The 72089-nt window shown below is 44.6% G+C and overlaps 2 protein-coding genes and 1 long non-coding RNA gene across 3 annotated transcripts; all 3 read right to left on the reverse strand.

Annotated features, from left to right (window-relative positions):
* Nucleotides 1-22193: 22193 nt before the first annotated feature.
* LOC136463980 (protein DETOXIFICATION 49-like) lies at nucleotides 22194-24092 on the reverse strand. Its single transcript, XM_066462938.1, has one exon. It carries the CDS (start codon nucleotides 24032-24034, stop codon nucleotides 22328-22330), a length of 1707 nt encoding a protein of 568 aa, XP_066319035.1. The 5' UTR covers nucleotides 24035-24092; the 3' UTR covers nucleotides 22194-22327.
* A 12919-nt stretch (nucleotides 24093-37011) lies between these two features.
* LOC136467439 (lysophospholipid acyltransferase 1-like) lies at nucleotides 37012-47954 on the reverse strand. Its single transcript, XM_066466146.1, has 8 exons — nucleotides 47560-47954; nucleotides 44359-44414; nucleotides 40327-40547; nucleotides 39855-40251; nucleotides 39366-39451; nucleotides 38422-38485; nucleotides 37769-37881; nucleotides 37012-37356 (listed from the first exon to the last, which is right to left on the reverse strand). The coding sequence occupies exons 1-8, from the start codon at nucleotides 47859-47861 to the stop codon at nucleotides 37222-37224; spliced, it is 1374 nt and encodes a 457-aa protein (XP_066322243.1). The 5' UTR covers nucleotides 47862-47954; the 3' UTR covers nucleotides 37012-37221.
* A 5257-nt stretch (nucleotides 47955-53211) lies between these two features.
* On the reverse strand, nucleotides 53212-53607 carry LOC136463981 (uncharacterized). Its single transcript, XR_010761129.1, has 3 exons — nucleotides 53584-53607; nucleotides 53392-53496; nucleotides 53212-53296 (listed from the first exon to the last, which is right to left on the reverse strand). It is a non-coding gene; the product is annotated as an uncharacterized lncRNA (long non-coding RNA).
* Between the last annotated feature and the right edge of the window lie 18482 nt (nucleotides 53608-72089).

Consider the following 72089-nt stretch of genomic DNA (forward strand, 5'->3'; position numbering starts at 1 on the left):
TGGGTGTTTCCAACTTGTTTACCGGCTTGATAAGAGCTACAAAGCTTATCCTTTTCAAACACAACATCTTTCAAGCCTTTAACTAAGTCATGCTTAACCAATCTATTCAATTATTTCATTCTAACATGACCAAGTCTTCTATGCCATAACCAACCCATGCTAGACTTAGTGAACAAGCATGTAGATAATCTAGCTTCACTAGCATTAAAATCAACCAAGTATAGATTCTCATATCTAAAGCCTTTGAAGATCAAGTTAGAGCCATCTACACTTATGATCTCTACATCATCTACCCCAAATATGCATTTGAATCCAAGATCACACAATTGAGCCACGGATAGCAAATTGGAGTTCAAGCTCTCTACTAGCAACACATTGGATATGCTCATGTCATTGGATATTGTAATCTTACCAAGCCCTTTGACTTTGCCTTTGCCATTGTCACCAAATGTGATACTATCATAACCATCATTGTCATTGGTGTTGATTGAGTTGAATATTTTTGCATCACTGGTCATGTGTTGAGTGCACCCACTATCAAGAACCCAATGCCTTCCTTCGACTTTGTAATTGACCTACAAAAGAAGATCAATTCTTTTTAGGTACCCAAACTTGCTTAGGTCCTTGAAGGTTAGTTACCAAGGTCTTTGGTACCCAAATGGCCTTCTTCTTTGGGCCCACAATTGGTGTACCAATGAACTTAGCCTTCACACCATTTGTATCCTTAGTAAGCATATAGCATGAATCAAGCTTAAGGGAGGATACATTAGCATTTTGCTCTTGTTTTTGCACTCTTGCTCTTTATGACCAACTTGCTTGCAACTAGTGTAAAACCAATCATTGTTCTTCACAAAACTAGTCTTGTGAGGAGTAAAGGCCGCCTTGCCTTTCTTGGGGGTATAGACTAATCCCTCTTTGTAGAGAGAAGCTCTTTGGCTACCTAAGCACATAAGCAAGCGGTCCTCACCACCATAGGCTTTAGCTAAAGTGTGAGTGAGCTTATTGACCTCCTTCTTGAGATTCTCATTCTCAACCATTAGTGAGGCATCACAAGTGAAACCATCACTACTAGATGAGGTAGAAGTGGAAGTGCTACAAGAAGGGTTAGTAGGAGCAACAATGATAGGTATGGATAGTGATTCATCAATTATATCACAAGTTAAACCTACATTGCATGTTTCAACATGTTTCTTTTCATTTTGCTCATCAAGCAAAGATGAATGAGCCTTTTCAAGCTTTTTGTGAGCTTTGCCAAGCTTCTCATTGGCTTCCTCTAGCCTCTCATGAGATGCATTGAGCTCATCAAAGGCTTGCTTAAGGTCTTTTAGTTCCTTACGCAAGCTTTTTGCATTCCTTTCTCTTGATGTCAAAGTGTTCTCTAGCATCTTCTAGCATGTCAAATAATTCATCTTTAGTGGGTTCATCATTATCACTATCACTATCATTTTCATTTTCATTTTTGTGTTCATTTTCATCATCATGTTCTTCATCACTTTCATCATCACAAGATTGTACCTTAGCGGCCTTAGCCATGAAGCACGATGAAGATTCGAAGAGAGAAGGCTTCTCATTGATAGCAATGCTTGCAAGAACCTTCTTCTTGGTGGTCTTGTTATCATCACTATCATCATCATCATCACTTGAGGAAGCATCACTATCCTAAGTGACTACATATGAACCACCCTTCTTCTTGGATGCCATCTTGTCCTTCTCTTTCTTGTCATTCTTCTTGTTCTTCTTGTTGTCATCATTATTGTCACTATTGTATGGGCATTGAGCAACAAGATGATCTTTGCTTCCACACTTGAAGCACCTTCTTGACTCTTCTTTGTTCTTGGATGAAGACTTCTTTTTTCTAGCACGGTAGCCCTTCTTCACCATGAACTTGTCAAATATCTTGACAAATAGAGCCATCTTCTCATCATCATCATCATCATCCCATGATTCATCTTCTTCACTTGATGTTTCTTGCTTAGCTTTGCCCTTGGATGATGTGGCCTTGAATGCCACACTCTTCTTCTTCTCATCTTTCTTCTCCTTCTTTTTTCCCTCTCGTCTTCATCTCTATATGTATCATCAGTCATGATATCTCCCAATACTTGGTTTGGTGTTATGGTGTCCAAACCACTCCTTACTAGAATAATGACTAATGTGCCAAATCTTGAAGGTAAGCATCTCAAGAACTTGTGAGAGAAGTCCTTGTCCTTCACCTCTTCTCCAAGTGCTTTGAGATCATTGATAAGCACTTGAAGCCTATGAAACATCTCTGACACACTCTCATCCTCCTTCATTTTGAAGCTTGCAAACTTGTCCTTGAGAATGTAAGCCTTTGCACCTTTCATGGCTTGAGTGCCCTCAAATGATTCTTCCAACTTCTTCCATGCCTCATGAGCCATCTCAATATTCTTGATTTGCTCAAATGTTCTCTCATCAATTGCATCATGAATAGCACTTAGAGTAATGTCATTATTTTGGAGAAGCACTTCTTCGGCCACGGTGGGATTCTCTGGATCACCAATCTCAATTTTGGTTTCTACCACCTTTCACACCTTTCTATTGATTGACTTGATGTGTGTGGTTATCTTTGACTTCCAATAAGGATAATTTGTACCATCAAATTAGGGTGGCTTCTTGGTGTTGTTGATTTGAGCCATTTTTACACCGAAGGTTGTTAAGCCTCAAATCACGGTGACCTCAGCTCTGATACCACTTGAAAGGTCCTAATGGCTAGAGGGGGGTGAATAGCCTAATAAAAATTTCTACAACAGCACTTAATCAAAATGGTTAGACAATTATGAGGTGAAGCAAGTGTTGTGCTAGCCTACTCAAAATACAAGCCACCTACCACAATTCTAGTTTAGATAGTATCTATTCACATAATAGCTATGACACTACCCTATGTTAGTGTGCTCTCAAAGGCTAACTAAAGAGCCACACATCCAAACAAGCAAGCTCTCACAACTAGTTACACTAAAGAGCTTGACAACTAGTTTGTGGTAATGTAAGGAGAGTGATCAAGAAGGTTATACCGCCATGTAGATGAAGGAACCAATCAATCACAAGAATGAATATCAATCACCTCAGAATCAATGATGAACACAATGATTTTTTACCGAGCTTCACTTGCTTACCGGCAATCTAGTCCTCGTTGTGGCGATTCACTCACTTGGAGGTTCACGCGCTAATTGGCTTCACACACCAAACTCTCAATAGGGTGCCGCATAACCAACACAAAATAAGGATCACATAAGCCACGAGCAATCCACTAGAGTACCTTTTGGCTCTCCATCGGGGAAAGGTCAAGAACCCCTCACAATCACCACGATCGGAGTCAGAGACAATCACCACCCTCCGCTTGATGATCCTCGCTGCTCCAAGCTGTCTAGGTGGCGGCAACCACCAAGAGTAACAAGTGAAATCCATAGCAAAACACGAACACCAAGTGCCTCTAGATGCAAACACTCAAGCAATGCACTTGGATTCACTCCCAATCTCACTATGATGATGAATCAATGATGGAGATGAGTGGGAGGGCTTTGGCTAAGCTCACAAGGTTGCTATGTCAATGCAAATGGCCAAGAGAGTGATCTTGAACTGGCCATGGGGCTTAAATAGAAGCCCCCACGAAATAGAGTCGTTGTACCCCTTCACTGGGCTGAACGCGGGGTGACCGGACGCTCCGGTCCGATTGACCGGATGCTGGCCTTCAGCGTCCAGTCATGTGATTCATGCCACATGTCTCCCACTTCAAATATTGTTCATCAGATTTCAACGGTCATTAGTTGACTGGACACTGCACAAAAACTGACCGGATGCTCAGCCTCTAGCGTCCGGTCGTTTCTAGTAAGGTTCTAGAAACAATTTTCTTCGACCAGACACGTCCGGTCATGCTTGACCGGACCCTACCAGCATCTAGTCAGACGACGTCTCCTCTGTGCACTTCATGTTAGTGTATATCAGTACTAACTAGACGCACCCTGCCAGCGTTCAGTTATTTGACCGCTGCTAGCATCTTCACTAATACATCTGACCGAATGCGCTGGTCCAACCGTGACCAGCGTTCGGTCACTCCTAGTGACCTCTATCTTTTCTATCTAGGGCACCGGTGGCACCATCGGACTGTCCGCACTCTACAGGGGGACACTCCGTCGGTGGAGTTTCTTACCCTTGCACCTAAACTTGACCACCCTTGATCAAATGTGCCAACCACCAAGTGTATCGCCTTGTGCACATGTGTTAGCATATTTTCATAAATATTTTCAAGGGTGTTAGCACTTCACTAGATCCTAAATGCATATGCAATGAGTTAGAGCATATAGTGGCACTGTGATAACCGCATTCCGATACGAGTTTCACCCCTCTTAATAGTACGGCTATCGATCATAAATGTGATCACACTCACTAAGTGTCTTGATCACTAAAACAAATGGCTCCTACAATTTATACCTTTGCCTTGAGCCTTTTGTTTTTCTCTTTCTTCTTTCCAAGTCTGAGCACTTGATCATCACCATCATCATGTTATGATCTTCATTTGCTTCACCACTTGGAGTGTGCTACCTATATCATGATCACTTGATAAACTAGGTTAGCACTTAGGGTTTCATCAATTCACCAAAACCAAACTAGAGCTTTCAATGGTCGGGCTTCGACTGCTGACAAACAGTACAAGAATGGACAAACTCATGTACCAAGGATTTCATACCTTTCTAGGCAAAGCATTGTTTTAGTCTCATGTGCGTGACCGGAATCCCAGAATGGCCGCCCCAAGCACTATCATGAAATACTGACAGCAGTCTGGTCTGTACATCTCGAGAGTTGCCGATCTAGATCCGATTCTTGTATCGTAAGACATCGACATGTAATGAATAGTGGGGAACAGCCACCGGGTCTAAGGATATCTTAGCTATTAAGTCCTAAACAAATGGATCCCCTCATAATTGGTGGTCACCATAGTAAGCCAAGAAGGAATTAGATGTTGGAACCGGTGGTGACCACCGAGTTCATGATCTTGGAGCTGGCTTACAGCCAGCCTGGCTCGTTACCATGAGCCTACGCTCCCATAGGTTCTAGGTCCACTGGAGCTACAACATATAAGGCCTTTGGGCCTTACTCAACCCAAAAGACTAGCCTAATAGGTGAGGGTTCTCCTGCCTTATATGTTGTGCTCCCCCATCATCGCTACATGATGTGGGGCTAAACCCCAACAATCTCCCCCTTAGTCACACATCAGGGTGCCCCCACCATATGTGACGCTCAAGATTTTTTATCGAGTTTAGCTTTTTTTTACCATGGGCTCTAATACCAATTGTTGGAACCGGTGGTGACCACAGAGTTCACGATCTTGGAGCTGGCTTGCAGCCGGCCTGGCCCTGATACCAATTGTTGGAACTGGTGGTGACCACCGAGTTCATGATCTTGGAGCTGGCTTACAGCTGGCTCGGCTCGTTACCACGAGCCTACGCTCCCACAGGTTCTAGGTCCACCGGAGCTACAACATATAAGGCTTTTGGGCCTTACTCAACCCAAAAGACTAGCTTGATAGGTGAGGGTTCTCCCGCGCTTATATGTTGTGCTCCCCCACCATCGCTACATGATGTGGGACTAAACCCCAACATTAGAGTGGTGATAGCAGCACAACTGTCAAACGACTGAGGGCAATAGGATAATGCATCTGCCGTGCGGTTATCAACACCTCTACGGTAAACAATCCAGTATTAGAGCCCCAGCAACTTGATGAACACCTTATGCTGCCACTGAGTATGTAGTCATTGCTCAGACAGTTGAGTTAAGCTACACTGATCAGTTAGGATGACAAACTCCTAAAACTGAAGATAAGTACGCCAAGCTTAGGCTGCCACAAGTATCGCCATATATTCCTTTTCATATGTGAAGAGCCCACGAGACTTGGGACCTAAAGCCTTGCTCAAATAAGCAATGGGGACAGCATCAATGCCCAAGTTCGATGCATCCATTTCTATGCAGAAGGGTTTCTAAAAATTGGGTAGAGCAAGGACAGGTGCCTGACATAGCGAATTTTTCAGTGTTTGAAAAGTAGCCTCATGTTCTGGAGTCCAAATGAAAATGGAGTGCTTCTTGAGAAGAGCAATCAAAGGCTTAGCTATGCTACCAAAATGCCTAACAAACTTGCGGTAATAACCTGCTAGTCCTAGGAATCCATGAAGCTCTTTAGTAGAAGTAGGAACTAGTCACTGTTGTATTGCAGTAATCTTAGATGGATCTATACCCACGCTAGCTTCACTGATAGTATGGCCCAGATAGGAAATTTGCCTATGCAAAGGAGCATTTTGACAGTTTAAGTTTCCATTGGTCCTTAGCCAACAATTCCAACACTAACCGAATATGTTGCAAGTGAGCTTCAAACGTCGGGCGATATATCAAAATATCATCAAAAAATACCAGCACAAACTGACAGAGGTAAGGAGCTAGAGTTGAGTTCATGGCTTCCTAGAATGTACCTAGAGCGCTGGTGAGGCCAAATGACATAACACAGAACTCAAAGTGCCAAAATGAGTTTGGAACGCAGTCTTGAATTCCTCTCCTGTGGGGGATATAACCCCAGGTACCCACGACAATGGACATGGGCTGCATCACTAGGGAAGGTCTAGCCCATAAGATCAATGCTTACGGTGCCCAGTTCTAGTTAGCGTGCACCATAAAGCAATCAGAAGACATCTTGGCGATAATGGAAGATCTTTTTGGATATGATAGATATCGTATTCCTTGTAAATACTTACTACATAATTGAATAGATCTAGGCCTAAACCGACATGTAACCCTACCCCCAGACTATATAAGGCAGGTAGGGACCCCCTTGAATTCATCTCATATTCAATGCAATCAACCAAAGACACATGACATAGGGTATTATGTCGATCAAACGGTCTGAACCTATCTAAACCGCTGTCTCTATGCCTTGTGTCACCATCCGGTTCCTATTATGCACACCTCCACCGATCATCTACTATTGTGGGAATACCCCTTGGTAGACTACCAACTAGATTTTGTCGACAGTGGCGCTCTAGGTAGGGGGTGTGCGTGTTGATTCCATGGCCAACCAGATGGTCACTTTCTGGAGCTCCATGGCCTTTCATGAGCTAGGCTAGATCTTCACGGTCGGATCCATGACTTGGATCATTGGCCCTGGTAGCAACGGGGAGATCATGGAAGCAGTGCAAGATCACCCTATGCCAATCACACTAACACTTACAATGACATCTCTGATCCCGATGCCCTACCACTGGGTTTGGAGATCCATCAGCAATGATGATCTGATCGCATACATCAACCGGGTCACAAACCGCTTAGCAGAATGGCAGCTCCTCATGGGTTCGGTCTTAGATCAATCCAGTGCGAGCGATGAATTTCTCATAATCCAAGATCACCAAGCCGCTACAACCGAGCGACCTGCTCAGCCACTTCGTTCAAGGCGGCCAGATTCTGATCTAGTGATCATGGTAACTCCGGAAGGGTGTACCATTCAACTCTGACCACTCCCTGCCCCAACGGAGAGCATGTCAAAGCCCTATTCTTTTGGGCTGGTGGCTGTGGGCCTGATCTATCAGGACACCGTGCACCATCTTTTCATTGACCACACCGAGCGTAGCAGCGTCGACAACCTCTATCAGATTGACTTCCTTAAGGCTGACCAGCTAAAAGCTCTAGTTTGGTTTTGGTGAATTGATGAAACCCTAAGTGCTAACCTAGTTTATCAAGTGATCATGAGATAGGTAGCATATTCCAAGTGGTGAAGCAAATGAAGATCATGACATGATGATGGTGATGCCATGGTGATGATCAAGTGCTTGGACTTGAAAAGAAGAAAGAGAAAAACAAAAGGCTCAAGGCAAAGGTATAAATGGTAGGAGACATTTTGTTTTGGTGATCGAGACACTTAGTGAGTGTGATCACATTTAGGTTCGATAGCCATACTATTAAGAGGGGTGAAACGCATATCAAAATGCGGTTATCAAAGTGCCACTAGATGCTCTAACTCATTGCATATGCATTTAGGATCTAGTGGAGTGCTAACACCCTTGAAAAATGTTTGTGAAAATATGCTAACACATGTGCACATGGTGATACACTTGGTGGTTGGCACATTTGAGCAAGGGTTAGGAACTTCACCGGTGGAGTGTCCGCCCATAGAGTGCGGATAGTCCGACGGTGCCACCGGCACCTTAGACAGAAAAGATCAGCGTTGGTCTCTGATCGAACGCTGGGTCACTCAGTGACTGGACACTAATAGGGTGCATCTGGTCCTGCTGATGTGGTAGTGGACAGAGGAGTCACCGAGTGACCGGACGCTGGGTGTGTCCGGTCGAGCATGACCAGACATGTCTGGTCATGAAAAGTCATCTTTGGATGCTTACTGGAAATGACCGGACACTGGGGTTCAATGTCCGATCACTTTGAGTTGCTACGTCTAGTCATCACTTGATTGTTGAGATTGGGCGATCAACATTTAAAGAGAGGGGACATGTGGCATGCATCGTGTGACCAGACGCTGAGGTCTAGTGTCCGGTCGATATGATCGGAGCATCTGGTCACCCCGTGTTGTGCCCAGTGAAGGGGTATAATGGCTCTATTTCGTGGGGGCTTCTATTTAAGCCCCATGGCCAGCTCAAGCTCACTCTCTTGGCCATTTACATTAACATAGCAACCTTGTGAGCTTAGCCAAAGCCCTCCCACTCATCTCCATCATAGATTCAACATTTTTGTGAGATTGGGAGAGAATCCAAGTGCATTGCTTGAGTGTTTGCATCTAGAGGCATTTGGTGTTCGTGTTTCACTGCGGGATTCGCTTGTTACTCTTGGTGGTTGCCGCCACCTAGACGACATGGAGCAGCGAGGATTGTCAAGCGGAGGGTGGTGATTGTCTCCGGCTCCAATTGTGGTGATTGTGAGGGGTTCTTAACCTTTCCTCGGTGGAGAGCCAAAAGGTACTCTAGTGGATTGCTCGTGGCTTGTGTGATCTTCATCTTGTGTTGGTTGTACGGCACCCTATTGAGGGTTTGACATGTGATGCCAATTAGCACATGAACCTCCAAGTGAGTGAATCGCCCCAATGAGGACTAGCTTGCCGGCAAGCAAGTGAACCTCGGTAAAAAATCATTGTGTCATCATTTGATTTCGAGGTGATTGGTTTTCATTGTTATTTATTCTTGTGATTGATTGGCTCCTTCCTCGACATGGCGGTATAACCTTCTTGCTGACTCTCTTTACATTGCTGTAAACTTGTTGTCAAGCTCTTTAGTGTAGCTAGTTGTGAGAGCTTGTTAGTTTGGTTAGTGTAGCTCTTTAGTTAGCATTTGAGAACACACTAACTTAGTGTAGTGACATAGTTATTCTATGGATAGAAACTACATAAACTAGAATTGTGGTAGGTGGCTTGCATTTTTAGTAGGCTAGCGCAACACTCGCTTTGCCTCATAATTATCTAACTGGTTTGTTAAGTGTTGTTGTAGAAAATTTTTAATAGGCTATTCACCCCCTCTAGCCATTAGGACCTTTCACCAGCCTACGCCAATGGTAAACATGGTGCAAATCCAAACTGACCTTCCGGATGACACGCTCCAAACAATCCTGGAGGAAAGCCCTGAGCCATACTCCGAAGGCTCTACCAGCACCTGCCCACCTTTCCCTCTAGGCTTTAGGAGAGAGCTCTTCATGGTTAGCCACGATAGCATCGCTATCAATGGAGAAACCAATGTCCAGCGCCGTTAGCGTGAAACCAAGAACGCTGATTGCCAGCGACATCGCAACGAAGAAGCAAAAAATGCCATCCAATCTGCTGGAGGTGTCCCATCGCCTCTCACTCGTAATCTTCAACAAGAGTTCTACATGGTGGACAACCAGCAAGTAGAGAAGATGCCAAGCACCAATCTGGCTATGGCTACCCATGAGTTGGCTAGACTCCCACCAACACCGGAGGTACTCAAGATTCAAGCACTGCTTAAAGCAACTCAGGTCCAAGTCATCGACATCCGAAACCTAGCTCCGTCTTATTTGATAGCAACTGCATGCAGTCGTAACCCCCATAGTTTTCACTGTGATGGTGGGAGTCATTACCATAGCGGCCAGATCGTCCAAGGAGGGTCCAGGGGCAATGTCGTCATCAATCCTAGATCACAAGTACTGCAAAATCAGCATGGCCGACTAGCTCGTAACGCCAACCAGGAGGTTAATCAACCCATGCATAGTGACGCCCATGACCGCTTCAATGCCAATCTCGATGTCCGTAATCGCATCGAGAATAGTCAAGCCTAGCGACATCAGGTAGAAATCCAATGCCGATAGGAGTACGGCGACCCACATAGTGACCCCGTCGGCCTCCGACCACTCCCAGCTATCGAGCCGATGGGACCCTACCCCTTCATAGCAAGGCTGCGAGCTATACAGTGGCCCACAGACTTCAAGATCTTTAGGGTCGATCCCTACGATGGCAAGGCTAATCCCAAGCAGTGGATGCAGCTCTATGAGATTGTCATATGTACGGCCAGGGAAACAGCTACGTAATGGCAAATTATTTACCTATCATGCTCTCCCAGATGGCCAACAATTGGCTTATGGACCTAAGGGAGGATTCCATCGAATCTTGGGATGATCTCAAGAAAGTCTTTGTCAAAAATTACATAGCAATGTGCCAGCAGCCTGGCACAAAATATGATCTGGAGAAACTCCATTAGTCCTCTGGGGATCCTCTGCGAAGCTACATCAGGCACTTCTCTAAAACAAGGAACACCATCCCAACATCGGAGATAGCGAGGCCATCTCCGCTTTCACCAGAGGACTCCATCACCATCAGGAGCTGCATTCCAAACTTTACCACAAGAGGCCCTAGACCATCGATGAACTCCTCAAGGTTGCAAACTCATACACAGATTCCGAAGAAGCTGATCGATAGTTCAAGGATGATATTGCTCATGCTTCCCACTTACATCACCACCCATGTCATGATGATGATCGCCGTGAAGAATGACGTTATGAAGATCACAACAGGCATTACGATGATCACGATAGGCGTTACGACGATCACGAACACCAACATAATGATCGGCTAGAGGGATCCAGGACTGCACAACCATGTCGTCGCTGACCAAAAAACTTCATCAACAACATAGAGCAGCCACGCACTAAGAGAAATTTTAATGCTACCTACAAAAAGCTCCTTGATGGTTCGTGCCCAATTCACAAGAATAGCAAGCACACCATGCGACAATGCTATGGCATGGCTAAAGCTTTCCATGATGAACAACAGAAACGATAGATGCGTAAGGACGACGAGTCTGATGATGTCAAGGAGGAGTGTCCTAAGGATGCATGACTTGCTTTCCAAGATGCCAACAAGATAGTCGTTGGAGGATGCGCCGCTTCCAAGAGCAAACACCAGTAGAAGCTCACCGCTCGATAGGTCATGTCGATCACCAAGTATGACACGATCACTGATCCCAAATATCTAGACTGGTCGGAGCATCCTATCACATTCAGTAGGGCCCGCCAGTGGACAAATATCCCATACCCTACGCGTTTCCCACTCGTGAGGGATCCAACCATTCGTGAGGTGTGGTTCAAGAAGGTCCTTATCGATGGTGGGAGTGCCCTCAATATCCTCTTTGCTGGAGCCCTAACTGAGTTAGGCCTCACAAAGGATGATCTCGTCCATGTTGATTCTCTATTTTGGGGTATTGTACCTAGCAGAGTGTCCCAACCTTTGGGGCAGATCACCTTGCCAGTCCAGTTTGGCAGCATCGATCACTTTCGTACTGAGTACAAGAATTTCTTTGTGGTAGACTTCGACACTGCCTACCACACCATCCTTGGTCGACTAGCTCTCACCAAGTTCATGGATGTGTCCCATTATGTTTATCTAGTGTTGAAGATTCCAACAGAGCAGGGAGTCCTCACCCTGCGCGCCAACATCTCTACCGCCTATGAATGCGAAAGAGAAGGACTCACCATTGCCGAAGCGATGGACCTCTTGGCCAGAATGGAGGCATGCATCGCCAATTCTAAGAAGGTCCATACATATAAAAGCTATGACTCGACCAGTGTCATATAGGCTCTACAATCAAGACGGCATCGACACCCCTAATTCATGGCGCATTGAACATCTTAGGCGTTTCTATCCTTGAGACGTTCTACTAAAGATATGTACCTTTTTATGTATTTCAATAATAATTATATCTATGATGTTTTATCCATTTGTTTTCCATGTTTTTTCTCAAGTTACTTATTTCTCTATACTAAACATCTTTAAGATGACATATGCTATCACCCTTCGATTCGCCGACCAGCCATGTTCTCCTTCACGTTATCCATAAGAAGTCCTATTCTCGATCTAGCACCTAAACGTGGAAGGGCAATAGTGCTTTGCGTCATGTGTAGTCGGCAGTGGCTCCTCGATGATACCTATATTCCTAAGCGTGCATAGGAGCTAAGCTCTTAATGCCATGGGGTGTGGAATAGCTAGGGCAGATAACAAGATAAAGGACTAACAATGTATTGTTAATATTAAATATTAACATTTCGTATATCTTAAACATAATGTTTCATACATAGCTATTCGGCATAACGCAGATAAATTTGTTACATGTCATCATGGTTGAGGATCAGCTTCACCGAACAGATCCAAGTCGTCCACCAGCTTGATTGCCGAATCAGACACCACCTCCAGCATGGTGATTTGCTCGTCCCTTAGATTTTGGGCAAAGCCACCATCGATTCGTTCGAGCTTCACCGAGGGGTAGAATGACCGAACAACCGCTAGTGCATGGCCCATGGCAGAACAAGTGATGCCACAAGCATAATGCTTGAAGTTCTCCAACGCTGACCTACACCTCTCCATGGTGACATCTGACTATGGTCATCTGTCGGGCTCCAACAATTGTGGGTCGATGAGGTCCAGCACGGGCTCTATCCTGTCGGTCATGGCCTTCATTGTCTCTTTACTAGCCTCTAGCTGGAGCATGAAGTCATGAAACAACGCCTGACTATTGGTTTGGATCACTACAGACAAGGAGGGTAATCATCTTAAAAAGCTTCTCATAGCAAGATGAGTATTAACATGAAGAATAACTCACATTGCAGTTCATCGGCGAGTCATTTTTCTGCCATCCGAGCTTCATCCCTTTGTTTCTCCACTAGCATTGTGGCTTCCCGTGCTAGCAGAGCTTCGATCTCTACCTCTGCCTTGGCGTCATGCGCTAAGTGCGTTTCAATTTCTGCCTCCCCCTTGGCAACACGTGCCAAACCCGCTTTGGCATCTGCCTGCCTCAGAGCTTTAACTAGCTCTACACCAATAAAAGATTTTGGTTAGAATGGGCAAACTGAATATATGAAAGCAATACACCGAAGGGCCTAAGGCCTTACTTTTTTCCCGACTTACGCCATCGCCTAGCTGATTCTTCAGCTCCCAATTCTCTGCTTCAAGTTGCATCTTTTCTGCTCGTAGCTTATCCTAGTCGGTGTGTGCTCTAGCCAACATCTTCTCTAGAGTCTTCACAGACTCACGTAAGCTCTGGTTTTCGGTAACCGATGGAGCCGCCTGTTCTAGCTAGCGTCTGTGGCTCTCAGAAATCTTTATTACCTCCTACGGTGACCAACAGTTAACAGGCATAATTTGTAATCTTAATTGGTTGCATAGACTGACTTACTTCAATTTGGCCAGACACCGACGATAGTCTAGCCCTGAGCTTCTTCACCTGCTTGCTCACCTCCTCGTCCTCCACCACCTCCATCATATCTCCATGGCATACGAAGGTCCGCAAAAGCTGAGGAGGAGGATCCTGGGTATTTGGTGCTTCACGCTCAATTTCTTCAATCACCTCAGGGGACTCCCTTGCATGCCTCAATGCTCGGCTAGCTCATGGTCGGATGGAGGGGATAAGTTCCATCCCTGGCATCTGAGCCTAGGGACTGGCCCTTGGCTCTAGGTGACTGCTCGGCTCGACAGCAATATCTTCATTCATTCGCTCCGGGTGCTCAGGGACTTCATCTTGTGGACCAGCCTGGTCTATAGGTGCCTCTCATGTTTCTTCTGGCTATCTCACCTCAACACCCTAAGCAGTGGCTGTCGAGGCACTTGGCTTGGCCAGCCATCGAGCAGCATTGATGTTGACTGAGTGAAGCTCCTCGGTCGATGTTTCCCTGCAACCTGATGTCTTATCATCGATACTTCCACATTGGTTTTGCTTGGACTAAGTCTAGAGCAGAAACACTTACTCATTGGACCACCTGTGTGTAGATCTGAATGGCCAAGGCTTTTTGGAGCTCCCCTGCCCTCCAGTTGCCTGTACAAATTTTGAGAACACCGGAGGCGACCGGTTCACCTTTGGTGCTTCTGTCCTCGCCACGGTGGCCCTCTTGGCCAAAGCCTCTTGTCTAGGTTTGAGGACTTTGTCCCGAGCAGATCTCTAGAAGGGGGTGCCTTGGGCTAGCCGGTCGGAGGCTCTGGCAGTCGGTGCCGGAGCGGCCATCCGCGCAGCTTGCCACTACAACATCTTGTCTATGTCTTCATCATCGTCCGACCAGTCCGTGATGACTTGTCGACTGGCTAGAGGCTCTCTCATCGAGATTCCACCCTTGGTTGTTGGCAGATTGTTCATTTTCTTCTTCTTCGCCAACTCTTCTAGGGTTGGCTCTTTCCCACGTGGTGGCTACCAATGCCTAGGAGGTTTCTCCACCATGTCCTCGGATGAGGACGACGAACTACTCTTCGATGGTGGAATGCCAGGAGCTTGGGTCGGATGGGCATCGACTCCCTTAGGCCAGGTGCCATCCGGCATGTCGGTTGAATCCAATGGTAGATGAAGTTTATGGCTACACCAACTCCGTTAAGATTGTTTCGCATCCGACCTAGAATCTACAGAAGCTCAGCGACCTAGGTCATCTCCTCACCGTTTGGTCTTGCCGACTAGTTTGCGCTTGGCACTACTAAGTGGTCTATGCCAGTAGATAGCTACAGATAAACACCACCAACCACTTTGGGGGACCTAGATCCAGAAAAGGGTTTGAGGCGGAACAAATAGCAAAAAAGATTGAAGTGCAGAGCGATTCCGATGAACGCTTCGCACAGATTAATGAAGAGGGAGATATAAAGGATACTGTTGGGATGGAGATGGCACAGGCTAATGCCATAGTAACCAAGAAGTTTCCACAGGAAAGGATGCGCATGAATCCCAAATACATGAACAAAATAAGCCACGAATACAATGAGTTCGCTTGTATCGGGGATCGGGAATGGTTCACCTACAGCGGGGCACCATCCGATGGTTGCTTGATTGTGTAGGACACCTTTGAACACCGTTCCTTCTAGGATCTTCTGGGTGGTCGTAGAACTAACCCATTCCTAGTCGCTGTGGGCCTCACTGGTACTCTCCGCCACCTCCCTCCCTAGCTTCTTCGAGCTCAAGTGGCTGCGTTTCTTCCCGCCCTTCGCCATGGATTGGATTTTATTCGATTTGGCTGTGATTTCGATTGCGGAGATGCTGTGGTTGCGGCTATAACAGTGTGCGATAAGGCAAAGCACCGAGTACTCTGCAGTTGCGAGGAAGGAGGTGTGCTAATGTGGAATGAGGAGAGTGCGCCGCTGTGGACGAATTGAAACAGTTTGACCCTGACCCTTTATCTTCAGGGTTTTTGGGAAACCGCACTAACCCCGCCGCATTGTTCGCCCCCCTCCGCAATATTTGCATCACCTCCTTCGCACCCCTCCAACTTCTCCGTCAATCGTTATTGGGCCGGTATAATGGGTCTATGGGCATACTAAACGGTTGAGCCCGCTTCGTCGGTTTACTTCTCCAAATCTCTCCATGTTCTCCAACATTCGCCACGGGTCTCCAATTTTTGCCACGATCTCCAATTTTCGCTACGATCTTCAATTTTTGCCACGGGTCTTCAATTCTTGCCACGATCTCCAATTTTCGCCACGATCTCCAATTTTGGCTACGATCTCCAATTTTTGCCATGATCTCCAACATTCACCATGGGTCTCCAATTTTCACCACGATCTCCAACATTCGACATGGGTCTCCAATTTTTGCCATGGGTCTCTAATTTTCGTCACGATCTCCAATTTTCGCTACGATCTCCAATTTTCACCACGATCTCCAACATTCGCCATAGGTCTCTATTTTCGCCACGATCTCCAATTTTTGCCTTGATCTCCAACATTCGCCACGGGTCTCCAATTTTTGCCACGGGTCTCCAATTTTCGCTGCGATCTCCAATTTTCGCTACGATCTCCAATTTTCGCCACGATCTCCAACATTTGCCACGGGTCTCCAATTTTCGCCATGGGTCTCCAATTTTCACCACGATCTCCAATTTTTGCCATGGTACTCCAATTTGGCCACGGTATAGTGCTAAGCACTCTCCATGTTCTCCAAATTTCTCCATGTTCTCCAAATCTCTCCATGTTCTCCAATTTCGCCATGGTATAGTGCTAAGCACTCTCTAAAATTCACCATGGTTAATTGCTAGGCACTCTCTCCATTTTTAAGTGCTCAGCACTCTCCAAATTTTACTCCTATGTCCAGTACTAAGCACGGAGATTTAGTCCTTTATATAATTATGAATAAACTCCTAATAAACATAAACTTCTCTATAGGATATAAAATTCATCGATGCATTACTCCTGATAAACTCCGTTCTGTTTTCTTCATCACCGAGTTCTCATATTTTATTTTTAAATCATGTACCACCTGTTCTACATATTTATATTGTAGGATCATCATCTGGGTGGTCGCGCCATCTAGCCTTCAGATTTCTCTATCGATCAATAGGTCGGACCACTAGGTTCATGATTTCATCGCCGACCAATTGGTCGGACAGTTTGACATTTACTTCTACTCGATGCTCACTTCATCGCCAACCAGTTGGTTGGGCTGCTCGGTACTTGATTCTTCGCCAACCAACTACCAACTGGTTGGATTGTCTGTCATTTCATCGTCAGTTACGCTGGGGGCTCACCAGCTAAGCTGGGGACTATGTCTGCCGATTCACTTGTTGGCTTACTACATTTTGTCGACGTTGCATGTTATGTGTGATATCAAGGTTTTCCATGCTATCCAGATTAGGGTGCTGATCTTGGGTGGCACATCAGGGGCTTTGATAAGTATATCTATCACAACAATCCAGTGCAAAGCACTATCCGTTTTCTCCATATTTTACTGCTCGATATTATCAAGTTTTACTCCAGATGTCTAGTGCTGAGTGCGGGGACTTCATCCTTTACACTTAATTCTTTGATCCTGCTACAAGATGTTTTCCATCTTACAGCAGGCTCGGGGACTAAGTGTGTACACTTCACCTTACGGTGAATGTACTATTTTTCTTCTTACTGGTTTTTCAGCTAAGCTGGGGACTAGTTGTGTGCTCGGCTAAGCTAGGAATTAGTTGTTTTGACTAAGTGATTGTTGATATTCTTTGATCCTGACACCAGGGACATTCTTCACTTACTGTCAGGCTCGGGGACTACAATGTATACATTGAACCTAGCAGTGCTTGTATCAAATTTAATGGTTGGCTAAGTTCTCGTTTTTCTTTTTTAGTCGATGATATTCTTTGATCCTAACACCAGGGACATTCTTCACCTACTATCAGGCTCGGGGACTACAATGTATATATTGCACCTTGCGGCGCATATATTAGTACTAATATCCTCTTTGCATAAGTCATGGATGATGATCATCTGACTTTGCCAATGAAGCCTAAGTGTGTACACTTCGCCTAAGGTGGAGTTTTTTAAAAATTTTAAACTTGAGCTCCTTACATCCTTCTGACAAGCCTTACTTGGCAAAGTCCGAGATCAGGTCACCTAATAAATTAGTTGGCTTCAATTTCCACCGGTTGGATTACCAGTTAAACTAATCGGCATTTTGTTTTGCTAATTGGATTACCAGATAAACTGGTTAGATTGCTAGATTTTTGGCTGACTCTAAGTTAAACTGCTTAGACTTGCTCAAGACGGCGTTGCTCAGTGGATACAAGGCGCTCGGGGACTAGCTGTGGGGGGTATAATCCCAGGTACCCACGGCAATGGACATGGGCCACACCGCTAGGGGAGGTCCAGCCCATAAGATCAAGGCCTATGATGCCTAGTTCTAGTCGGCGTGCACCGCAAGGCAATTAGAAGACATCTTGGCGATAAAGGAAGATCTTTTCAGATATGATAGATATCGTATTCCTTATAAATATTTACTATATAACCGAATAGATCTTGGCCTAAACTGATTTGTAACCTTACACCAGACTATATAAGGCGGGTAGGGACACACCTTGAATTCATCTCATATTCAATGCAATCAACCAAAGACACATGACATAGGGTATTACGTCGATCAGATGGCCTGAACCTGTCTAAACCGTTGTCTCTGCGCCTTGTGTCACCATCTGATTCCTGTTACGCGCACCTCCACTGATCATCTACTACCATGGGTATACCACTCGGTAGATTGTCGACTAGATTTCGTTGACATCTCTTAACTGCATCTAGATCTGATGAAAGCCAGCACACAGGTTCAAGCTCGTAAACTAAGATGCCCCGGCTAATTCATCAAGCAATTCATCAATGATGGGTATAGGAAACTTGCCCTTGATTGTTATAGCATTGAGGTGATGATAATCGACTCAGAAACGCCATGTGTTATCCTTTTTCTTAACCAAGATGATTGGCGAAGAGAATGGACTAGTACACTTTTGAATTAAACCTTGCTGAAGCATTTCCTGAACCTGTTTCTCAATTTCACTCTTTAGGATAGGAGCATAACGATAAGGCCTGATCAACACTAGGGAAGCACCTTCAATCAAAGGAATAGAGTGATCACAAGCACATGAGGGAGGCAACTCCGTTGGTGGTTGGAAAAGGTGATCGAATTCCTAGAGCAATTGAACCAACTCTGGTAGCAGATCAGGCAATTCCTCAATATCATTCTTAGGTTGGACTTCAGACAACTGTAGAATAGTGCCCATAGGAAGATCAGCGTCCACACCACTGAGAATCATAGACCGGCCTTCATAAGGAATGGATAACCAATGTTGCTGCTAATGGATTTGCATTGGACTGAAGGAGTGTAGCCAATCAAGCCCCAGTATCATATCATGTGAAGGCAGTGGAAGAATCTTGAGGTCAGTAACAAAGGTACACCCCTGCACAAACCACTAAGCTTGAGGAATGTAAGAAGAATAGGAAAGCACTACCCCATTTGCAACCTGAACCTCAAATGGTGATAATAGAGGAGTGACTCCTTGAAGCAAGGAACTGAGCCTGGCACTGAGGAAAGTGTGTGAACTCCCACTATCCACCAATATAGATATAGGATGACCCTGTAGGGACCCCAGCAAGCACATAGTCTTCGGGCTTGGACCCCCAGTTACAGCTGCAGTTGACAAATGAAGCATCAACTAATGTTCAGGCGCTGACTTGATAGACTAAGCATCAGCATTGTCATCGAAAGACCGAAACAAATCATAAAGCTCCTGCACCACATTAATATGAATCATAGGAGCACACTTGTGGCCACGGAACCACTTTGCACCACACTTGAAACATAAGTCTTGAGCACAACGATTCTCACACAGAGCTTGATACTTGTCTTCTACAGTAGTCATCTTTAGAGGCTCGATAGGATGGTTCTCCACACCAACAGCTGGCTTGAGTGGTGGTGGCGGTAGAGGAAGAGCCCTAGCCGGTGGAAACTTGAGCGGTTGTTGTCCATCCAGATGGTGAAATGGCCTCCGGGAGGCAGTGACCTCCTCCTACAAATGTGCAAGGACACAAGCAATATCCAAAGAAGTAGGACGGTGTAACAGAACAACAGCTTTTATGTCATTGCGTAAACCCTCTATGAAACACTGGACATAATAGATCGGGTTAGGATGTTTAGCATAAGCTTTGAGCTGATCAATTAGAGTAGTGAACTTGGTGATGTACTCAGAAACAGTGTTGGTTTGCCTGATCTGAAAGAGTTTATGAACTAAGATATCATGTTCATCATGCCTAAAATGCTCCAACAAGAGGGTACGAAAGGAAGGCTAGGTCATTGATGGGAGTTCATCTTCGACGGACTGCTTCCAACAGCCAGCATCCAATGAAGGAAGGAAGTGCATAGTGGCAACCTTAAGCCATATTGGAGACTCGACAAAATAGAGATCAAAGTAGTCCTCACAGTTTTTGAGCCACAATTTGGGGTTCTCGCCATCAAACGAAGGAAAATCCAGTTTTAGAAGCTTGCCCATATGACCCCCACTACTACTACCATGCGAACCCAACACCCATTGACGATTAGGTGCAGGTGGCGGACACAATTGATGAAAAATAGGAGGAACAGAGGAAGAGGGGTGGTGAGGCAGCGTACCCTTGTCGCTCGGGTCCGTTGTTCGACGTGGTGCCCATTGGGTGTAACGATTGGTTGCCCAACCGGAGTGTGGACGACTGCCTTGTTGTCAATAGGAGAGCCGTTGTGGCCGTCGAGGTTGTGCATCCTTGGGGAAGGCGATGCAGGGGCGAACACCCCGAGGCCAAGGTTGAGCGTCTTCGGGGAAGGCGGCGCAGGAGCGAATAGCCCGGGGCCCAAGACGAACGCGTCCACGACGACGCAATCCCAGCGCTTCGAGAGGCGACCGACTTCCTCCTTACGCTTGGTCAGCTTGCCGACCTCCAACCGCAAATCATCCACGACCCCATCAACACTGGGCTGCCATTTGTCGAACACATGAATGGCGTCCTCCAGCGCGAGAAGGCGGGTGGCGGACGCATCCGCGTTCGCCGCGATCTAGCCCTTCAGGTCGTTGAAACGGCGATCCTGGGCAACGAAGCGCTTGTCGATCTCCTCCAGCAATAGCTTCATCTCCGGATTCATGGCTCCTCGTCGATGCTGAAGCCAGGTGAAGTGCTCGTGATCAGCGAGTTCGTAGGAATCCAGATCAGGGAGCACACACCATAAATCGATCCAATCCGAGAAGGGAATTACGGAATCTCGACGCTAGGTGCAGCTCACAGACTAGGCGAAGGGTTAGACCAACCGGATCAGTTGGATGGATCGACCGATGGGATGATGGCGCTCGCCGTCGATCAGAGATTCCAAGGATCGGTGTCTCCAATTCCACTAGTTAACAACGGAACCAGATTAGATAGAATTAGGGAAGGGAAATTGGAAGGAGTAGGGAAAGGAAAGCAAGAGAAGCATGGGAATTGGGTTCAGATGAGTTCTTAGTAGATAGCAGAATTTTGTTTGTTATAATATCGATACCCCTCTCACACGCAACTCTGCCTTAAGTAGTTACAGAGGCTCTGCCTCGCTAGCGCACATGCGCTCAACCACGCACCCAGGCCCTGGAGTCAAAACGGGCGTTCGGCTTCCTTGCTTTGCTTCCACGCCTGGGGCCACCGTCAGATGCACCAGCTTTGTCTTCGGTTGCTGTTGTCGGGCGAGCAGCAGTGCTAACATCCTGGAGCAACGTTGCCTCTGCCTCCACGCGCTCGCTAGGGCCTAACTGCCAATGAAGTAGGAGAGGATGGAGGAGAAGCCCCTAGAGTGGTGGGTGTTGGAGGAGGAGAAGGTGAAGATAGAGCTGAGATGAAGAGGAGGCGAGGTCGGTAGTTGAAAAAGGATAAGTTGGGCTTCATTTTATGGGGACCAGAGGTTATTTATGGGGCGAGGCTAAAGGACTGCTCTCGGGTTGCCACTTAGTCGGATCGGGTCGTGCCGCCCAACGGACCTAAGCAAGGCACATGGCATGGCTCATCATGCACCAACACGAGAACAAGCAGGTCGTGACATGTTTGGTTCGAACCAAAATCCTAGACCACGTACCAGCTCGCGGGGCTCATGCTTTCTGGATATATAATATAAGGCTTGATTTGGAGTTAAGGGGGCAAACACAAAGATGAAACCCCCCTATGAAGAACTAAGTGGCTAATTAAAATGATATTTTTACGAATTGGCTGCCCTTATAAAAGTCTAAAATCCCAATGGGGTTTGAGTTTCCAAACTAGCCTTAGCCATCGTTCGGTTCCCAGGGAATGATGTCTTGGAACCATTTCTACCTGGAATACTTTGTGTAATTTATATAGCAAATACTTACCAGGAATAATTCCCTACTAGGAACGAGTCTAACCGAACGAGCCCATATGTGAATAAGAAGTATAGGTTTCTCATATTTCTTGTCAATATTCAGAAAGAAATCATTTACAAATAACCAATTCGAAATAAAATAGTCACTCTGTCAGCCTCTGGTTCCTCTCGCTCCCGCCAAAAATTATATGACAAAAAATGGCTCGAATTGTCGAACGGCACGCAGTTGAATGTTAGCGCTGATCCTTTGGCCTCTCGATCACAACGCCAATCGCCAAGCCCAGCTCCTCGTCTTCGCCGGCTGCTGCGACTTCAATGACACGACTGCCCTTGCCGCTGCCCTCTTTGGTCTCCCCTTCCGTGCCTGCTCCGGTGAGCTGCTGCGCGCGCTTGGCCTCGGCGGCCCAATCTGTCCGCCCGATCACCAGCAGCATGCGCACCACGCAGGTCGCCTGCGCCGCGAGGAGGCCCAGCCACAGGCCCTGGAAGTCGTAGTGGTACCAGAAGGCGAGGACAAGCGCCACGGGTGTGCCCACCAGGTAGAAGGACCGGAGGTTGATGCTGGCGGCGTCCTTGGGCCGCGCGCTGCCCCGCAGCACGCCGCAGCCGGTGGTCTGCGGGCAGTTACCGAGCTCGCAAGCGCCCAGGATGGGCAGCACGGACGCGGTGAGCGCGACGATCGCCGGGTCGGCCGTGAACATGGTCGCCCACGCACCGCGCACGAGGTACGCGAACGCGGACGCCACGCCACCGAACGCGAACCCGAGCATGAGGCCGACCGTGGCCGCGCGGCCCGCGTGGTCGGGCCGGTTCGCGCCGAGCTCGTTGCTGACGCGCGTCGAGACGCCCAAGCCGAGCGAGGACGGGAAGATGTAGATGAGTGACGTGGTCTGGATGAGGATGCCCATGCTGGCCACCGTTGTCTGCGGGTTCGCGAGCAGGCCGCACAGGAGGATCATGATCTCGTACCACCACCACTCGAGGCAGACGCTGACGCAGCTCGGTAGGGCGAGGCTGACGAGCTCGCCCCAGCCACGGAAGCTCTCGGCCGAGAGCGCGAAGCCGCCGGTGCGCTCGTGGACGCCCTTGAAGAGGATGTAAGCGAAGAGGAAGAGGAGGAGGTTCAGGTTGGCGAGTACGGAGGCCAATGCCACCCCGCTGATGCCGAGGCCGAGGACGGAGACGAGCACGTAGTTGATGGGGAGGTGGAGCGCAATGGCGAGCGCGGCGCACAGGGTGAGCGGCAGGTTGATGGACTGCGTCCGCAGGTAGATGCGGACGGGGTGGAGGAACGCCTGGAGGAGTAGGTCCGGTAGGGAGGCAATGATGTATGTCTCGGCGACCGCGGCGATGCCGGCGTCCTGGCCGCAGAGCAGGAGCAGAGGCCGGATGTGCACCCACAGACCGCCGATGGGCACGGCGGCCGCGAGCAGCATCAGCACGGCGCGCTGCGTGGTGATGCCGAGGAGTTCGTAATGGCCCGCGCCGAAGGCCTGCCCGCAGATGGGCTCCATGCCCATGGCGAGCCCGGACAGCACGGAGTATCCCGTGATGTTGGCGAAGCCGATGGCGAGGGAGCCGCCGGCGAGCGCCAGCCCGCCGAGGCGACCGAGGAAGAGCATCGAGATCATGGAGCGGAGGTACAGGAGCAGGCCCGTGAGGATCATCGGCAGCGCGAGGCCCAGGATGGACCGCGCCTCCGCGCCCGCTGCGCCGGCTGACATCGACGGCATCATGGGGAATGTGACGGACAGCGAGACGGACCAGGCTTCCTTCACCGCCCTCGCGAACCGGCCTGGCGGCTTGCTCGTGAGCACCGGCGGCTGGTCCTCCACCGGTAGCCGGACCTCGGCTTTGGAGAGCAGAGAGGCGGTGAGGGCCTCCTCGCCGGCACCGGCGGCATCCCGGAACGCCACCGTGGCGCCGGCGCAAGACGACATGCCCAAAACAGAGGAACGCTCCGCTCTACGTGCGTCTCGGAGGGAGAGAGGGACTGGACGTCCCGGGAGCCGAGGACTGCCGCTGCACGAGTCCCGAAACGTGCAGGCTAGCGCGCTGTCTCCGGCGCGGAGGCGACGGTAGTGACAAAGAGAAGCGAATAATTTATGCGTGGTTGGCGAGAGGGAGTGCCGTGGTGCTGCATGCGGGATAGGTGAGCGAGGGTTTATATAGGCAGGAGAAGGAAGGCTGGGCTCCGGCACCGGCGGGGTGCCCACGCACCGGCTTTTTTGGCTGCTACGCGACGACCTCGAAAATTCAGGTTCAGGCGTGTTCAGCGTTCAACAACAGCAGGCTCGGCTCGTCTTTCTCTTTCTTTTCACCAGGCCACTGCTTTTCACTCCCAACAACCCCCCACGATGAGTTTTTTTTTTAAAAAAAAATCACCCACGAGGCAATTGCTCAACCTATTGAATGATTTTTTTTAAAAAAAAAAAAGCAAAATCCTCCATGAGGGTTTATATATTGCTCACAAATCATGCTCGTCAGCTTCCCTGTGGCTCGGGGTAGAGGGTGTGGAGTCGTTAGTCGTTACTCACTACCCGCTTGGCAGCTGTTGGTGCCTGGTGCGTGCCGAGGTGAGCAGATTTGATTACGGCATGTGTATCATAAATAATATATACATATCGGCGCAAGGAGTAAATTTAAGCCTTTCATCCTCTTTTATAAGCACATTATGCAAATGGCAATATGACATATAGCATAAATAAGAATGCTCTTTGTGCTTGGTTCACATGGGTGGCAATTTTTTTGACCCGCCTGGTCGATCCGTCAGATGTGATGTGGGTGGCTAGGTTCGAGCACCGGGATATCTTATATATTATCTTGCTACTCACTCAGTTTCCAAAATATAAAACGTTTTCCTTTTTCAGATATATTATTTTTACTATATATCTAAACATAGTGTAAATACATAGCAAAGTCTATGTATTTAGAAAAGTCAAAACTTCTTACAATTTAGAATATGGGAGTATATAATATTGTTAAATTGAGCTACAACATTTATCGTATAATTGAAAAAATAATGAAAAAAACTACGACGTTGAATTTTATGACGAGATCGGAAGAAAAGTATAAATAAAGAGTCAATGTGAAAGTATGTAAAAATAGTTGATCTCCAAGTGAATTGAGAATAAAAAACTAAATAAATAGTATCTACAGAACTATTGTTACTAAATAGCTAAATTCAAATTTAAAATTAAAAAAATTGTTTCAATTTCCACATGTTTTAAAAATAAATAATAAAAGGTCAGTGTAATAATACAATAAGTAAAGTTAAAAAATTAATTTATTACCCTCATAAGGGTTAAAAACTACCACCGTGATCTTATAGATCCAAAATGTAATAGTCCAGATCTATAAGCCTATAGCAAAGGTATATAGGGAAAAAATAACCCAACATAATAGAATAAATATGGAAATTATTATTTTTTGGTTAAAATTCGATCAATATTACAAATATAGTTTGCTATGGTAACAAAAATTAATTAAGAAAAAGAAAAAAAAAATCCAATGACAAAGAATAGAGATCACTTGCATGCACAAGAGACGATATACAAACTAGACACCATATAAAATTATCGAAGCACTCACAATCCTCATACCTCTCCTCCTGGTGCTCTATGTCTTGCCATCTTAGCGTATCCTCTCTCTCCAAAACTCAAAACTCGCCGAATAGCTCTTTTCCTATGTTGTTGGCTAGAAAGTTTTTTCATCGACATATACCTGGTTGCAAGAGAAACAAACCAAACACAATGTGTCAATTTCAAATGGCTTCATAATGATGACATAGGGGACAAGAAATAGGTTCGACATTATGAGGAACTCATGACAAATATATTAACTTTTGATACCTTGCATATAATAATTAGTCCATCGATTCTCCGATTGCATGCATGACAAGCTCCCAAGCATTGCAATGGATATTGTTCAGCTTTTCCTTCATGAGAAGCAAGTCACAGGAGAAAACAAATGTGGTTACAACAATGTGGTAGAGTTGCATTGGATGGGTAGTAGACTTGAGATCAACAAGTCACTAGCGCAACTCAGTAAGGGATGGTTTCATAGTATTTTTGAGAAGGCTTGAAGCACTTATGGATATTGCCACGATGACAAAACCGACCAACACTGCTTGAGGCAACAATGGCTTTAGCATGCATGGGTTAAATCCGGGTTTGTTTTAGAGCAAAAAGAACTAACTACAAATCCACAAGAGAATTTACAAGATGCTCCATAACTAAAGTTACAAGTGGATCATGGAAATGAACAATTTGTGGTACACTTGCACAATGGTTTTATCAAACAATGGAGCTCACCAAGAGAAAACTAAAAGGTAACCTTTGATTTGGGCTCGATAGAAATTGTGTAACCCCGGGATATATAGGGATGGGAAAAAAGGAAGACGCGTGAGGGATATGCAAAGGAATTTCTCCAGAATAGCATCGATAAACAAGCAAAATGATACAGTATTAGAAGAGAAAATTAGAATCCCTGCACTGGTCTCCACCCGGTCTACCAGATGCGTGAGCATATGCACGCCTCGGCCATGCATCTAGCTAATGGAGTAATGGGTCATTGGAGGAGCAGGTGTGGCCGTATTATAGATGAGCATCAATCGAGAATTTTTTGGGCTACGCGGAGAGTGTTTCGTCCTCTTCTGTCAGAAACGGATTCTCTGCGCGATCCATGCAGGTGTCGTTTGTAGAGTTAATTAACAGACATATACTCATCTAATCACAATTTCACATGTTGATCGAGCTAGATGGCCCATGCTTCTACATAGTATACTACTAGCACAGTAACACCACATAGTAGGGCATCACCACGGCATCTACGCACTTTGCATAAAAATAGCTAACACAATGCTAGCTTACAAACGCCCATGGGGAGTCTACGAGTGGACTTTCTTGGAGCACCTGCGTTGGATTTTTGGCTCAAACAAGACGAATTCGTACGTGACAACAAGGGTATAATGGAGTTCTTGTTGTTTCTTGGCTATGCATTTGTCGGTATCGAATTCCCGGCCAGACTAATGACGTTTAATTTAATATAGATAAGCTAGTTTCAGCTGCTGCGATGCGGACGACTGACGCACAGTGCCGGACTTGCATGCGGCGTTCCTGTGTGCGCTGTGCCATGCACCAAAAGCGCCGCCTCTGCTTGAATGCTTGTGCTGTTGATGGCGCGCGTTTGCCGTCACCATTACCGCGGGCAAAACTCTGATATTCGTTGGTCGCGTATGCTCCAGCGAGGTCGTAAGATGCAAGTTCCTCTTATACCTAGTGCATGTGGTTGATTGTATTAATTGCCTTTTGGTAAGGGCAAGCTCAGAATTTAGAGGGTGGATATTCAGAATTTCTAAAGATAAAAAGACTAATTGTACCTGTGCATTGTAACAGGAGAGATAAAAATCTATCTATACATACTATACCTCATATTAAAGAGCCAAAAAATTCTTCTAATTTTTTTGGGGTATGGCCTCTCTAACTAACTTCGTGAATATTGAAATTGTCTCTATTCATCTATCTATACAATACTCCTGTTTTATATGTCTCTATTCATATGTCTACAACCCTCCCATTTTATATGATATATGCACATCTTGAACACGGGTTATTAAGGTAACATGGATAGCTACGAATATTAATCAAATAGATCCCTTTGATTCTCAGTAACCTAAATAGAAATCCTAATTCAAATAGAAAAGGATAGAATAAGAATTCTATTTCAAATAGAAAAGGATAAAAATAAAAATCAGGCAAATCTTACCCTAATATCAAACATGAAGAGTTTTTGGATTTTGGTCCTTTTTATTTTGTTCTCCTGTTTTCTTATTAGCGTAGAGAAGTTTCTTTGTATTTGATTTTTTTTCTTCGTCCGCTTTACTGTATCCAATTTGTCGTTAACTTCCTATTGTTTTTTTTTCATTCCTTTTTTTCTTTTCTATCATATAATATTAAAAACAAACAATAGATATAATAATATTATGAGCAGTTGAACCGTTCATCTCTTCCTTGAAAAATAGAGATTTACACCACTAATTAAAGTTATTGATGCAATTTTGATTAGACACAAAACTTATCTAATTATAGTCTGACTTAGCCGATGCTTCAACTAATCGAATCGTGAACTACAATCTGGAGGAGTTTGTTGTCCATATTAGTCTAAATATAAATGTGATTTTTTAGAATTATATGGAGTCTCCATATAATTTGTGAGACTAAATATGTAGTCTCCATTAGCGTTAGGGTCTTTAATTTGTAATAAGTCAGATGGGGGCGTTGCCGGCCGTTTACATTTGAAATTATATATTTGTGTCTTTTGACTTCTCTTCATCCCAGTTTATCTGATTCCTCCCCTGAGACCGTTTGGATATACGAACGGGCAGGAAAGCTTGCATTTGGCAGACCGAAAACGTGAGTTCGATTCTTCTACCTCGTATAAATGATTCAGGCATCATACATGACGCAGGTGCTGCTAAATTAGCACGCATGAGCTTATCGTGTGGGCGCTAGCTAGGGTTTCTTTCGCTTCCTTTTTGACACATATACTTTATATGCACTGCATCCATGTCGCTTTCGTTATCTGAACTGGCCGGGCCGGCAACCGGCATGGCGGCATCACTAATTCACTAGTACGGAGTAGTTTGACAGAGCTTGCGGCCGGCCAAGTAAGATTTTGCAGCTAGGTTCGTTTCGGCCGGCTGCAGGCCTGCTCATTTAATTTCCAGATTACATGCATGTGGCAACATGGGAGTCGATGGACGTCCACTCGAAGAAATATCGGAACCCTTTTAGTGTGTTATATATGTGAGCATATGCTATATCAAATTGATTCTACTAACTCCTTAACTACTACTACAACGAGTATGATTCACGTGTGATAGTGACATTTTGTTTTACGTGCCGTCGTCGATACAGATTATTAGAGGAGAGAGAGAGAGAGAGAGAGAGAGAGAGTGGGCACATACGTGTGAATGTGTACGCTTATGCTTAGGGCCAGTTTGGATGTCAAAATTTTTAGCAAAATGCTACTGTAGCGTTTTTGTTGTTATTTGGCAATTAGTGTCCAATCATAATGTAATTAGGCTTAAAAGATTCGTCTCGTGGATTTCGTCTAAACTGTGTAATTAGTTTTATTTTTTATTTATATTTAATGCTTCATGCATGCGTCCAAATATTCGATGTGACGGAAAATCTTGAAATTTTTGGTATTTTAGGGTGCAACTAAATAGGGCCTTATGCACGCATGCACGCGCAATGCAAGAAAATTTTGACGTCCCACCATGCATGCGAATGCGATGCCCCAGAGCTGCAGATTGCACCTGGAAATTATTGATGGCTCACGGCCGGTCAAATAAAAAAACCGTTCAATGCATGTTTTTCCTCCACGTGGTACGAAGTCTTTGCATGTAGAGACAGACGACGATTGCACATGTCGGCAAATGACTTGTAGAACGAAGGGAAAGTGGGAAACGATCGATAGCTTCAACAGATTTGCAAGCACGTACGGTGAGCTAGGGCTACAAACTAGGAACAAGTGCCGCGGTCAGTCACTTGGTCTCACATGCATGCGTACAACTCCACCTGGTTTTACTTATCAAGAGCTGCTATGTATTCTAATATATCAAGGCAGTTTGCTTTGCCGGCCAGCTAGCGTGGCCATGGTAGCAAAAAAAAAAAAAAAAAAAAAAAAAGGCCGTTTGATCTTGTTTTGATGGCTGAGTTTTACTCCACCAGAAGTTTAGTGTGAAGGACCACGCGTCACATAGTAAATGGTTGTCCACGAAAAATATCTCATCGCCTCCCATTGCTCCAGCTCCTGTCCGCGGCATTGCCTCGTCTCCTCCGCTCTCTCCTCCTCACTATCGCTCTACCGTCTTCCTTCCTTTGTGCCGCCCCTCCGCCTCTCACAGCGCCGCCCCTCCCCATCGGCTACACCGGCGGTGCGCCCTCTCCAGCACCTGCTCCGCCCCTCCTGTGGCGGGGAGACGGCACCCCCATGCGCGGCGCACCGGCGCGAGCACACCCAGGCGCCCTCCTACCGATGTTGCGTGCCTGCTCCTGTGCAACAGGAAACCCTAGGTGCCTCTCCGTCTCCTGATCTGTCGCTGCCTCTCCCTTCTCATTCCGGATCGGGTGCCGTACCGGTGCGGGAAGCGCTCGATGCGGCCGGATCGAGCGGCGCACCAGCGCGGGGAGTCGTCAATGCAGCCGTCGGCCGCCGTGACGGCCCCGCCCCGGCCGCATCGGCTGCGCGAGCGCCCTCCGCTGACACGGCCGCACCCAGCGCAGCCCGACCCCGCCTGCGTCGTGACCGGCCCCGTTGACGCGACCGACGCCAGTCCAGCTGCATCCTCTGCTCTATTTTGTCCTCCCTGGCCTTGCTTGGTCCTGCTACGGTAACCTAAAAAAACCATATATCTCCTTTGCCACCTTATGTCTCTGATCCCTTGATTTTGTTTTCTATATGTATGGATATAGTTTGCTTACACATACGATTTGTGTTCTGGAAAAAAAAATGAAAATAACTCCCCTCATAAGTTATGCATGTATTGTTAATATGGAAGGCACATTGTTTGCAGGTTTTGGGACATTGATGCGAACAAACTATGTTATCTGCAACGTATTCAAAAGGCGGTCACTGCATTCTCTAAAAAGCTTCGACATGTGACTATGTGAGTTAGCCCCATAGAAGATAGGAACACCTGTTAAATCGGTTTCTACTAAAAAAAAGTACCGCAACATTGTAGCATCTTAATTTCAGTACTACGGTCTCAGGCCTAGCGATGGTTCGTGAGTTCTCGGCAAATGATAATAGTAGATAGAAAATGCATACATACCTGTAAATGCTGAAAGCATTATAGTTGCTTAAAGTATTCATTTATATATAATTATAATTGCTTACACTAACCATTTATACTTCATACTAGCGTTCTGAAGAAAAACCGTATTCACAGGCAGCAGCTCTCCTCCAGTCCTTGTCCTCCTCAATCCCGGCGCCCGGCGGGTGCCGGTCACGTGGTGCCGCGGTGGCCACCGGCCGTGGGTTGCTGCTTATGTTGTGATACTGCACCACAGAGTTGAGCTACTTTGGTCTCTTCCCTCATGCCATCCAACTGATTTTGATCCTTTGCTTGTTTGCTTGTTTCATTGGGTATATACAACCATACAGGTCGATGTAGTCCACATGATGGAGGACATGGTGGAGCAGAACAAGCTAACCCATGTAACAATGTAGTTATATCTTGGTTGTGCAAATATGCCTCTATGCTGGCACTGGGAAAAAAGGTTCTGGGAGTTTGACTTGGGCAAATATGTCTTAGTTCCTTAGGTTTACTAACATAAGATTGCAGATAACAGAAAACTACAGTTGTGGACCTATCGGTTGTCATTCTCGGGATCGTTCCATTCGAAACACGCATGTTCCCAACAAATTGAGTGCCTGTCTGCGTGAATCTATGAATGATCTAAACTGATTTTTTTATTCAGTTACTTAAAAAACCTAACCGGGTCTACTTCCCCCCCCCCCCCCCCCCCCCACAAAAAAAAAACCTGTTTTGTGGCCTACTAAATTGTCTTATTTCCTCATCAAGGATTTTATTTGCTTCAGTTCAGTCATAGATTCTGATGTAGACTTTATTTAGCCAAAAAATATTAGGTATACTTCTAATTTCTGCATCCCTGTATCCTACCTTTTCCTCATTTGTAGGATTTTGCTTTCTGTAAAAAAAAAAGGTGATGGATACCTTTACATATTCTGCAGGTAGGTGAGAAAAAAGGGAACCAGGAAAAAAAGTATTGGAGGAACTTATCTGCAGTTGCAGAGTATGAAAGAAAGCCTAGCATCTAGGCCACATTCACACGTAAAGGTCAGTTTGGTAACTTTAATGGTGTGCAATTCTACATCTATGCACTATGGTGTGTTGTTCTGCTTCTTAATTCCAATAACTGTAATTTCATTCATTGCAAGCGATAACTGTGATTTATGAGTGTGACGGCCCTGTTCGGCTTGCTGAATCTTGGCTGAAATTGGCTGAAAACACTGTTCTTGCTGAAATATTATGAGAGAAAAACACTGTTCCGGCTGAAAAAAGAAGCCGAACAAGTCGGATATGAGGTAAGCCGAACAGGGCCTTTGAAGTGTTCAGCTAAATTTTCAAACTGTATTGCGATGTTTCCTTCCTGTTGGTTTTCTTCTTGGCAAAGAAGTTAGTACTGGATGGTTTACAGTGTGGTGTCCTCTGCAGTTACTGTTGCAAGAGATAACTGTGATTTATGAAGTTAGTAGTGGATGGTTTACAGTGTGGTGTCCTCTATATTGCCATGTTTCCTTCCTGTTGGTTCTCTTCTCGGCAAAGATGCCAGTATTGGATGGTTTACAGTCTCGCTAAAACTATTACATAAATATTTTCGAGGTTTTTTATCGATGTAGGTCTAAATTTTGGATTACCACTTATCGATACTTACTATGTCGTTTGCTTCTATATAAGTTGCAGCAGCTATGCAGTGCTTAACGATGTATTTTGCTTTCACTGATAGCTATTACTTCAGCCCTTACCTCCTTTATAGTTTGTTTTAATGATCGATAGTTTTCATTGTGATTTATGAAAAGACAAGTGCTACATCACCTCACCAGATTCCAGCAGCATAAAAAATTATCTCTATATTTTTTTAAAGTACCGCTATGCTAATATTAGTTGCTATGTCGTTTCCCTGTATATAAGTTGCAGCAGTACAGTGCCTCATGGTGTCTTTTGCTGTGTAATAATAGCTTCTAAAAAGCGATCAGCTTAGCGATATAGCCTTCTGTCTTACTCCCTAAGGTGCCTTTTAGCAAAGCGATCACCTTATCAATTCAGGCCTGCATCTTACCGCCTGTATGGCTCTGTTCGCTTCTCTTATAATCCGTCTTTTTTGGCTTGTTTTTTTTAGCCGGAACAGTATTTTTTCTCTCACAACAAATCAGCCAGAACAGTGTTTCGGCTTGTTTTTTCAGCGAAGCGAACAGAGCCTATATATAACTACATTGTTACGTGGGTTAGCTTGTTAGCCTGTAAAATATATGTATCATACCATCCTCATGCTACGACCCTGAGTATTTGTCATGTCAGTTGCTAAAGATTAGATAATTGTTCAATCCTGTGCTGCATCTTTGGTTGGATAACCGACGCGCGCAAAGGCGCGCGAGATGGACTGGTGAAATTAAATGGAGGTACTGGAAGCACATATATATATATATATATATATATATATATATATATATATATATATATATATATATATATATATATGAGCTACATACTCTTAACTCTATTTGTATCGTGAAACGATGCTGCCATTAATTGCGTTGTGATCCTAACTTAATTATAACTGACACTATGCATTTCAGTATACTTCACGCTAAACACGAGGACCGAACAAGACGAGCCGACGATAGCATCATATACCATAGGAAAATTAAAATCGGCAAAGCCACAAGCCTGTGGCTGCCGTACATTTTCAGTGATTGCTGACGGGGATAAATTAGAAGTAGTCCTAGTATATATATTCACGGATCGATCGGTGGGCTGTAGAAAGTAGAAACCAGATCACTGGCGGGAGCCTGTGGCTTGAGAGAGACCCAAGCGGGGCAGGCTTGAGAGAGACGCAAAGGACCAGCAGCTCTCGATCGATCAGCGATTCAGCGCTGGCTGCCAGTGGGACGTACGCTTGCGCCGCGGCCGCGCGGTGCATTGCACACGGCGCAAAAGGCAAAAGCCCGCCCGTGAAAGCCGCCCCTGCTCCTGCTGCAGGCTGCAAACGTGCACCGTGTTCGGCTACCGGGCTACGCCACGCTCGCGGGGCCTCTCTACTGCTGAGGGCCCTCTCTAGTTCGTATCCTAACAATAGCGCACGCGGACGCGCACCGCGCCTCTCGGTTGCTCGCATGCAGCGTTTGCCTGACCTGATGACCACCTGTGTTCCTGTGGGCGTGGGAGTGGAACAGTGGAGCATCCTGCTGCCACTCCGCACTCGGCAGCGCCTCTCGCTCGCTAGTCGTCGCTCCTGTAGTCGTGTTGCCTGTTGATGCGACTGTGGGGAGCATGCGGTGGCGTCAGAAGGGAAGACGAGGCCGCCTGCGGGCAGTTGGCTGATGAGTACTACTCCATGGCCTCGTTTAGAATACGAAAAAATTTCAAACCAATAAATAGTATCACTTTTGTTTTATTTGATAAATATTGTCCAATCGTGGATCAACTAGGCTCAAAAGATTCATCTCGTGATTTCTAACTAAACTGTGTAATTAGTTATTTTTTTACCTATATTTAATACTCCATGTAAGCGGCTAAAAATTGATGTGATGAAAAAAAAGTGAAAAAACTTAGAATTTGAATGGCATCTAAACAAGGCGCAGATGAGTTATGACGCCTGATGAGCCTGGGAAAGCTGCGGACTGCGCGCTGGTGGTGTGCGTCCATAAAACTGTTCTCTGCGCTGACCAGCAATAGTGAGATACGGAGGTATTCTGTATGATTTCGAACGGAGCCACCAGTCCCGCAGCGATCAAGGCTGCAAGTGTCGCGCCCAGGGCATGGGCGCGCGGACTCGGCCGCCTCGCCTCTCGTGTGGTGTGGGTGTGGCTGCCGCGCTCTGTTCGCTGGCACGTCCATCCCCGTGCAGTGCAGCGGCCTGGACGGGTCACCGAGTGGGAAGACCGCCGCCGGGGTGGAGGCGCGTGCGCGGCACGGAGCGCGAGACGGACGGCCGCGCGCGGGAGGCGATGGTGCGAACAAGCCGCGTTGCAATCAGAGACCAACGAAAGCGACCAGTATGGACGGTCCTCTCTTCCGAGCCCGGCCGTGGCCGTGGCCGTGGCTGTGGGTGCAAACGTTGACACTTGACAAGCACACGGGCGTGAGCCAGTGCAGCCCGACAGGAACAGTGAAAAGACAGCGGTGGACTAAGGTTCTCCGTGTTACGCGCATGTATTCATTTTAGTCCATATGTATTGGAGTGGATTGAAGTGAATACGCATACATCCAATAAAGGCCTTGAGTGAGTGAGTTGAGTTGTCTTGGGAGTTGGGAGTGGCAATTCCAAGTCCAACCTGGCCGTGCGGGCCAGTTCGCTTGAATTTATCAGTGGATTTATCAATGAGAATCTAAAGTATTTTTCTCTTTCAATAAAACAGCTTCAACCGATTTTAATACCTGCCAAACGGGCCCTTTGGCGTCGTCGGCTGGGCTGTTTGACCCGCACATTCTCTATCTGGAAAGAAAAGGTTGACCGGCTGGTATACCTTCAGCGTTCTTGGTGATCTTTCTTTGGCGTCCTTGTCGCCGTCTCGCCGAGTGGCACCTATATATAGCGCATGATGTATGGATCAGTGATTCATCATCAGTGGAGAAGCCTGTCACGGTATTGACCGGGTCAAACCCACAACCCGGCGCATCAGCGTCGCGTCGCGTCGCCATTCACCCTTTACCCATAACACACTGTAGGCCATGCCATTGCCACGTCCCTTCTACAAAGTCGTTCTGGTGCGCCCGAGCACCGACGGAGCATCTCGGACGAGTCAGCGTCCACGTATTGGCATAACAGGCCATGGCCCAGAACAAATGAAGCGACGCCACCGCCTCTGCCGCACGTTGGGTTGGACCGGGCCACACAGCCGTATACCGCTGCAGCAGCAGTCCAGCAGAAGCACCATTTATACGACCCATAAACACTGGACGTCGAGCTCGTCGGTTCCTAGTCTTATGACCAAGCGCGCATCATCTTCATCTCGATGCCACGACTTCAAACTTCAGCCACCACCGCACCCAAAACTGCATTGAAATTCAAAGCGAGCTGTGGTGCGATGTTGGAGTCAGAACACGGATGCTCAGTTCTGGGAGCTCAACTGTTTAACAACTACTGTACTAGTCTACTTTTTTTTTGCGAAAAAACTACTAGTCTACTACCACGATGGAAAGTGAAGGTGGTAGAGGATCATGGGCATTCACACCTCCGTCAAGTTCCTGGTGGATCATAACAGCAATCTGAGTTCAAATTCTGATGCTCATAAACCATGCCGCAAAAGGAGCATATATAAGAAGAATCGTAGATGTCACATCGAGTATTTAGATACCAATTAGAAAGATTAAACATGAGTCTAATTAGGCTTAATAGATTCGTCTCGTAAATTAGTCTCAATCTGTGTAATTAGTTTTGTAATTAGTCTACGTTTAATACTCTAAATTAGTGTCCAAACATTTTATGTGACAGAGGCTAAATTTTAGTAGGGGGAACCATGGTTTCCCTTTCTAATTTTTAGTGCATATCACATCGGATGTTTAGACACTAATTTAGAGTATTAAATATAGACTAATTACGAAACTAAATGCACAGATTGAGACTAATTTACGAGACGAATCTATTAAGCCTAATTAGTCTACGATTTGATAATGTGATGCTACAGTAACATATGCTAAATAACAGATTAATTAGGCTTAATAAATTCGTCTCGTGGATTACTGACGACTTCTATAATTTATTTTATTATTACTATCCGAACACTCGATGTGACACCCCATGTGACACGATATGACATCTTTTAAACTTTAGACCCTGAATCAAACACACAGAGCTGGCGTGATGAAGTGAATCCTGGAGTGGAAACTGAGATTCCCAGCAAAATTTAACTTTCAGCATGCTCAATTTGGAGAGGAAAAAAAAACACAGCATGTGCGATGTGCCTGAGCAATTCGATGATTTTGTATCCTCGCTCCTGTCTGCATCCATTTGTTCATGGATATCACTTACTGTGAACAGATCTTCCCAGTCCAAAGAATAAAGCTCCAGGTGGGAAGGCGTCCAGGCATATGCAGATGGGAACACAATAGCAAAAGGCTCGTTAGGACAAAATCATTCGCACACACGTATGAGTAGTCATTAAGTAGAAGGAAAACCCAGTAGTTATGCCACGTTTTAATGATTGGTCAATCGCAATCTGAGTTCCGTGGTAGGAAAACACAGTAATTATCCTTATGCTAACTTTGATACGGTACGAAAAGACAGATAAATAAACTGAAAACTAGAATGTCGTTATCTTCGTTGAAGCTTCTCCATCTTTCTTCTATGTAATTGTCACTTGAGTGTATATTTCCTCACTCGGTCTTCCGAGCCTTTGCTTTCCTTGCTGGCTTGATAACATTGCCCAGCAGGATACACACAATGGGAACAATTGTGCCAACATAATATACGCTCTGGTAGGATGCCAGGGTTTCTTTGAAGCTCAGTACCTTCAGAGAACAAAAATGAGTTCATATTAAGTATCACAGTGTTACCGGAAAGGAATTGAGACATGTATTCCTCATTCTAGTGGAGGCAGTAGGTACCAAGTTTTTTCATTAAGACACGTGAAACTAAAACTACATTAAACACAGCATTATTTAACAGTGGTATCCATATTTCTTAACATGTCCCCCCTCCCTGTGGTAACGACCATCCCATCATCTATAAAGGCAAAGTATACATGGAACTATAGATGCTCTGGGAACTTCATTGTTTCAGAGAAAAGGACCTTGAGGACATCAGGTCAAAATTTATGCAAGAACCTTTTGCTGAAAATTCATATAGAGAAGCACCATCGTGTTCCGTGACTCCCAACATGATACAAAATAAAGAAGAGCCTGACACAGGCTTGACACTGACCTGGAACCCGATGCAGGAGTAGTTAAGCACCAGCAATGTATAAGCAAAATTTAGAAAAGCCAGGATACCACGGAGGAATGAACTGCTCACTGCTTGCTGCCATCTGTATATAACTGTATTGGAAGAAAAGGAAAAAAAAAACAAATTACAAGTTAAAAAGCCATTTTATCCAAACAAGCTCAGAAAAAATAGCTTAGCCGCAGCCACTGGCAGAGCTGCCTTAAGGCCAACCTGCCCCTCCCCCCTGATCGTGAGAAAGGTAAGAGCTCATGGCACTTGCTACTGCATGCCTACCCAAAAGCTGCTGAAGTTTGCATGGCTACAAGGGCTAGCAGACATGAACGTCCACCATCTCAATTGTTCACCGTCACAGCACGGTAGCTCATCACTTCACCAGTCCATGGTTGCTGGGTGGACTGCTAGTATGTATGCAAGGTAGTCTGCTTCTCACGCTGATTGTTTGTTCAATACAGTTAGATTTAGCCTTAGATAATGCAGCACTCTAGACTTATAGCTGTTAATTAGCATGAAATGCACCCCCACCACACCCCCCACCACACACACACTTTAACGCACTCCGCCACTGGACGCAGCAAACCTAACAGTAAGCGGGTAGCAGTTCATTAAAAGAAAACCATGATCGATAGAGGTACCTCGTGAACCATTTATCATCAGTGCTGACTGAACAAAGAAAAAGATATATCCAGGATACAGTCCCTGCAGAATGAAAAGATCAGATGAAAGGACAAATCAGTGTGGGTAAATTTATGCAAAGTGTCAATCACAAGACAAGCTGATGGAATAAGAATGCCATTAAGAGAGGATGTTAAATACACTTAAGGGGTGTCTAGTAAAAGGAATGGGGAGGTCCATCATCTTCTCACTCCTTATTTTTTCTGTTTGGTTTGTGAAATGGAATGGGTTGGTCCACATCCACCACCACGGCACTACCTCATCCCTCACACGATACAATTAGTACTCCCTCGATATAATTAGTACTCCCTCCAGTCAACAATAGTTGACATTATTAGGACAAAGTAAATGAACTAGCATAGAGGGAGTTAAGCATGAGTCATAGTCATTCCACCAAAATTCATGGGATGAACTCATGATGGACCACCTCATCAGGAATGGGGGTAGTTCCTCAGACCAAACACACCCCTAGGAGTCAAACAAGTTCATGACCAATGAGTAACGAGCAATTTACAATTTTCACATGTGAACTCTACTTGGGAAGGTGGATACTAAGGCACTTAAGGCCCATGTTTTCAAATAGTCTAATCTGCCCTACACGTCATGGCACCGATTAGCCTGACTAATTGCAACTAATTGGGACTAATCATAGTGCATAATTGATTGCCATGGCACCGATAAGCCAGACTAATAGTGACTAATCGCAATTAGTCAGACGACTTGATAACCTTGCTTAAGGCACCAGAACAATAGCAGTACTAATTTCCTAGAGCAATCTTCTAGCTTAACTAGGAACTACTGGTCCAACTAACATCAGGTTGCTCTACAACATGACAAAAAGTACAAGCTACAATCACCAAAAATAAATAAATCAGAAGTCAGAAATATATTTTATATAACTCACATGCCAGATGGCACTGACTGTCTGTGTACCCAACAACTGAAGGAAACCTGGTTTCTTTCCTTTCTGAATTAGCCTCTCATAGACATCTGAAACAGTTGTGGAACCATAGAAGTAGTCAGTCTTATGTAATGAATAATAAACTGCAGTCTGAATAAATTTAAGGAAAATCCACTGTTTCAGTAGTGGCTCTCGTGTAGCATAATTCTTCCAGGTGTACAGAACTTAGTTACAGTTATCAATAAACAAGTAGTTTTTATATTATCTCCCAAACAAAGCTGCACAAATCATTGTTCATAGATAGAGGCAATCATGTATACCAGTTTGATGCAAATCAAACTCTCAATTCCTTTGAGATTATGCTTTTTAATCTTAGGTGGGGGATAGGGATTAAAGCACTTCCACGCAGACAGATTTAATTCAGTTTAAAAAGATCATTCTATCATTCAACAAAGCGGTGATGTAATGTCTTTATCAAGAGACAGAACTTACAGTATCGTAGCCATGTGCTCACTTGAATATTCCACAGAAGGGGCAATTGAACTGCACTTCCAGCTAATTCAACACCTAATACATCAACATTTTTTGCACGATCCCATTTGGCTTTTGGAGGAGAAGATTCCGACCAACCAGTAAAGCCCAGACCAGATATGATAATTGAGGCTTCAGAAATTGACCATATAAAGTAATATTTCCAACGAGCAGTAAAGCCTGACATGTACTGATAGAAGAGTCGGTGCCAGAAACCCCATTCATAATATAGGGGCTCACTAAACCGTGAGAGTGGAAATTTAGGTGACAGGTATAAATATAACCCCATGCATATACCAGCCTGAACTAGAGCACGCAAAGTAGGTAACAATGGCGAAGGAGTTGGGCTAGCCCATATCTGCAAAAGATGAACGGATATCAGAAAGAGGAAAAGGATACCATAACCCACACATAGTAGTTGAAGGACACTTACTCCTTTCCTTTCAGTCCATTCAAGATAATCTTTCATCTCATATACCGGTCCAGCAAAGTGGCTCCCACAACAAAGACAATACCCAAAATATTCAATTAGAGAAGGAAGCTTAGTCAGTCGGTATTTTTTCTGAGCATCGCGTAAACCCTCTTCCTTCAAGATACCATCACTGTAGTTTATTGCGCACGAAATGACTTTCAGTGTTAAAACCATTAAAGCGCCTGCATTGCACAAACAAATTAAATTCTGGAAGGTCACTATAATGTAACAGGGTATGCTATTTTTCCTTGGAACAAAGAAAACTTTGTAGATACAAACATAAAGAACAAGTTGACTAAAGCCAAAATGAAGGAACATGTGCTTGCTTCCATTCAGTTATGTTGTTACAACTATCCTTGCCTTTGCCTCTATATAGCCATCATTTTAGCACTATGCCTACGCTTCTAGAAAATGAGCAGTATGAAATATTCCTTGCCTTTGGCTCTTACAAAAATGAGCACTGCTCTCAACCATCTGGTGATAACAAAAATCCTCACGCAACATTGTTAACTATCAGCAGGATAATACAAGGAAATGAATTGAAATCCATCCATGATTAACCTGGTTCCTTATTTGACACTGAAAGATGACTTGGTTCCTTATTTGACCCTAAAATATAAGAGAGAATTCCTTATTTGACACTGGCAAAATGAGTCGTCCCTTTCTTGGCCCTGAAATTTTCTTCGTTCCCTATTTGACACTCACTTCAACTTTCATCCCTAATTTGACACTACGGTCAAATCCGTTAGCTAACGGTGTTAACTGGCTGTTAAAAAGACGTTTTTGCCCCTAGAAAAAAAAACGGCGAAGCAAATTTGAGAGGAAAAAAAAACCTACGCCCGCCTCTGATGCATGCGCCCAACTGCAAAAAAAAGGCGTAGGTTTTTTTTTCCTCTCAAATTTGCTTCGCCGTTTTTTTTTTCTAGGGGCAAAAACGTCTTTTTAACAGTCAGTTAACACCGTTAGCTAACGGATTTGACGGTAGTGTCAAATTAGGGATGAAAGTTGAAGTGAGTGCCAAATAGGGAACGAAGAAAATTTGAGAGCCAAGAAAGGAACTACTCATTTTCCCAGTGTCAAATAAGGAATTCTCTCAAAATATAAATCTTCCCCTATATTAGAGATATGTAGAGTTTAACACATGTATATCATGTTACTTGTATTCCAAGTTGTACTTGACTATATATATATATGAAAGCCACCCACCCCCACCCCCACCCCCCCCAAAAAAAAGTTGTGTGGTGTTTCCTAATAATTCTCTAAGTATGCCTCTTCATGCACGACCCGCGGGAACCACATCTTGCTCTGATCAAGCGCATTCTGCGCTATGTGAAGGGCACCCTCGACCAGCGGCGGAGCGTGAAGTAAAATAAAGGAGGGGCGAATAATCACTAGCTAAAGAAAAAGGGCGTACCCAGTGCAGAGAGCTCCCGCTCTGTGTGGGGTCTGGGGAAGGGTGTCAGTGGCAAGCCTTACCCTCGCCTGTGCAATGCGAGGAGACCGCGACTCGAACCCGGGACCTTCCGGTCACAGGCGGTAAGACTCTAACACTTGCACCAGGCCCGCCCTTCCGAATAATGACTAGCAAGCTACAGTTATATAAGAGCAACTCCAAGAGTCGATGTAAAAATAGATGTCAAATTCTATGATTTAGCCAATATCTAAAATAGAAAACTCGCCAAAACAATAGAGTACTACAACAGCCTATCTAAAATTTGCCTTTCTCTATATTTGTAATCGCCACGTCATCACAATATCAGGTTGATCTCTTGCATGGTACCGAGGCCCATCTGGCCATGCACGGCACCTAGGCTCATCATGGGCTCCTGGCCAATCAGCGCACGGGAATCGGCGCTAGCGAGCGTGACGGCAAGCGGCGCCAACTAGCTTTATTTACCCACCGAGAAAGCCGGGATACATGACTGGGTATTTTACAATCTCGAATAGAATATCTGTTGGAGGCCATTTTATGTTGCAAATAGGCTAAACCGAACTCCATATTAGGAATAGCAACTCTCTTGGAGTTGCTCTAAGAAGCTTGTTTCGTTTGAATTGGGTGATTAGTACTTCTCTGCGAACGCTGCAAGCAAGTCTCTTTTAACGCTGTAAGTCAGTAACTGAAACAAATTAGCAGCTGGTAAACATGGTGTTCAAAAATTGAGGGGAGGCAGCAGCCCAGTATCGCCTCTATGAGGCTCCGCCACTGCCCTCGACGCCAGTCTGCACCTCGGCATTGGCAGTGTCTCATCCATCACGGCATACTCCGACGCCGATTGGGCTGGATGTCCAGACTCTCGGCGCTCTACATCAGGCTACTGCTTCATACTCGAGGACAACCTGGTTTCCTGGTCTTCAAAATGGCAGACCACGATGTCTCGGTCGTGCGGAGGCAGAGTACCGAGCTGTTGCCCACACAGTTGCTGAGTGTTGCTGGCTGCGCCAGTTGCTTGAGGAGCTTCATATCTCAATCCCTTCGGTGACCATTGTCTATTGCGACAATGTCAGTGCAGTCTATATGACTGCCAATCCGATTCATCATCGTCACACGAAGCATACTGAGATTGACATTCACTTTGTTCGTGAGAAGGTGGCTTTGGGGGAGTTCATAGTACTCCATGTTCCCTCAGCTCATCTGTTCGCGGACATTATGACTAAGGTCTAGTCTCTGCGTCCAGTTTCCTCCCACTATGACTGCGGACAGGTATTAGAGATATGTATAGTCTAACACATGTATATCATGTTATTTGTATTCCAAGTTGTACTTGACTATATATATGAAAGCCACCCCCCCCCCCCCAAAAAAAAGGGGGTGTCAGGTGTTTCCTAATTCTCTACACCCTTATATGACACTAACTTTATTTTTGGTGCCCAATTCGACCCTGCCACTAGTTTTGGCTTCTAACACTGTTAACAGCCAGCGGAAATTTTTGCCCTTGATGTGGTTGTGCAGCACCTTGAGATTTCACAGCAGCAGATCATGAGCTTTCGCATCAGCACGTTACGGTAGATTTGTTGTGTTCTATATTTTTTATGATGATTTTTTGGGGCAGCATCGTTTTTGTAATCAATAAATTTTGTGATGTCTTCGAATAAAGTGGTTCCAAAGTACACGATACTACCCACTAATTTTCATCCTTGTTACCTGTAGTCTAGGAAACGATTTTCTCATCTGCTGCCTGCATAATTGACCATGGAACGGACTGTTCAATGGCACGCCACGCCACACCATATATCAATTAACTCTCACATCCTTGCATTTGTGTGTGCTTTATTAGCAAAATGTGTTGGACAATTAAACAACACACATATACCAGCATGTACAGGCTTTAATTTATTTCCCAGAGTACTCGCATAATTGCTTCGCAGAACGCTTCCTTCCTGATTATCAGTTTGGCCAAGAAATCCTGTCCGAGCCGCTCTACTCGCCGCCGGCCATGGGGCGCAGCTCGCATGGGCACAGCCAGCCATGGGCTCCCCCTGCCCTGGCCGGCCATGCCACAAGGGCTGCCACCGCCGAAGCCCCTAAGCCCCTCCGATTGTCCCGCCAACTGCCTTCAAGCACTAGATCCGGTCTAGGGTTTGGGGAGCTTGAGAGACATGGAAGGGGATGAGATAGAGAACGAGGGAGAAGTCAAATGAGTGTTTCCTCAGGAAACCGAACTGGGATATGTTCCATCCATGTTTTTGGGCAAGGGCATTTTCGTCCTTCTGTGATTAATCTAACAGCAGGCACTACAGAAGTGAACAGAGTGTCAAATTGGGCACCAAAATAAACTCAGTGTCATTTAGGAAATATTTTTCTTTCAGTGTCAAATAAGGAACCAAGTCATCTTTCAGCGTTAAATAAGGAATTTTCTCATATAACTATGGGGGTTTGAAAACCATGAAAACTTTTTTTATGCATTATTTCATATGTGTATCAGCAATGCTTCAGAAAACTGCACAGCAAACGCTAACTTAACTATTTGATGTACAAAGCAACAATAGACATACCAGTTGCATCAATGCCTCCCTCCTTCCATGCATCCCCGCTCATGTAGTACACATGACTAGTAATAAGAGCAAAAGATGTAAGGCCTTAGAATATTTTAAATAAGTTAATTATTATTATGCAATATGGTCAATACTGACCATCGAAAAAAAAGTATGGTCAACACTTTTGTTTCAAACACTATCTATATTAGAATAGAGTCCCAACATTCTATATCATGGTCAAGATTACTTAGTAAGATCTAAGCTTTAAACCAAATGTGCCCAAACAAGAAGCCCTTTTGAACTCAAGGTCACACTTTCTTATATCTCCAACAACAGCTGAATGATTTGCTTCGCTTTTCAAAACTTCGCATGACACATGGAATTTAAGGCACAGTAGCAAACACAATATGGGAAAAAGCTTAGACTAATCAATATTATACAATATTACTATGTACTACACCCATGCAAGTAAAACATGTCAATGCAAAGGTTGGACAACAAAAGGAATATATTCATACTCATGCTCTCAATTCTAGAGACATACTCGGATGGGTTGACCTAATCCCTATACAGAGATCAAAAAGAGGACAGCTATTCATTTCAGGGAAAGCATAAAAGTGTTCAATTGGCATATGAAAGGTCCCAATTTTAGTTACAGATAATCACTATATGGTCCCAGTTTGACACAAGTTAAGCCATTAGAGCTGTTGTTGCCATATAAACAGGAATTGTGTCTTATTTACGTAAAGGTTAATGTGGCTAGAATGCATGAGGTATGCGGACCTGCCAAATTGTCTTGCCATTGTTTTGGAGCGTACTAGGATAATACGAAACTTATTGCAAAAGTTGGCCCACTAATAGGCTACCATAGTATTCAACACCATGTGGAAAAATAATTGAACCAGTATAACATCACCCAAAGAAAAAGAAGTCTGTATTAGATGCAACCTATTATTACATTTGTTGAAACCTTCAATATTACCGTAAAAAGGAACTAAAAATGCCTGATTTCTCAGAATGGTCTGTCAGCAGTTTTGATCTGATTTTATACCCTCTCCTAGTTTACATTTCTAACAAGATATCAGCCTAAATATCAAATTGATGATCCAAGTTAATCTAATATGTTGGTGTACAGCAATTTTCACAAGAGGTTACATTAGAGGACAAGGGAGTGCCAATTGATGAGAATGAAACTAGGATTCACCTGTGGTCACATACTCAGGCTTCATTGGATGTGGGTGGTATACAACAGTGAAGACCCTACAGTATACTACAGGTGGGTTTGGATTAGTCAGGTTACAAAAAGTAATTCATTCAATGTATAAAACAGCAACAGTATAATTCTAAGATTGTTTTTAGTTATGAAAAAGTTTGTGTTTAATTAATGTGTCCAATCCTAATAAACATAACATGGGAACAGAATAATTTGGCAGCGTCTTTGGATTATACGCAGATAAAAAAAATGAAAATCTCATTAAAGCAGACCAAAAAAAAGACCACTCTTTTTTCTGGATATTTGGATGATAATCTAAAAATTTTGAATTACTTCAAACTGAAATATGGCTAGCGTAGGGTAGCGGTTCTCTCACGCTGATGCATCATGCTCCTTCATTTTTCATGGCACCTTCACCTTTTTGCAATGTTGCATTTTCTTGCAGCTACCATGCACAATCTCATCTTACACACACACACACACACACACACACACACAATAAGTTAAAGTAATATCACCTCAGTGCCTATCAAGGTTGCTTGCGTGTTCACAATACTTCTAGCTATTACACCCAAATAGGCACTACAGCATTGAACCATTCAAATACACAGTGTGCTTGCTTATTCATTGGAGTGGGGTGTATTTGAGAATAAAGGAAACCCTCAGAAGATGTAGCTTTACGATTTGATGAGAGCTTTACTCTTTAGTCTATTTCCCATGGTTAGACAAACAAAGTTCGTAGAAACTCAACTACTCATTGCAATGAATCATAAATACAATTTCGGTATTACTATTTACTTACCATACAAACCAAAATCAACCTCACACACAGAACAAAACACTGGACCTGGTGACTTAAGGTTTGAACAAATAGTTAAAAAAAAAGTGTAGCTGATAAGGTCCCACTTTACTTCCAGTCATCCACGCACACGTTCCATTGAGTAAACCGAAGGATACAGAGGCATATACATGACCTAATGCCCAGGGCATAACTCACAACAACTGATAGATTAGAGAGACGCAGACCCAAATGACAACTAACCAAGACTTGCACAAAGGAAACCATACAAGTGAGACATGAAAAGACAATTGTTTGGTTGGATAGCTCAAGAACTGCCAGCGGTCATATACAGCGTAAATCACACACAACTGTAAAAGAAAAAGAGAGAAGATATTAATAAAGGAGCTCCACAATTTTCTGGTAGGAGTAGGACACTACAACTCAAAGTCTCAAAACAGTCACCTTAATGTTAAAATCAATACAGTACCACCAGCGATACATAGGGCTCTACACTCCACAGTAGAGGACCTAGAATTCTAATATTTGGCTGTGTATAAAACAAAACAACAGATGACGGGTTACAGGTCAAATCTTAACAGGTTTGGATGCTACGAATAAGCAATCGAATTTCGAACGGAAGATGCAATCCATGCAGAAGTTATGAACTCCCAAGTGTAGGCCACTGCCAAAATCTTAATTCAGGGTCTATGAGGATACGATTGAATTGGAACATGCAATCCATACAGTATGAACTTCCATACAGTATGAACTTCTATTCAGGGTCTATGAGGTCACTGCCACATTTTGTGGTTAACTACACCACAATGGAAAATGACTAAACATTTGAACCTATTCACTGCGAACAATAAGAGTTCCCCTATGGAAAAATTTGCAGGCATAGGGGCAAATTGGTGTGGAGTTAATGCAAGGCCACAGTTTGCCCCCTTCAAAATCTTACTTCGAGCAGGACCACAAGACCCCAGAACAAAGGTCCAAAACACTCAATCAACTCAAGCACCACTGCTGGCGCCACCACGCCCCCGTGCTTCGTCCACAATTACTATGCTCTCATCCGAATAAAATGCAGTAGTGTAATTTTCGTGTTCGGTTCTACTCAGATTTCAACAGACAAGTATGGGTCCACTGTTCTTAATCGCCAGAAACTAGGCCCTGGTATTAACCCGCTAGAGATTGTAGACAGATAGGATGGAAGGGAGAGTTTCACCATGCGATGAGGAAGCCGAAGGCGCCAAGGAAGGTGATGAGCCCGGCGTGGCGGCGGAACAGGAGCATGGCAAGGTAACCGAGCGTCATGGGCACGACGAAGAGGAGGTTGGACGTTGCCCCGAAGGAGAGGTAGGAGAGCGTGGCGCCCGTGAGCCCCGCGTAGAGGTGGCGCCCCGTGGCGCCGGGCACCGCGCGCCACAGGAGGCCCGTCGGGATGGTGGCCGCGAAGCAGAGCAGGAACCGGAGCACGGGCACCGACACGCCGATCGACGCCGCCATCGCCTCCATCTCCAGCCCCATCGCCGCCGCCGCCGAGGGTGGAGGCGGCCAGATGCGCGCGCGCGATAGAATAAGGAGGATTTGGTCCGCTTGCTCGCGGTCGGATGCGAGCTCCCGATTCCGAGCGGCGTGTGTGTATATATGGATGCGGCAGCGGCAGACATGTTGAAGACAGTTTTGTAGAAAACTCCCTTCTATTTTGGTTAATCAAATTTTGTAAAAATAGGGAAAACCACAAGTGTGCGGTGTGCCCAATTGCCCTTGATCAATCCTTGAAGTAGGAGGGTAGCAGGAGTCCTGGAGGCAATCTTGTCCTTTTCGCCGGTTACAAGTGAATTTCCTCGTATCCCAAGTCCCAAGCATTGCTTCATAACGTTTGCTCAATGAGCTTCTCGTGAAATTGAAGGAGAACTCATGGTATATGCATGGGTTTATTCTAACTTATTGTTTTATATACACTAGCACTAAAATGATTGAATTATTCATGCTAAGCTAGCGAAAAAACAATAAGGCATTGTTCGGATGTAGTCGAATTCGCATGTGTTGAAATGGAGTGGAGTTAATTCGACAACATTCAAACAAGATCTAATGGTGCACAACTACTGGCAAATAGCTTTTGTCTACAGGGAAAATAAATGCTCAAAATAGCCCATTACTTTTGAAATCTGGATTTATCCCGGTGTGTCCACACCACCCGTACAGCTCTACACCCATGTTATCATGCCTTCATTACCTACGGAAGTACGGTGGGCTCATTTCCGACGGCTTTAGTGGTTTTCGACATGTTCTTTCCAAAAAAAAAAAAAGAATACACTAATACTTTTCCGATGGCTGTAATAGAGTGTATTCTAGCATTCAAAATTTGTCTTCAAATATAATGCATTCTAGGGGATAAAAAATAATTTTACATTAAATACTTTTTATTTATCAACCAATCACCATTAATCACGTTAATGATAGCGTCTGGTTAGGAAATAAAATGAGGGTGCATGCATCTTTTATGTTCTCTCTTAATTTATCTTAAAATTCCTAGAATACACTGCATTATAGGACAGAGGGAGTAACTTATAATTTGGGATAGATGGAGTAATACGTGATCCTCAGTTTAACTTGTATAGAAAGATTACAAGCAGGTATGTCATGATATCTCGATGGAGTTAAGTTGCACGATTCCACGCTCCTAGACTTCTAGATTCGAAATCCTGTTGTCAATCTTATGGCCTGTTTGGCATGGCTCCACTCCAGAACTCCAGCAGCTCCAGCAAAAAATTTAGCCAAACACCCCAGCTCCAAAACTCCATAGAGCTGCCAACTCCATGGAGCTATAGTGCAAATGGGGGTGGAGTTTTGGAGCACCTCATTTGCTGCTCCAGAACCCTCTCTTTTGAACCTCCTCGTGGAGTTGATGGGTAATTACCCACCAATGCCACTGATTACAGAAAAAACGGTTCGATTCTATTTTTCCAAGCCCCCGCGCCGTGACTCCCTCCCCGTCCGACTGCCCGCCCAGATCCGGTCGCCGTGCCCGCCGTGCGCGCACGAGCTCAAGGAGGAGGGCAACCGCCTGTTCCAGTCGCGCGACTACGCCGGGGCGCTACGCCAGTACGAGCTGGCGCTCCGCCTCGCCCCGCGCGGCCACCACGACTGCGCCGTCTTCCACAGCAACCGCGCGGCATACCTCCTCTAGCTCCGCCCCGTGGACCACGAAGCCGTCGCCTAGGAGTGCTCCCTCACGCTCCAGGCCGAGCCACGCTTCCCGCGCGCTCTCCTCCGCCGCGCCCGCGCGCTCGAGGCGCTCGGCCGCCATGAGCTCGCCCTCGCCGACGCGCTGGCGCTCCTCGCGCTCGACCCTGACCACCGCAACGCCATCGACCTCTCCTACCGACTACGCGCTCGTGTCAACGCGTCCTCGGCAACCGAGCCCACCAGCCGGCCCTCCCTCGCTGCCCTTGGTGCCTCCGCAGTTGTCACTGGACTTGGCCATTACCTCCCCGCTCGCCCATTCCCTAAGAAACAACCACCACCACCCCATCCTGCTACTTTGCTGTCCCTGAGGAAGAACAGAGGAGAATAAGAGGATGACAGGTGGGACCATGAGTTGGGGGCAAGAATGACAATTCACCTTCAAACTCCTCTTTTATGGAGCTGGGGACACCCTCTCAGCCAAACACCTCAATCAGACAGCTCTAACTCCACCTAGAGCTGGCTCCACCTGGAGTTCTGGAGTGGAGCAGCTCCACCCAGAATTGGAGCTATGCCAAACAGGGCCTTAGTATGTTGAGTGCGTAGACCATAGAGAATATAATAATGCCTAGCCATCATCAGCAATAAAGCATATACCCGGGGCAAAGAAAAAGACCCCTGGCGGAGAATAGCAACTTATTGTAACTTTTAACTGGCGTGGCAGAGAATTAGCGAAAAGATAGATAATATCATCTATAGATACAACTTAGGCACAATATCCAAGATTAGAAAAGTGTGCACAATCCTTACGCCCATTGTCATAGATAAAACATATATACAGTATTCTCTTCATCTCTAAATAAATCAATTCATAGAGTTGTTTTAAATTGAATTTTTTTAAGTATGATCGAATTTTATAAAAAAAAGTATCAAGATTTATGAAATCAAATTGGTATCATCATATGCACCATAAAATATATTTTACAATATGTTCATTTAGTGTTATAAATATTTGTACTCTTTTCTATAAATTATGTCAAATATATATATAAAGTTTAACTTAAGATAATTCTAAAAATTAATTTATTCAAGGACTGAGGGAATAGTTAATCATATAGATGAAATTAAGAACACCATGACACTATACATTGAGTGACTTGATTATTATGATAACGTTAGAAACAATAACACGATACAATGCACTGGGCAACCTTACCCTTTATGAGTTTTTGCGCAAAATACATGTATGTGCGGACAAGGGGGATCGAACTTGCCTTAGAGCCACTAGTATAGTGCCCGTGCTAACGCTACGGCTTTATTCTGGGAATCACATAAAAATAACCAAACAAGAAAATTTTTTGATAGTTTAAGTCACACGCAATGGTACATAACGATGTATTTATCTGGAAAACACGCATGCATAACAAGGCATAATAAAGTCATGTCTGACATATCTATCCTACTAATTTATGAGTTTAAGTAGATCTTGCAGTTCCCCAGGGATGTCATATGTACATTCATTTGCGCTGCTCTTCAAAATGTCAACTAAAAATTCCGTCCTCAGTGAATCTGACCTCTGCGAATGATATAGATAATATATAATAAGTTAACTTACTGATTTGGTAGATAACATATAAAATATACATAGAAATATTTTACGCTTACTATGTTGACAAACGACGATAACCTTTCACCATTCCACAACTTTAGGTAGTTGTAGACAAGGAAGCCTGCCAATTTCCTGGAGAAGAAGAGCCCAAGTGTTTATTTGTTGTAGTTAAATCAAATCACTATTTATTTGATGGTAAGAAAAGATAAACACAATATAAGTTGTTACCAGTCCATAGCTTTTGGAAGATATAGTTTTAATTGACGACGCCAGAGGTAAACATTCTCTTTCCATGCAGGATTGACCAATGTCATGGAGAAACTGAAATAATTCAAAACTATCTCTAATATACCATTATATGGCATGATTGGATCTAGACCCGAGTACCATAGTTTTGGAGAATGCGGATCTAGAATGTGCACAATTTTGTTACCCATGTCAAATATGAATAAAATATAGTAGCAGTTGTAGCAATTGTAGCAGGGGTGATGAAAAATCTTTAGATTAGAACAAAATAATTTACTTTAGAATGACTTACTCTAAAGATTCAGGGTCATTATTCAACAGGATGCATGCACGAAATGCAGACAATAGGTCTTATTTGTTTGTCCATGTTGTTGTACCCGACAGTATCATACCTATTTCATATGGATTATCGAGCATTACAACATCAAAATCAAGATTATTGTTGTCTTCCATATCTTGCTCATCATCCTGTAACCCTCTCGCTGTGTTTAGCGTGGAGTTATACAAGTTCGCAGGTAGCTTGAACCTAAAGTTACTTATATCGTCCTAAAAATATGAGCAAGTCGTGATTATTAACCAAATCAAAATAAAAAATATTTAGAAATATTCTTATGAAATTACCTGGGTCACAGCGTCAGATAAAGTTGCTCCAGTCCAGTACTCCATATAATTAAGCATCCATAAACCGCAACTTACACTGTGCAAATATTACAAGTAAAATATGAGTGATACAGGTACTGTTGCTGGTGTGACAATGCCATGTACACAAAAGGTATAGTTGATCTTTTACCCATCTGTTTGCGCTCTTTTAGTGATCATATGTTTAGTTGGCCAAGATGACACTTCGATACCGTGTTTCCATTTTTGTCGGTCCAGTTGGATATGCTCTGCTACATGCTTTATCATTCTTTCCATTCCTATTAACTTTATGACCGAAACACCAAGTTTTAGAAAGGGAATATTAAAAAATTAAAAAACAATATGTATGTATGTATATCAATCATAAGCCACACCGTATATTCGAGATCTTGAAAGTTTGACATTTGGTCTCCGAAAGAGTCCAAAACATGTATCTCGCCTATTGAAGCATTAACAATCGCTACATACCAGTGAAACTTCACAATGTTTATAGGAAGGAACACCTGCAATAATGGAGTTTTATCTAATTTATTTATATTTCTTTTAATCAACAAAAAGTAGCATCTATTAGAGTTTGTGGTCAAGCGTACCATATCAGCCTTCAAATAATTTTGGACCCATGTTTCAACCACGTCATTTCTGCTATAGTTCTATGTCGTTGCAGGGGCCTCTCCATCACGATGTAGCAATTGAGTAATAAAGGTATTTTCTAAGTAAACATCTCCACCTTCTCTATGGAGCAGGTGTTCTTCATGCCGCATCAATTGGATGTACGCACTTATGACCTGCAGGTTTGTAATTTGTCAATTAAAAATTGGCATATATTTTGCATGGACATCAGCTAATGCAAAAGCAGTGTTAAAATGCTTACAGCGCCATTCACTTGCACATCACCATTTAATAGGCAATTCATGTCATCTCTAATTGCCCAAGCATCGTCAATTCGGACAAGTAAACTTTTTTCCTTTTTTCCTTTCATGTAGTGAATTACCTTGACATCTTCTTCTGTACACTCATAGTCTACGTTGAAAATAATTTTATTAATTAATTAATTTCAAAAAAATATAAAAAATAAGATACTATTGAAGAAAATGACTCACCTTGAGACAGGACCTTTGCATTATTCGCCTTCTTAGGTTTATTATATTGAGGAATCGCAATCACATCCTCGTCAGCATGCTTTCTGGCTTCGTCTTTTTATATTAACTATTTCTAGGACATCGTCTTTGATTTGCTCTTCTTCTTTGATCCGCACTTCTTCTACATCCCTATTACTTATCTGCATATGTAATATTATATTATTAGTGGGTGATGCAACCCATATAGATAAACATGAGTGAGGATATGTGAGTAGCTTGAGAGTTCCTTGCGTACCTCATCCTTGTCAGCACGCTTCCGCTTCCTGTCATCGTGTGGCTCTAGATTTAGTATTATTTCGCCATCGTCTTTGATCGGCAATTTTTTTATATCTGTATTAATCTGCTATGGGATATTATAATAAATGCTAAATGCTGTTTTTAATATTAGTACCTACGTATGTACTGACCCATATAGATATATACATACACTGACGTTTTCTTTGTCTCCGTCCTAGGCATCTATCTGAGAATTCCCAATAGGTTCCATTGATGCCTCACTCTCTACATCCTTTTTCATTTCTTCTGCATTCACATGAGAGCAAAGCATAAATAACAGAATAATATTGGAGATCAAATTTTTATGAATAATCAAACGTGTCTTATAATTGATTGATAAAAGTAACAACCAATAATAAAAAAAATGTTACAGCATCATTGCCAACAATAGAGTAAGAGATGTCGAGGTCTCTATTCCCACTGCCCAATTGTGGCGAGTTGCACGTTGTTGACACTTCATTCAACTAAAGATTGATAGGGAGCAACCAGAGTACAAGTACGAACCGTCATTGGGATCCAGTTCACATCGCTCCGGCTCCATTGACGTTGTTGGCGGCTGGTCGCCACTCGCCATTGGTGTAAGGTACCCTTTTCTATAATGCCAAAATAGCTTAAATCAGGGTTCCGGATCTCCGTTTTGCAGAGCATGGAGGCAAGGCAAGAGCGAGCATACCAGGCAAGACCTCGTCCGCTGGGAGTAGGGCTGCTGCGGCGCGTGTTTGTCACGTTGATGCAGATGACCTCCGTAGGCGTCGATGTGTCTCTTCCCGGTGGCCGTCTTCGACGAACTCCTTTTATCACAGGCGGGCGAGGACGTGATTTGGGCGCGCTAACGGTGTTCAAAACAAGAAAGCAAAAAAGAAATGGCAAGAAATAGATATTTATAGAAAGAAAGAATAAGAAAAGGAATTGATAGATATATCTTGCATGCAATTTTTGGCGCAAATCAAGCATCACGTCAAGATGACTGATTTGCATTCAATGCATGCGTTCGAACATGGGCCTGTTTTTTTCTGAAACATGGAGGTGAGGGGGTGTGAGAAGCCTCCATCAAACATCGTTTCTGGGCCTTTGGATTTGACGTAGATCTATTATGAACCATTTGATTTTGATAGAGACAAGTTTTCAATTATAGTGGAGATTTGTGACCAAGTAACTGATACAGCCTTTTGCATTTCACTTCAGTGAATATTATAATAAATATTTGAGACCCTAAACGAATTCAAATGAAAACATAACCAACTACAAAGCTGCAGATCTTTTTGAGTACTACAACTTCGGTTTATATTTTTTCTCCATGTCATTTGAAAATTAAAAGAAATTAATTTCATGAATTATTTGCATTGGCATCGGGTTAAGAAAACCGCCAATATAAATACATTGACAAGTGGTTTTCTTAAGGCCACTGCCTATATAAATCTAAAATTTACACTGGCAGACCTTAAGCCAACCATCGATATAGTTTCAATTTATGTTGGCATTTGTCTTGAGTGCACCGCCAGTGTAAATCTAGAATTTATCTTGAGTGCACCATCGATATATTTGCACTGTCGATTCATAGCAATGGACCCACACTTTCGTTTCTACTAGATAAATGCCCGTGCGTTGCAACGGGGGGCTAATTTTTTTTTGTTCAACCTTAGTAATTGGACATGAACGTGTGAGCTATGAGAATTTTGTATTGGATGCAGACACGTAGATTTGGTCTTCGTAATGGAATGGTTATTTGTGCAGTATTCTTTTTGCACTGCTAGCCTGGTGGAGCGCAGCGGAAGGTACCTTTATTGAACGACGAGCACGGTTGAACTACAGAATTGCTGAGGACAGTGAACTTGATTGTAGCTGGCTTTGAGCCGTCCGTGGCGGAAGGGTCTGGTGTCCAAATTATTCTTTTTTCAATACGTGCGTGATATGTTTCGTCGGTATCAGCAAAGATTTCCTGTGTATGAATATGTGTGTGATATGTTTTGTTTTCATCAGCAGAGCCCTTACCGAATTCCTCCATTTGAATATGTGTCAGATCTATTTCATCGACCTGTAATCAGTCCTTTATATGATTTTCGACGTGGAAGAGTTTGTTTTGGAAACTTTTTTTTTGCCATGGAAGAGTTTGTTTCGGAAAAGTTTTTTTTGTTGTATATTTTATTTTTAGAAATGTTTTTTTGGGAAACGTAACGTTTTTTTCTGGCTATGCACGATGTTGAAGATTTTGTTTCGGAAATGTTTTTTTTTGCCCGAGGAAGAGTTTGTTTGGGAAAGGGGTTTTTGCCATTTTTTTTGCCGTTGAAGAGTTTGTTTGAGAAAAGGTTTTTTTTTGCCGTATAGTTTTATTTGGAAACTTTTTTTTGGGAAGCATTTTTTTCCGGCTGTGTGGACGACGTTGAATTTTGGGAAACTTTTTTTTTTGCCCGAGTTTGTTTGGGTAGTTTTTCTTTCAGAAACTTTTTTGATATAGTTTCAATTTATGCTGGCATTTGTCTTAAGTGCACCGCCAGTGTAAATCTAGAATTTATAATGGCGCTGGCCATAAGATAACCGCTGGTATAGATATATTTGCACTGACAATTCATAGCAATGGACCCACACTTCTGTTTCTACTGGTGTCTGCTCTTTATGAACCGCTAGTGAAAAATTGTTTTTTCACTAATGTTTCTCCCGTTTGCGTCACCGCTACATGCATCATGTGTACTGTTCGCCATGCCACGGCCGGCCATCATCCGCTGCAGTAGGATGGAGCACGTACTATGCCATGCCAGGGAATACGCCTACGAACTTCAAAAGACATGCTTTGTACGATCGTAGTTGTAAGGGCATTTTCAGTGTATAAGAGCAGCTCTAACCTTTCAAATTGGACCTACAATAATTTGATGTCACACGTTGTATCTCCTATATGCGTATAACGGGAGACTGCATCCATAGGCGGATCCATACATAGGAAACAAAGGTTTGCATGTATGTGAGATAATGCATTGGTAGTTTCCAATTGAATGGAAGCCGACGCCATAGATGCGAGCTGCAACTTTATGAATTCGCCCCCACAAAAACCTAGTACCAACCAAGAAATCTCCAAGGATGGGAACTACACCTTTATGAATTCGCCTCCATAAAAACCCGGTACCAACCAAGGAGCCTACATTGAAGAGGCTCTAATGAATATGATTTGTCTTAACTGACATACGAAAATTTTCCTCTCTTCATAGTTCTTCGAGTTTCCTAAAATAGGATGATTCCACATATATCTCTAGTTAGTTGAGGGGACCGACATGTCCTTATTTTGCTTTTGGTAGGAGGAACAAGAAGGAACAAGATGGATGATAATTTTTATCCGTCAGCCACTGTTAGTATATGCCCCACCTATAAATCTCATTTTTCCTATCTTCTTCATGGTCTGCATGGAGCAGTACAGAGATGTACTAAAACCCAAGGTCGCTGCCGCTTCATATAGACCTCGTTCGACCACGCCATTCTACGTAGCCCCCACCCAGCCACGCCACCAAGTCAGTGGTGCCTTGTCCGGCCCCGCTCATCCGCATTGCCCTGTTTGCCCCCTCTAGGTCCAGCCCCTACGAACACCCTTGCTGGCCCCGACCAACCACGTGGGGGCATTGTTATGAACACCAACATGGCGTCGCGCGCACCGCGTGAGTCTATGTCCTTCCTTCGTGGAGCTTGTTCGTGTTTTCCCCTATGGACGAGTTCACCCTACATCTAACATGTATATCCTTTTGGAGGGATGACTCCATCTCACTGGTAGACCTAAAACATGATCACTAACTATAGATCTAGCGTGTCTACTTGCTTTTGGAATAAACAATAAGTCCTAGAACATCTACTAGTAAGGATAAGAGATAGAGTGAGAGAGAGAGGGGTGAAGGGGGTGCAAACCATCGGCCGTCTTGGAGGAAGACGGGCTCGCCATCGCGGTGCTTGGTGAAGACCCGGTGGCAGTGCTGTGTCGAAGGGCGGCGGTGCAGTGGCGGCATTGGCCGGTGGCGGTGCTTCCCGTCGCTGGCAGCGCCCCCTCTGTGATTGGTTCGGGTTTAGGACTATAGGTAGGGTGCTAGGCGGCTTAGGCGAACCTCGTGCTTGGCGCTCCGGCCCCCACCTCCTATTTATGGCGATGTGCGACGGGGGGCCACCAACCATATTAGGGTTGGGCGTCCCCGATCAGGGCGCGGATCCAAGGGCCCAATTAGTCGTTGGGCCAATTGGTGGAGATCAACTAACATTCTCCCCCTTGATCTCACTTATAACTTAAACTACTTACTTTCTCTTGTTCCCATTCCATCACAGATCAGTGCATAGAGCGTGCCTCATCGTCACGGTCTCTTACCATCAGATTAAACAGCTACAATGCATCTCTTTGTTTTAAAACATATTCTTAACTAGGCCCTTCTTGTCCTGGAATCATAGGTTTTCCCTTAAACCTATGCCAGCTACATGTTCTCTGAACACACTGGGTGGTAAGCCTTTTGTAAGCGGATCCGTGAGAATCTTTTCTGTTCGTATATGCTCAAGACTAATTATATGATCCTAGACTTTATCTTTCACAACATAATACTTTATGTCAATGTGTTTGGCAGCACCACTTGATTTATTGTTGTGAGAATAACATACTGCTGGATTATTATCGCAGTATAACTTAAGTGGTTTATGTATGTCGTCTACCACTTTCAACATGGGCATGAATTTCTTTAGCTAATTCACATGTCCTGTGGCCTCATAACATGCTACAAACTCGGCATACATTGTGGATGATGTAGTGACGGTTTCTTTTGAGCTTTTCCATGATATAGCTCCTCCTACGAGAGTGAATATGTATTCTGACGTGGACTTTCTTTCATCTCCCACATAATCAGAATCTGTGTACCCCTCTATGTGTAGGAAATCAGATCTTCTGTACGTTAGCATGAGACCCTTCGTACCTTGCAGGTAACGCAAAACTTTCTTTACTAATTTTTAGTGTTCTATTCCTGGATTATTCTAATATCTGCCAAGCAACCCGATAACAAATGCTAAGTCAGGGCGAGTACACACTTGAGCATACTACAAACTTCCAACAGTTGAACTATATGGAACCGCTTTCATTTGATCGATCTCATATTAGTTCCGGGGACATTGAAATTTCCCATATCTATCGCCCTTGACTATAGGAGCAGGTGATGACTTATAATTTTGCATACTGTATTTCTTTAGAACTTTTCTAAGTATGCCTTTTGTGATAATCCTAAAACCCCCTTTTCTCTATCTCGGTGAATCTCTATTCCTAGGATAAACGAAGCTTCACCGAGATCCTTCATATCAAACTTTGAGGACAAGAACTTCTTTGTTTCTAGTAGTAGATTGACATCACTGCTAGCGAGCAAGATGTCATCCACATACAAGACTAGGAAAATGTATTTCCCATTCTTGAACTTTGCATAAACACAATTGTCCTCTATATTTTCTTGGAACCCAAACTTTCTTATTGTACTATCAAACTTTAAATACCACTGTCTTGAAGCTTGCTTTAATCCATAAATGGATTTCTTCAAGCGACATCCTATGTGTTCTTTTTCTTCCACAACAAAACCTTTTGGTTGTGCCATGTAAACGTTTTTCTCTAAATCCCTGTTTAGGAACACCGTCTTTACATCCATCTGATGTAATTCTAAGTCGTAATGTGCTACAAGCGCCATTATGATTCTAAAAGAATCCTTACATGAGACTGGAGAAAATGTCTCATTGTAATCTATGCCTTCTCTTTGCATGAAACCTTTCGCCACAAGTCACGCTTTAAACCTTTCTATATTCCCTTTGGAGTCATGTTTAGTTTTGTAGACCCATTTACAACCTACTATCTTGGCTCCTTTAGGAATTGTTTCTAAGTTCCAAACTCCATTGGTTTTCATTGATTTCATTTCATCTTCCATGGCTTCAAGCCACTTAGATGAGTGAGCGCTTCTCATGGCTTCTTCAAATGAGGTGGGATCACCCTCTATTTGAAATTCCTCACATTCATAAACTTCATAATCATCAGGAATGGCTGATCTCCTGACTCCTTGAGACCTTCTAGGAGCCTCGTTAGATGACGCTTGTTCTATATGAGGTAGTTGTTGCTCTTCCTCATGTGTGACAATGGGTTCTATAGGATCCTAAAGGATATGTTCCTCATGTTCATTCATTGTTGCCACAGGAGAACTAACAACAGGTGCTATTTCTACAGTGTCCTGCATTGTTGGTCTAGCAACATGTGGTAGAACCGCCTAAAATAACGCACTTACGGAGGCGCTCGTCTTCCACCAGACACTAAGCACCCCGTAAGTAAGCTACAACGGGCGGTTTTCATCGGGCACACCCCAAGGGAGAGCCCAAAAGATCCACATTTTTTCCCAAGGATCCAATAATGAGAATGAGTTACAATACCTAATCCATTTCATACATCCAGAGTTCTTAAAAATTACATTATTACATTTTCAAAGTCAGAGTGCGGAATATTAAACAGCGGAATTAAAAATAAACATCTATCGATAATGAAGAAGGATACATATGTGTCCACTAGAAGAACCCTTCACACAACGATACTCCTCAAGCGTTACCTGCAATAGGGGTAAATAAACTATGAGTACACAATGTATTCGCAAGACTTATCCGACTAGTGGGAATATGTAACACCCTCGGTGTTACACTGTACAGTTTTTGCTAAAACACTGCATGAGCATCATACTTATGTGTAATTGTGTGTAATATAAGGTGTAAAGCAATATACGGGATTTGAAATGTTCATTTGAAACACGAAACAAATATTACATTTTATGTCGCGTTATATCGCTTAGGGTTCTAAATGAATTTTTATGGAACGAAAATGCTATAGAACGTATATGCAAAGCTTTAGTAAAGTTTGTTGCATGAACTTCGTAGGTGATGGTGAAATATGTACGGTCGAGAATAGGATTCGCTAGCTAGTGTATCGAGTAACTTGGAAATCGCATTCGACGCGAAACCGTTTAGGACTTAGCCAAAATTTGCTAAGTCGGACAACGCATTGACGAAGCTAAGTTCGGCATTTTTTGTAGAATGATCGGGTTAAGTAGTGGCATAGTCTTAAGGTTGGTTTTAGTATCTTGATACACCATATCGAACATAAAATAGTTGGTTTAGCTACTGGGCCATTGGGTTGAAATTTTAAGCAGCTATAAAAAGCGTGCAAGTCACGGTTTTGAACGATGCCAACGCCTGGGCGCGGTCACCCTACCCGGCTCTTGGCATTGTTGCGCTGGCTGCCCGATGCGCCTACGCACGCACACCCGCATTGCTGGCCACGGCCTCCTGCTACCACGCTCTGGCACGCCAATCGCATGCGCACGTCGGGGTCCACCATGCCTGGCTGCTCTGCCCGCCATCATCGTCATGTTGCTGCGTCCATGATTGCATTATGCTTCGACCACCACTGCCGCATGACCACTGCTCCCGTTGACCTTTCGTGGCTGCACGTGCGTGGGCCTACCGCTTGCGTTCGCTTTCACATCTGCGCACGGTGCCATGCCATGTCGCTGCATTCCTGGGCATGCCAACCTCTGTGGCATAGTGCCATGCCACCCTCACCTTGCGTGTCATGGAGCTATGATCTCACGTCAGAGTACTAGACTCGTGCGCGCATGAGGAGTCATCACCGTCGCGCTGCTGTCCTCTCCCAATTAGTGAATGCACCACGCCAAGCCCCGTCCTGTCACCTTGAATCACACCGGCCGAGCCGTGCCAAGGCCTAACCGTAGAGCAGGCCCCATCCCTGTAATTGCGCATGTTTGGAGGTCACATTGGAGTCTAGCTTTATGCCAGGGTCACCACTGTTGCGGTAGTATGATGTCAGGGCGCCAATTTGAGTTTTCCCCTCGCCGGCCGCCATAAGACCGAGTTGAGTCGCCCAACCAATTGGCCTTGCGTAGTCCATCTCCTTCCAATTAACCGTGCGCACAACTAGTCTTGGTAGTTATCCGGCGATTGGAGTCATCCCGGCGAGTTTTCATCTTACCATGATGTAAAGCTGGGCGTTTTCCCCGCGGCGGTCTGCCATGGCTGTCATGGTGGGTTCTCGGCCAGGGCGTCACTCGGTGCTTTGTTGTTTCAATTGAGTGGTGTCGTTGCGTCGTGTTGACTTGGTTGCCTCGCTCGTGTAACAGTTTCGCTGGCAGAGCAGCTGGTCACCAGCGACGCCATCGCCGCGCTTGCCTTGAACTAGAGTCTCCCTGCGCTCGTGGCCAACCACCTCACCAATTCTCGCACCATCGTCTAGTCCGTCCATCACATGTCTGGTGAGGCCCTCCTGCTCCTAGGGTAGTTGGTTGACTCAATTACGGCCAAGGTTCGCTGGAGCGTGTGGCCATATCCGACGGATGTGGTGTAGGTGTCGTTACCATGGCCAACGCGTTTGAGCGTAGTAGCAATTCAAATAGGACATTTATATTGTTGCCCACAGACTATAGATGGTTGAAGAGTAGTGGTAGAGGCGCTGGGCTAGGTAGATGCACTGGCATTGGTGTTGCCATGGCCAGACCTCGCCGCGGCGCATGGCCACATTGTCGTGCTGCACCAATTGCGGCGTTCGATACATCGATCAGTTGCTCTTTGCAAGTAGAGTGTTATGGTGGTGCTGGTTGGTGCCGGGGAGGTTCGTGCTTGTCGGTGTTGGCCGGAGATGCCGTGGCCTTATTTAGTTCTTGCTAGGGACTTCATAAAACATGAATTGGATTAAGGGAAGGGTGCTAGATGCGAAGACAGTGACTTAGCTAAATAGTGTTCAAGTGAGCTTCATGAATAGAAAAGAAAACGGGGGTTCTTTAGCAAAAGCGCCAGCTCACGCGTGGGTTCAGCCGTGGGCCGCGTCCGCGCGCTGTCGCATGGGCCGCGCTGGTGTGTGCGCGCGTGAGGGAGTGGGCCGAGCCTCGTGTAGCGGGCCGCGCGGGGGAAATCGGTTTTCCAATTTTCCAATGAATTACCAATGTTTATTCAATTTAATTTTTAGCTGAACCTTGAGAAATTATAGTAAATTCTGTAGATGTCCAAAAATAGGGAAACAAAAATTGTTAGGTTCACAAAAATGCTATCTTCTTGTTGGTATAGTTGGTTCACAGTTAGATGTTACAATGATAGGTTCATAAATTCAAATTGGAAAGCTTAATATTAGTTAGCTTAATATTTGTAGGAATTTTTGTGGCCAATCGGTGATAGCTTTAGCCATGAAATTTTTATAGTAGACTCATGAGACTTTATGTGCTTACTGTAATTTTTGTAACCCTAGAGTAGGTTGATAAATAGAATAGGCTAAGTACTACTTGTTTTGTTATATAAGGAGTAAATCGGTATTAAGAGTAAGAATACCCTTAGTTGCTATGATAACATATGTCATGCTTCATACTTGTTAGTGGTAACAGTAGGTAACTTAGCACCTTAGTCGGTAGGACTAGTTTAGTAACTTGATAGATGTATTTTCATTTTAAGAGTTGTTGCCATATTACTAAGTGTTGCATCATCATTTCATGCATGTAGATCATGAGTTGGTAGAGTTTGTGCCCGTGGACGAACTGGATTATGAAGAGGTCATTGAAGAGTACAAGGAGGAGATCCTCATGCAGGAAGGAGCCCCAGAGCCTTTTGGTGCTGACTTTGCTGACCCACTGCCTGCCCAAGGCAAGCCCCGGTGCATAACCCATATTTTATGATCACTGAATATATATATGATGTGCATTTATGTTATAGGAATTTTATAAAAACTACATGCATAAATATATCTACCTATGAGTTCTACTAGTATAGGTCGAGTAGCTACTGTGCTCAAGAAATCGGTAGCGTGAGTAACCTACCGTTACTCATAAATAGGTGATAAATATGATCACTCATGATAAAATAGTGGAAAGGAAAAGTGGTGACTGGGTAGGGATATGGTTTCGGTACTGGTGGGTGTAAGAGGTTGTGTCCTATGGCCAACAGGGCATAGCTTGGTTACACTTTTTCCCTATCTGTGTCAATTAAGGACCTTTCGTTACATAAGGCACTAGGCAAGTCACAAACTTATTATCCCGAGCATATACTTGGGTATGGGTGCAAGGAAGACTCATTGCTCTCTTGTCGTGGATCCAGCTCTTTCCGGATCGACTGATTGGAGGCAGAGATGGTGGAGGTCCTTGCACCGCACTGAGTCTGAGACTTAGGAGTGGGGGCTTGGAGTCCAAGTTTGGACGGGGACCTGGACACCTAGGATAGGAGGGTGATGGGTTAGTCCTGCTTGTGCCTAGAGTATAAGCGGGGCGTGTGTTTTTAGGGTACCCAGCTGGGGGCATTGATTCATGAATCGCCGATGTTCCGGTACGGCTTGTCTATGGTGTAGCATCATAGTAAGAACTAAAAGATGGAGGGTGATGAAATGGAACTGATTGCTCAACTCTTTCTTGAAAGTAGAACAGGTGCTTACATAGACTGGCTAGCTAATAAATTAATATGGCTATTAATAATAACATACATAAGGACTCACTATTAGTATTGCTTTCTACAAAAAGGAAACCAGCAAACCATAAAGCTTCTCATATCCCTTAGAGTTGGGGAATTATCCCCACTAGTCGAATAAGTCTTGCAAGTACATTGTGTACTCAGGGTTTATTTACCCCTGTTGCAGGTAATGCATGAGGAGTACCATTGTGTGAAGGATTCTTCTGGTGGGCACAGACGGAATCCTTGCGTACTATCGATAGTTGTTTTCTTGATGTTTATCTTCATTCCGATATTTATTATTAAGCACTCTGACATTTGGTAATGTAATAAAGAATTTTTAAGAACTTTGGATGTATGAAATGGATAAGTATTGTAACTCATTCTCATTATTGGATCCTTGGGGGGAAATGTGGATCTTTTGGGCTCTCCCTTGGGGTGTGCCCAACGAATACCACCCACTGTAGCTTTCTTTTGGGGTGCTTAGTGTCTGGTGGAAAATGAGCGCCTCCATAAGTACGTTATTTCAGGCGGTTCTGCCACAGTTGGTACTAGAGCCAATAATGGGTTACGAGTTCATCACTCTTTTCCAAAAACTTAAAATTTTGACCAACAAAAGTTTTGTGAGAAGTAGGATGCGATTAAACTATCTAAATAAGTATAAGCCCTAGCAATATGGTCTATCTAGGATAGCGGCACTGTTTTACCTAATCAGTTTTCTATAGGTACAATGACTTGTGTTGCGTAAGAAATCGCTTAGCATACGGAAAGTGAGTGTGCGATGTGCCGAAATTTTTACGAAAGCTGCTATATTCTGGCTTGAGTGAATGTATAGGCCGAAGCTTGCATCATGATAATAGGATCTTGCTTAAACTAAAATCCTCCCTACACATATAACTGGATTAGTAAATTGATTGGATTAACTAAAAGAATACTTTAATAAATGTGCTGTCATTTCTCTAATCCCTTGCTTCTGATCGGGAAGGTTGTTCTAAATGGATGGTTCCTATCTCTTACAGATGAATCTAAGGTTGGGACGCAGGAGCACCAGTGCTAGGGCGGCTCACGGTCTTGGCGAAGGCCAAGGGGAAAGTGGTTGGGCCAATGAGCACAATGGGGGGAGCCATGAGGCTCCACTTCTGGCTCCTCCTCCACCACCACCACTGCCTCCGATGACTCACACGGAGATGATGGTAGAACTGATGGCCGCTCACCGTGAGTCAACCCGTGCCATGGAGCTAATGGCACTAGCTATCGCTGGCTTTGCCCATGGAGGCCACAAAGGCGATGGTGGGAACGGGGGCGGTGCCCACCATCCTAAGGGACCCTCCTCTTACCAAGATTTCCTCAAGACCCACCCGCCCACTTGCACATGGATAGTTGAGCCCCTAGATGTGGAGCACTAGCTTCGCATTCTAGAGCAGAAGTTTCTGTTGCTCAACGTGGCTGATGAGCAAAAAGTGCACTTTGTAGCGCATCAGCTATTGGGGTCCACGAGTGCATGGTGGGATACCTTCCATGCCATGCAGCAGCTAGATCATTAGGTGACCTGGTAGGAGTTCACCGCAGCATTCTAGGAGTTTTATATTCTTGCTGGTGTCCTCCACCAGAAGCTGACTGAGTTCCTATAACCATGACAAGGGAGTATGACAGTGATGGACTACGTCAATAAGTTCAATCACTTGTCCCAGTATGCTAGCATTCATGTGGACACTGACGAGAAGAAGAAGGACCGCTTCTATTGCGGCCTCTCTTACATCCTTCAGGAGAAATTGTATACTAGGAACTATCAGACCTTCGGGACAATGATGAATGCTGCCATCGCCATGGAGGGCTTGCAGCGGGATTCCCAAGCAGAGTGGAAGAGAAAGTGGGTGGCCACAGGGTCTTCTAGCCACCCTCATACTCAGAAGGTACAGGTTGTTCGACAGGTGCCCTATCAATCATCAGGCGAGCATTCATTTCGGTAGCCCTAGCACACTTCTCAGACTTCTTCCACATAGTACCATGCACCCACTCAATAGTTGCAACCCTAGCAGCCTCAGGGACAGCAGGTCCCACCTCGTGAAGGATTGGGGAACAAGCCAGGCGCTTGCTTCAAATGTGGCAAAGATGGCCATGATGCCCAAGAGTGTCCCCAGAACTAGCCAGCTCAGTCTACTCAACCATCGGCGAACTCTAGGCTAGTCAAGCAAATAGTGATCAAAAGGAAAGTAACAGCCAGCCGATCTGGATAGGTGAATTTCATAGATGCTGAGCAGATATTGCAGCAGGAACCGATGATGGCTAGTGTGTTTACCATCGATTCCCATCCAACTTATGTGTTGTTTGATTCTGATGCATCATATTCATTCATGGGCATGGGATTTGTAGACCGGCATAATATACCACTTATGGCTATACCGTATGCCTATAGAATTCATACTCCGGGTGCATAGATGTGCATCAATACTTAGACGAACATAGTAAACTTAGTATTAGCCACACATACTTACCGTCTCTAGTTCATGGTACTGCCTAGGCAAGGCATTGATGCTTTTCTAGGAATGAACTAGTTATGTGTATATGGGGTAGTCCTGGATTTGAAGCGAAGAAGTGTGGAGTTACGACTTCCTTCTTCTGAGGATAGGATGTCTCTTCTTGTACCCTCAGATCCAGTCTTACCTGTTGCTGCCCATGCTGAAGCCTCTTCTGATCTTACTCCATTCCCATGGTATGTGAGTTCCTAGATGTATTTCCTAAAGATCTACCAGGGTTGCCACCAGACAAAGAAGTAGAGTTCTCCATTGAACTAGAACCTAGCACCGCTCCTATCTCCCGATGCCCGTACCGCATGGCTCCAAAGGAGTTGGCCGAAATGAAGAAGCAGTTGGAAGAGTTGATGGAAAAGGGCTTCATCCATCCTAGTTCTTCACCATAGGGTTGCCTAGCCATTTTTGTGAAGAAGAAGGATGGTACTCTGCGGATGTGTGTGGACTAGCACCCACTTAATGCAGTAATAATTAAGAACAAGTATCCTTTGCCCCGCATAGATACTTTGTTCGATCAGCTAGCTGGTGCCAAGGTGTTCTCAAAGATTGACCTCTGTTTAGGCTATCATCATATCAAAATCAGACCACATGATATATTGAAGACAGCTTTTTCCACTAGGTATGGGCTATATTAGTACCTAGTGATGTCTTTTGGTCTCACCAACGCTCCTGCCTTCTTCATGTACGTGATGAATTCAGTATTTATGCTGGAGCTGGACAAGTTTATGGTGGTATTCATTGATTATATCCTGATATATTCCAAGAATGATGAAGAGCATACCCAACACCTTCGGATAGTACTGGCTTGATTGAGGGAACACAAGTTGTATGCTAAATTCAGCAAGTGTGAGTTCTGGTTGGATCGAGTGTAGTTCTTGGGGCATATGTTGACACCTGACGACATTTCTATAGATCCTAGTAAGGTGCAAGATGTGTTGAATTGGAAGTTGTCGATGCAGGACCCACAGGATACCCCGCAAGGGAGAGAGAAGATCTAGTCCAACTAGGATTCTTCCCATATAATCTTAGTAGTAGAACTATTAAGTAATCCTACTAGGAAATCTCATTGTAAACCGACTAGGACTCTGGCCTCCTGACTATATAAAGGAGGGCAGGGCTCCTGAGAGGGAGAGAGAGCAATTGTACAACACAACGCTTCATAATCAATCCAATGCAAAGGCGTACGCCGACTGGACGTAAGGTTATTACTCGATCTACAATCGAGGGCCTGAACCAGGATAAATCGACTGTCTCTTGTGTTAACCATCGAGTTCAGCCCACGCCGAAGCCCGAACATACTGCCCTGGGTACCCCCGAGGCAGGCTATCGGTGGTGAAACATCGACAGATATAGCATCATATCTTCATCTTTCTTTGGAAGTGTCAGGACAGGCGATGAGGTGAGGTATTCTTTAAGTTTTTTGAAAGCTTCGTCAGCCTCTATTGTCCACTCAAACTTGTCTGTCTTCTTTAGTAGTTTAAAGAAAGGTAACCCCTTTTCGCTGAGTCTTGATATGAAGCGGTTGAGGGCCGCCATGCATCCTGTTAGTTTCTGCACATCTTTGACACCAACAAGACTTGAAGGAGCAAAGCGAGACTTTCAGAGCTCAACCATGAAGTGCTCGGGGGCTTGTCGATGCGGGACCCATAGGATACCCCGCAAGGGAGAGAGAAGATCTAGTCCAACTAGGATTCTTCCCATGTAATCTTAGTAGTAGAACTATTAAGTAATCCTACTAGGAAATCTCATTGTAAACCAACTAGGACTCTGGCCTCCTGACTATATAAAGGAGGGCAGGGCTCCTGAGAGGGAGAGAGAGCAATTGTACAACACAACGCTTCATAATCAATCCAACGCAAAGGCATACGTCGACTGGACGTAAGGTTATTACTCGATCTACGATCGAGGGCCTAAACCAGGATAAATCGACTGTCTCTTGCGTTAACCATCGAGTTCAGCACACGCCGAAGCCCGAACATACTGCCCCGGGTACCCCTAAGGCAGGCTATCGGTGCTTCATAATCAATCCAATGCAAAGGCGTACGCCGACTGGACGTAAGGTTATTACTCGATCTACGATCGAGGGCCTGAACCAGGATAAATCGACTGTCTCTTGCGTTAACCATCGAGTTCAGCACATGCCGAAGCCCGAACATACTACCCTGGGTACCCTCGAGGCAGGCTATCGGTGGTGAAACATTGACAGCTGGCGCGCCAGGTAGGGGATTTCAGCGACTTTGCATCCGAGAGCTCGATGGACCTCGACAACATAATCTTCCCGACGGGATCAACTTTCATCTTCGGCTCATGGATCTGCGAGGCAGACAACAACGGCAAGCTTCAGGGCCATCTCCTCAAAGATCCAGATCATCATAAAGAATTTCCTATTTCAACAACTACAACGGATCAGCTCACCAGAAGATTTGCGCAGCTCATAGTATCTGATTCAAATCAGATTTCACGGTCACTCATATCCGATTCGAATTCAAGTTCCAAGGCGAAGTTTTATTCGAGTACTTTCAAGAAACCGAGTTCTTTTTTGGCAAGATTCCAGAGCACAACCCAAAACAACTCGGATTACCCTCAGAGTTCTTTCAAGAAGTCGAGTTCTTTTCCATTTAGGCTCGACAACATGGCAAAATCCTATCAGGGACAGTTCGAAAGATCTTTCAATCCAAGATTCGGGATACCACTGACAGGAGCTCAGGAAGGTCTCGTGCTAACGATAACATCGCAAGACTGTATCATCCACTGGCCAGGTTCCATTCCTGAAGATAGCGGAACCCAACTAGTCGGCACAACAACAACAGCTATTCTACCTTACCAAGAAGGAGACTCGATCTACGACACCGAGGCATCTACTAAAGTTATCAGCGACTCTGACAGCATGAAAACTAACGCCAATAATAGAACGACTCATGCATGAAAAGTGCTCATGGTTCAACGTCCTCGGTCACCATTAAATCCCCCAGAAGCACCCGATGTCAGATCATCAGATGAATCAGAATCCAACATATCACCCTTTGCCTAGGGCTACGATGGAGAAACCGAAAGTCAGAAACAAGCTAGAGAAAGAAAAAAAACAAGTTGAAGCAAGGGCGCCAACACCGTGCTAGGCAGCGCAGGGAAGCTTGGATCAGATATGAGTCAGAATTGGCTGAGTACGACAAAAGAAAATCGCAACGAGAAGTCGAAGGAAGACACACGACAGATTCCCCTATTTCGCGAATAGGCTTGCATTGGTACGATTACCTCACAAATTCAAACCGTCTAACCACTCCAAGTATGATGGCACAACTGAACCAAGGCAATGGCTTAGAATATATTCACAATCAATTGAACTAGCCAGAGGAGACGACGATATCAAAACCCTATTCTTTCCCATGGCACTGGAAGCCATGCCCCTCCAATGGTTCGACAAACTGAACCCAGGATCTATCAGAAATTGGGAGAATTTGCAAAGAGCTTTTTGTGAGAATTTCGCAGGAATCATTACACACCCAATCACTCACGCAGAACTAAAAGAACTCAAGCAAAAGGGAGGTGAAAGTCTCAGAAATTACTATCGACGATTCGGCGAACAACGAGCTCAAGTGCATGACATAACCGAACGAGAAGTAATTGAAGCTTTCTCTCATGGAATCATGGCTAGGTGGCAATTTCAAGACTTCTACAAAGAAAATCTAAGAAACAATGAAGAATTCAGACGAACAGTAGAAAAGATGATTACTGCAGAAGAAAAAACACGAGAGAGGTTCCCAGACAGAAGCAACCAGGACAACTCGGACAAGCAAAATCACCGAAATAGCAGACATCAAGAAAGAAAACGTAGACCAGACAATACTATGGCAATGGCCGATAAATCAAAGAAGTTTTCCAAACCCAGAAGATATGATGACATTGAAAACATACGTTGCCCATTGCACCCTAGTGGGAGGCACACCATCGGAAATTGCTACACTTTCAATGACCGATACACAAGAAAAGATAGTAAGGAAAAAACCAAAGAGGACAATCAGAAAAGAGAGGAAGACAACCATGAGGACAAATGATTCCAAAAACCTAGGGGAACGGTAGCAGTGATCTTCTCAGGGGCTCCGGATTGCAGAAGCAAACATCAAGAAAAACTAGCACTACGGACCATTATGACAGCAGAACCGGCTACACCAAGATACCTCAATTGGTCACAGTATCCTATCCAATTTACCAGAGAAGACCAATGGACTAGCGTGGGAAACGCAAGCCATTATCCACTGGTTCTAGATCCAACTATTGCTGGTATGACCGTCACCAAAGTACTAATCAATGGAGGAGCTAGACTCAACATCATCTTTTTAGAAACTCTAAGGAAAATGGGACTACAACTCGCCGGGATGATCACGCCAACAAGCACACTTTTTTACGGAATAGTACCCGGCAAAGCAGCCATGCCACTCGGACAAATTACTTTACCTATTACTTTTGGAACTCCTTCAAACTACCGAACAGAGTTTATCAAATTTGAGGTCGCTGACTTTGATTCGTCATATCATGCAATCCTTGGACGTCCAGCACTGGCCAAATTCATGGCAATACCACATTATCCGTACTTACTGCTTAAGATGCCAGGACCCAACGGTATCCTTTCTCTTCGAAGCAATTTGAAGCGTGCTTTTGACTGTGACATTTAGGCGATCTAAATTGCAGCTAAGGCACAAGCCGACAATGGAAGAAAAGAAATAGCCGCAATCACTGCAGAAACAAACCAAGAAGAATTAGAAATACCGGCTAAAAAGCCCAGCATCATCGCACCACCAAAAGAAGCTGACGTCAAACAAATCGACTTAGGCACAGGCGATGCCTCCAAGACAGCAACCATCAGTGCTCACCTCCTGGCAAAATAGGAACTCGCGCTCACCAACTTTCTTAGGGACAACAAAGATATCTTCGCTTGGAAGCCGGTCGACATGCCAGGAGTCCCAAGGGAGTTGGCTGAGCACAGAATTGATGTTAATGAAAGCTCCAAGCCTGTAAAGCAACGGCTACGACGATTCTCAGCCAACAAAAAGGCAGCAATTAAAAAGGAAATAATAAAACTGATGGCAGCCGAATTCATCAGAGAAATCCTCCATCCAGACTGGCTAGCAAACCCGGTCCTTGTGCAGAAGAAAAACATGAACGAGTGGCACATGTGCGTCGACTACACAGATCTCAACAAACATTGCCCAAAAGATCCATTCGGGCTACCACGCATTGACCAGATAGTTGACTCAACAGTAGGATCTGCACTATTATCTTTTCTCGATTGCTATTTAGGGTATCACCAGATTGCACTAAAAGAACAAGACCAGAGCAAGACATCTTTCATCACCCCGTTTGGTGCCTACTGCTACAAGACCATGTCGTTTGGACTAAAGAACGCTGGCGCCACGTACCAAAGAGCTATCCAAACTTGCCTTGGGAATCAAATCGGTGAAAATGTGGAGGCATACGTAGACGATGTAGTGGTGAAAACAAAGAACCCAGACACCCTGATTGAAGATTTAAAGCAAACCTTCGAAAACTTGAAGAGATGGAGATGGAAATTGAATCCAAACAAATGTGTATTTGGAGTTTCCTCAGGACAACTACTTGGATTTTTGGTCAGTCAGCACGGGATCGAAGCCAGCACCAAGCAAATTCGAGC

Source organism: Miscanthus floridulus, chromosome 7, assembly GCF_019320115.1.
Source record: "Miscanthus floridulus cultivar M001 chromosome 7, ASM1932011v1, whole genome shotgun sequence".
In the NCBI taxonomy this organism is placed as follows: Eukaryota; Viridiplantae; Streptophyta; class Magnoliopsida; order Poales; family Poaceae; genus Miscanthus; species Miscanthus floridulus.

Excerpts from the sequence above, each read along its gene's own strand:
- LOC136463980 (XM_066462938.1), bottom strand. The coding sequence starts at position 24,034 with ATGTCGTCTTGCGCCGGCGCCACGGTGGCGTTCCGGGATGCCGCCGGT.
- LOC136467439 (XM_066466146.1), bottom strand. The coding sequence starts at position 47,861 with ATGGGGCTGGAGATGGAGGCGATGGCGGCGTCGATCGGCGTGTCGGTG. Across the intron at positions 40,252-40,326 it reads AATGGACTGAAAGGAAAGGA|ATATGGGCTAGCCCAACTCC; the intron begins GTAAGTGTCCTT and ends CATCTTTTGCAG. Across the intron at positions 39,452-39,854 it reads GAGCACATGGCTACGATACT|ATGTCTATGAGAGGCTAATT; the intron begins GTAAGTTCTGTC and ends CAACTGTTTCAG.